General features: G+C 38.0%; 1 protein-coding gene across 5 annotated transcripts; it reads right to left on the bottom strand.

Moving 5' to 3' along the window:
• Nucleotides 1-30,810: 30,810 nt before the first annotated feature.
• LOC103723606 (BEL1-like homeodomain protein 7) lies at nucleotides 30,811-54,728 on the bottom strand. 5 transcript variants are annotated; one of them, XM_008814565.4, is made up of 6 exons: nucleotides 54,095-54,728; nucleotides 53,196-53,285; nucleotides 51,629-52,751; nucleotides 32,514-32,890; nucleotides 32,365-32,425; nucleotides 30,811-31,834 (listed from the first exon to the last, which is right to left on the bottom strand). In XM_008814565.4, exons 3-6 carry the CDS (start codon nucleotides 52,565-52,567, stop codon nucleotides 31,196-31,198), a joined length of 2,016 nt encoding a protein of 671 aa, XP_008812787.2. In that variant the 5' UTR covers nucleotides 52,568-52,751; nucleotides 53,196-53,285; nucleotides 54,095-54,728; the 3' UTR covers nucleotides 30,811-31,195. The 5 variants fall into 5 exon arrangements, with proteins under 5 accessions (XP_008812787.2, XP_026655966.2, XP_008812790.2 ...); XM_026800165.2 differs by lacking the exon at nucleotides 54,095-54,728 and adding an exon at nucleotides 53,727-53,931; XM_008814568.4 differs by lacking the exon at nucleotides 54,095-54,728 and adding an exon at nucleotides 53,377-53,675.
• Nucleotides 54,729-72,089: the final 17,361 nt, after the last annotated feature.

The following is a 72,089-nucleotide window of genomic DNA, read 5'->3' as shown; positions in this document are numbered from 1 at the left end:
TAAATAAGTAAAGAAAAGAGAAGAAGCCCTCAAACTAATTTGTAGATGGAGGAACTCGGCTTCTTCTTCACTTGCCCCTCTTCTGATTTTGCACGAAGTAGAGGATCTCCGAGGCAGCACACGGATGGAGAGGAAGCTTTGGGATTCACTTGGATGCTCTTCTTCTCTCTATTTTACTTTGAATGGCCCTTTTGTGCTTATGGGAGATTTTCCTTGTAATCTCTTTCAAATATCTTCCCTAAATGTTTTCTCCCACTTCCATACTTTCTCCCCTAGCTCTCCTCTTGTTTTTATAGCTTTAGATGGCGTGGAAACAAGAATCTAGCCGTTAGAGACAAAAATAGAGCCGTTGGACACAGTCTGCACTTCCTGACAATATTACCGTTGGGATCGGAGTCGACTCGCGCGATCAGGAGTCGACTCGCCTGTTGCAGGAGTCGACTCGTGCTTTACTGGAGACGACTCGGCCACTGTTCCAAATTTGAATTATTGTGCATCCTCGACTGGGAGTCGACTCGTCTTAACCCGGAGTCGACTCGCCAATATCTGGAGCTGACTTGGCATCTTCGGAGTCGGCTCATCCCATGAATTCAGAGGACATACTTTCTGATTTTCTTCCTCGAGTCGACTCGGATTCTCTTGGAGTCGACTCGTCTCTCAGAGCCCGAAAACTGATCCTCTGCATTTTTGGCTTGTCTGGTCTTGGAGTCGACTCAAACTGTTCCGGAGTCGACTCGGCTCTCAGTTTCCGAAACACAGCCTTCTGCATTTTGGTGTAGCGCTGCCTTGGAGTCGACTCGAGTTGTCTGGGAGTCGACTCGGATCTCAGAGTCCGAAAACTGCTCTCTGACTTTTTCCTTGTGTTCCACTGAGAGTCGACTCTCGCTTTCTTTGGAGTCGACCAGCCAACCATCGGAGTCGACTCGCGTTCCACCAGGAGTCGACTCGAATCTCAGGGTCGAAAATCGCTCTCTGACTTTTCTGCCTGTTTCACCCTGGAGTCGACTCGTTCTAACTCTGGAGTTGACTCGACAAGCATCGGAGTCGACTCGAATTCCTCAGGAGTCGACTCGAAGACTATTCTTTTGAATTTTCCTTTGAATTTGCTCCTCCAAATTGAATCCTTTGAACTTGAAACTTGGGCAATAATTTGTAACTTTCTTCCAACTTTTCTTGAGAGCTTTGGAGGCCTTCTTGTGTTCTTCCAACTTGCTATGTTCCTTGCAAAATAAATATCTTTCTCCTTGCAACACAAACATTAGTATTTATACTTCAAGGTTTTGTGATCATCAAAATCAATCTTTAAATCAATCTTTGGGTCATCAGTCTCCCCCTTTTTGATGATGACAAAACTTGGAGTATATGCAATATAAAATATATTGTGTTCTAGAAGTAATACATAGCTAAGTTGCATGAAGTAGAAAACATATAATATTTAAAAACATACTTCATGATAATGCTTTAGATTTAATCAGCTAACACAATCAACATATTTCAATTAAGCTGAGTTGGTGTTCAATGCAAAACACAAAGCATTATGAGCATATACTTAGATATTTCTCTCCCTTTTTGACAACATCAAAAAGATAGTGAAACATGAAAGCACAAAGATAAGAATACTCAAATATTTCTTTTCCTTATTGTACTCTGATTTGCATGTCAAATTAATTGGCAAGGGATATGAAATCATAAAACTCAAGGCAATATATTAGAATCAGATTAATGAGCATAGATCAGAGCCAATTAAGATAATTTCAGAGCAGAACACATCGAATATGATTTCAAGAAGTTTTCTAATTTGATACCACAGATAGTTTTCTAATCAATGGTAGGTGGAATCTTTCTTAGGTTATACAAGAAGTACCACAAATGATATTCAAGGAACACATGAGTGGAAATCTAACCTCTTTAATAAGTATGAAAGCTTGTTCATTTAAGACCTTTTGCCCCAATCTATTAAGTATTTTATCAACATGAGAGCAATTTAATTGATTTTCAGAGTAAAAGATCAAAACTTATATATTTGAAAAGACATATCATCATGTTGGATCATTAATTCTTAATGACTTCAAGGTTCTTTTATGATAATAAGAGCATTGGGGCACAAATACCAAAATAATGAATTTAATGCAATTTATGATTCATCTCAGAGCTCTTTTAAAGACTTTCTTTTGTTCTTTTAGAAAATAAGCACAATTTGATACATAAAAAATATGAATTGGCACACAATTTAAGTTCTAAAGAGCAAGCCAATTTTGGACTCATTAGTGAATTTCAAAATAGATTTTCTAAGAGATACTCAAAAAAAAAAAAATTCAACACGTTATTCTCCCCCTTTTTCATTAAGTTAGAGGCTCTTAAGATCAACTGTTTGACTTGCAATTTGGTTCATGATGTATGCATAAGAAATATTAACCAAATAACAATCCTCAAGGTGTATATAAAGATTTTGCGATTAAGTTCCATAATACCTCTCCTTCTGAAATTTTCTTTCTCCCCCTCAATTGATTATTCCATTTAACAGTTTAGAGTTTGAAGATAATGTTCAATAAAATTGTCAATCTCAAAAAATATGTTTTCCATAAGTTTCAGCTTATTTTCATAAGACTCAAGGTAATGAGATAAGACAACCTTTATAGAACTCTTCTCAAGGCATAAACTTATAATTAAGCAAGTATTGCATTATAAAGAGGTTCATCAAAATCAATCCATAAAAATCAAGGTATGCTTCAAATTGAGGTAACTTTAGGATAAGATATCTAAAGCTCCCCCTCAAAAGATGCATACTTCTTTAATCATTCTTTTCTTTTGTTGAATTTCAGATTTTAATGTTAAACGTGAATAAACCTGAAACTTTATGATATCAAGAATGTAGAGTGATCTAGAATTATTCAAAATTTATAGTAATCACTCTTTCTAATCCTTTAAGAACAAGTTATGCTTTCTCCTAATCTTAGAGAAAAATGTATAGAAATATTAATCAGAAAAATGATTCATTTGAAGCTCAATTTCTTTCAAAAGCATTCATATTTTCTTTCTTTTAGAATCATTTGAGTGAGCTGAAATATTTCTAGCTTTAAAATCATTCACTCTATATATATTCTGATGGAAGTCTTTAAGAATATAGGAGAGAAAACATATAGATGATCATTGAGGTATATATATTTATAGATATCTATTTCTTAATCATAGTTTTTCAGCAATGTATACATGAAACACAATAAATCTTTTTATATCAAAATAAAATCATATATTTAGAAATTTTTGTTTGCAATCAAGATCATCGAAAGACACATCATTTGGACCAATATTGGTACACTCTAAAGATAAGTAATGATATGTTTCGGATGCGTATCGGAGCAATCAACCAAGGCATCAAGATTTTTAAGTAAATAAATTTTGTTTTTCTTACATTAAGATTTTATTTAGCAATCATATTGAGTTTAAGCTTTTATATAAAATCAGATTCAAAAGATTTCAATAGAGACTTTCAAAGTCATAATTTGAGATATGTATCTTCCACATTGTAGCTCATCTTAAATCATTATGATTGAAAACACATATTTTCAATAACATTAGAGCACTTTCAGAATCTTTGTATTTAATGTTGAGTTTTGGTACGAATTAGAACATTATATACCAATTTAGGCAAGTTGAAGGATAGAACAAAATCAATTTATTTTTCCTAAATAGAGATATCCTCTCTTCTCCTTTTTACAAATTTATTCAACTTTCAGATTTTAGAGATGATTGTGAACGACAAAATCTGAAATTTTTTTTTCAATAATACCATAAAATAACTTCATACAGTATTTCAAACATTCAATCAATTATCCAAGCATGAACATTACAAAAATATTGAGAATCCATAATTCAGAACATCATGCCATATGCAAAATGTATCATGTGTTAAGTCATGCATTAAAATATTAAGAAAAAGCATGTCAAGGATCAAAATCAATTCTTTTTAAATAAACTCCCCCTATTTAAATATAATTTTGCACTGATTTCATCCTTAAATGTATTTTCAAGTGATTAAAAATTTGACTTGATTCTTCTTATATACTTTTATTTACTTTGTCTTTCATTTTTACTTTCTTATGCTCTATACTCTATTTGCTCCCTATCCGGTGGAGTTGGAAGGGGCACGAGGTACTACCACTAGCCTCCCTCTTGTGCCGTCCCTAATATACCCTACACCGAATAGTTGGGTCAAATAGTGCCGGGTACTACTACTAGCCTCCCCATTGGCACCATCCCTATGATGAGCAATATAGAAAATTTATAAAGTTCACTTCAAACTCTCCCTGTTTAAGTGTAATTAATTACGAATTTTATCCCTTCCAGATGTGCCGAATATTTTATGCTTGTTTTGCTTTTCCTTAAGATTGGAGTATTTGCCTTTACTTAGATTTTACTTCTCTTGAATAATATCCATTTTTCTTTTCTTTATCTCTCTCTCATTTTATTATTCTCAAGTAATTTACATGAAAGAGCAGAATAAAAAAATAATCTTATGTATCATATAGATGTATATCATGCAAACAACATTTTCATTGTGCTCAAGGATTCATAACTTCTCACAAGTTATTTTAAATCAAAATTTTAAGCATTTACTTGTGTATTTCATGGTTATGATATAGGCAAAGAAATATTTTAGTTTGAGCAAACCATGAAATAATTTCTAAAAGCATAAGTCAATTAATGCATATATAGACATGATATCTAGAAATTAATATTTAAAAAATTTAATCATGCCACAATAAGATTTAAGTTATTGACTTTGCTTAGCTAATTTATGAGAGAGGTATCTAAAATTACCGATTCATTCTGCATTCTTCAAGTCAAATACCTACTAGATTTCTTATGTATGAACTTTTGGCTGAAGAAGGTCCTCTCTCTTGTTTGAATGTGAATGTTTATTGTATCTTTACATGGAGATATCCTTCAAGTTGAAATCTCTCATTTCTTGCTCAAGATCCTGCATTATTAACAAAATTCTTCTCTTTCTTGAAGGAAAGTCATCAGTTTCTTCAAGATACAAACCATTCATCCTACATATTTTTAACTAAATGACTCAATATAAGATATGACAATAGTTGAATATTGAGTCACTTTACTCAAGAGATTGCCTAAGTATAAGCAAGCACATATCACTTGAACTAAAGAGATAGTTTCATTAACCAAGATGGTTCAAGGACAAGCATGTGAGGCACTAGGAAGATTTATCAAGGTTAAATCAGTTTCTTATTTTCTAAATCAATTTAGTTTAGATTTATTTGCTTAAGATAATTTATCAACAAGACATGCTAGCTAAGTTTTAATCAACTTATCTTAAACAGTTGTTTCTATCAAAATTCAGATTATGATTTATTTGTTATCAATAAAATACGATTCATGAAGTCTTCACAAGGTCACATAATGAGCATACAATCTGGTCTACTAGCTGTATGATAAAATAATTGTTCTATCATGCTTCAATACAACTTTAAAACAATAGATCTACTTTGCTCATCCTTTTCAAATTCTACAAGATGGGATCATAGACATACCTTCTTCATGCCAATCTTCTATGAGAGTTTTCTTGTGGACTAACTTTGGTCAATGAAGATCCCCTTTCTTGTTTCGCTTAATTTGGAGTTCGAGAGAAAATGTTAATTCATTCATCATACATATTTCAAACTCATCTTGCATGAGCTTAGTAAAATCTTCATATAAATCATTAGTAGAACCAAGAATGATGTCATCAATGTATACTTTGAGCAAGTAAGATATCACAAATTCTTCTTTTTGATGCAAAGATTTATCACTATTACTTTCTATCAAAAGGTTGCTTAAGCTTTATATCATGCTTTTGATGCTTGTTTCAAATCATATATTGCTTTATCATATTTGTAATGAGTATTTTCAAATATGGTGGTTATTTAACATATATCTTCTTTAATAAAGTAAGCACATAGGAGTCCATTCTACACACTCATTTGATAGAATATAAAGCTCATAAAGTAAGTAAATGATAATGGTGATCTTTACTTCTAATCATACAAGAATCTCATCAAGATCTATTTCATCTTTTCTTGATTTAGTCTTTTAGTAGTCATCAATTTTTTCTTCATTAAGTGCATTTCTGAAAAACTCAATTTGGTTCTAATTATTAACATGTTTTCAGATTGTTATATGTAAAAGATTAACCATATACATATATAATTTGATTTTAGTATCTTGATAATAAATCATTAGTCTCATAAAGAATAAAATGACTTGATATTTCTGCAACTAAAATCTTTTCATTGAATATTCTATATGCATTGCTTGATGAATGATATCCAAGGATAGACATATCTCTATCAGATTTGGCATTATTTTCATAAGAACATATCAAGCATAACATGTACGACTGAAAAATATGAAAGATATGCAATAGTTTATTTTCTATTTTTCAGAAGATCAAAAGGAGTTTTCATCAAAAATAGATATAATAGAAATCATATGTATGACAAGCAGTGATGATAGCTTTTAACAAAAATCATTTAAGTAGACTATCATACACCATTGTCTTTTTCATTTCTTCAAGAGTTCCATTAACACTATTTTACTTATGGTGTCCTTAGTGCTGAAATAATTGGATTTAATATTATTTTCTGTATAAACTTTATCAGGATTTTGGTTTTCAACACTGTGCCTTGAACTCTTTATCTTCACAGTTTGGAAACCTTTTTCATTTGAAATACTTTTACAAGATTTAGCAAATACAGAAAATACTTTAATTTTATTTGCCAAGAACAAATCCAATATAAGCTTTTGAAAACTTAGTGATGGAAATAACATCTTTAGATTTAAAAATTGATTCTTGTTTGTTTTCTTAGTTAGCATGCATAGCAAATTTTGACCTTTCAAAAGATAATCTAAGTAAGTCAATGACAAGGTCTTTTGAGATTAAGTACATACTAGCATGAGTTGATTTTATATGCCAAGGATGGTTTCTTTAATCTTGGTATTCATAGTGCATATATTCAAAATCACACCAAGTACACATTATCATATCTATGATCAATAATCAATAATACCATGGATAAAAACTCTCAATCAAGCATATAGAGAATTCATAGAGTTATTCTTAATAAATTGATTAATCATTTAGCAACTTATCCAATAGTGAGTAAAGTATACTATAAAATGAAATGATTTGATTATATTTCCAAAAGTATTTTTTATATCACAAAATTGATCAATACTTGCAATTCATATCAAATACTAAAGCAAAAATAATGATGAGATGCAAGGATTATTGATTTCATTATTATTATTTTTGTTAATTACTTTTCATAAGTATATTTTAAGTTTCTTTTGTACCATGGGTATCTTGGCACACCTATGTCTATATCCTCATATTTTTATTTTGGGTACCCAAGCTTGCTTGGGTCCTTGAGAGCTAGGACATATGGTTCCTTTTGGAACTCAAATCTGTTTAATAGTAATAACTTTACCATTTGATTTAATTGTGTGAGAACGATGGAAAAAGTTGTTATGCCCATTCTTTTCATGTTTGAAATAAGTTATCTTATTTAATGGTTTGCTTGGTGAATTGATAACCTTTTTCTCTAGAGATTTATTGTTAAGTAAAGGAGTCAAGCCAAGTTTTGATTTATCATAAGCAACATATTGGCTTTCAAACATCATTTTTAATCGTTCTGAATTTACGGTGAATTTGTTAATAAAAGATTTTAATTGATTAATTTCTTTACTTAAGTTTTGATTTGCTTTAATTAAACTCTGATTTTTTGAATCAATTGTTCTAAATTTAATCTTAAGCTTTTATTTTCAGAATTTAGTTTATCTTGTATCTCATCACTAGAATTTCTTTCTTTTAAAAATTTTCAGATTTAGTTTCTTAAGATTTTTATTCTTTATAGCTAATTTTCTACATTCACCATACAAATCATGAAAAGCATTTAATAATTCATCATAAGGGAATTCTTCTTGAAAATCATTTGATGTAAAAGTAGATTCAGATTTTACCTTATCTTCTTGTGCCATAAAGCACAAGTTAGTTACCTTTTGTAGTTTTTTTGGAGCTGAACTGCCTCGGAGTCGACTCGGGCTTTATTGGAGTCGACTCGGCTAACTTGGGGGTCGACTCTGAAATACTTGGAGTCGACTCGTTCACAGGGTCTCCAAAACTGAGTCTCTGCCTTTCAGACTGTTTTCCTCTAGGAGTCGACTCGGACAAACTGGGAGTCGACTCGGCTGATGTGGGAGATTCTGCAGTCTCACTATTAGTATGTAATTGAAGCACATGTGAGCTAATTTGAGATTTATCATAAATAATTTTTAAAGTATCCCAGATTTCTTTAGCAGATAAGCATGCAGAAATCTTATTAAATATAGTTTCATGGATAGCACAATATAGTATGTTCATAGCATTAGCATTCAATTGTGCTAAGTCTTTTTCATTAATAGTTTGAGAGAGTGTGTGAAGGTCATTTATTATGATATTCCATAAGTAGTAGTTTTGTGATTGAATAAAAATGCGCATGCGTGCTTTCCAATATATGTAGTCTATGCTATTAAATAGTGGAGGCCTATCAATTAATTGTCCCTCTTCTAGAAGACTATCTATTTGAGTTGTCATGATCTTTGGCTTTTGATCGTGAGATCAATAATTAATCTTAGAGCACCTGCTCTGATACCACTTGTTGCCCAAGGTGACAACCCAAGAGGGGGGGGTGAATTGAGTTTTCTAAAAATTATGTTCCCTAATTTTTACTTTGAATAGACTGCAGCAGAATAATAGGATGTTATTTACTTAAGCTCTAGGCAATTACAAGTAATGCAGTGGAAGATTAAGCTAGAGCAATTAGACTATGGCTTTAGGGTGCAATTGATCTAAAATTAACTTATAGTTGTATGATCAATCTTAATCTATGTGTATGGTAAGAATGGAGTGGAAGCTAAGCAAATCACTTATAACTCTATAGAAAACAAAGCTAGAGATATTACACAATCAAGCATGAATGGAAGACATGAAATACAAGAGATAAGGCATCACAAACACAAAGATGTATAGTGGTTCGGTGCACCCCAGCACCTACATCCACTCCCCAAGACCTCTTGGGAATTTCACTATAATCCCTTAGATTACAGTCGGTTGTTTTACAAGCTCACAACCCAACTTGTTGTTTTGCGAGATCACAACGAACTCGGTCGGTTTTCACAGGCTCACCGACTAGAACCAACCGATTATTTTCACGGGCTCACAATCCAACCCAGTTGGTTTTCCCAAAGGCTCACCAACCACAACCTTACAATGATTGTTTTCCGGGTTCACAATCAACTCAGTTGGTTTTCCCCAAAGGCTCACCAACCACAACCTTACAACGTTGGTTTTTCCCTTTGGCTCACCAACAAACCTTATCCCCTTGATTCAATCCCTTGATTGAATCAAGTTACAAGATATTAGAACAAGAGTTTAAATCAAATACAAGCTTCTCAAATAAGCAAATATAGCAAATGTAAATAAGTAAAGAAAAGAGAAGAAGCCCTCAAACTAATTTGTAGATGGAGGAACTCGGCTTCTTCTTCACTTGCCCCTCTTCTGATTTTGCACGAAGTAGAGGATCTCCGAGGCAGCACACGGATGGAGAGGAAGCTTTGGGATTCACTTGGATGCTCTTCTTCTCTCTATTTTACTTTGAATGGCCCTTTTGTGCTTATGGGAGATTTTCCTTGTAATCTCTTTCAAATCTCTTCCCTAAATGTTTTCTCCCACTTCCATACTTTCTCCCTAGCTCTCCTCTTGTTTTTATAGCTTTAGATGGCGTGGAAACAAGAATCTAGCCGTTAGAGACAAAAATAGAGCCGTTGGACACAGTCTGCACTTCCTGACAATATTACCGTTGGGATCGGAGTCGACTCGCGCGATCAGGAGTCGACTCGCCTGTTGCAGGAGTCGACTCGTGCTTTACTGGAGACGACTCGGCCACTGTTCCAAATTTGAATTATTGTGCATCCTCGACTGGGAGTCGACTCGTCTTAACCCGGAGTCGACTCGCCAATATCTGGAGCTGACTTGGCATCTTCGGAGTCGGCTCATCCCATGAATTCAGAGGACATACTTTCTGATTTTCTTCCTCGAGTCGACTCGGATTCTCTTGGAGTCGACTCGTCTCTCAGAGCCCGAAAACTGATCCTCTGCATTTTTGGCTTGTCTGGTCTTGGAGTCGACTCAAACTGTTCCGGAGTCGACTCGGCTCTCAGTTTCCGAAACACAGCCTTCTGCCATTTTGGTGTAGCGCTGCCTTGGAGTCGACTCGAGTTGTCTGGGAGTCGACTCGGATCTCAGAGTCCGAAAACTGCTCTCTGACTTTTTCCTTGTGTTCCACTGAGAGTCGACTCTCGCTTTCTTTGGAGTCGACCAGCCAACCATCGGAGTCGACTCGCGTTCCACAGGAGTCGACTCGAATCTCAGGGTCGAAAATCGCTCTCTGACTTTTCTGCCTGTTTCACCCTGGAGTCGACTCGTTCTACTCTGGAGTTGACTCGACAAGCATCGGAGTCGACTCGAATTCCTCAGGAGTCGACTCGAAGACTATTCTTTTGAATTTTTCTTTGAATTTGCTCCTCCAAATTGAATCCTTTGAACTTGAAACTTGGGCCAATAATTTGTAACTTTCTTCCAACTTTTCTTGAGAGCTTTGGAGGCCTTCTTGTGTTCTTCCAACTTGCTATGTTCCTTGCAAAATAAATATCTTTCTCCTTGCAACACAAACATTAGTATTTATACTTCAAGGTTTTGTGATCATCAAAATCAATCTTTAAATCAATCTTTGGGTCATCAAACAAAACCTGCAAAAATGTGTCAGTCGCGTCCCAGGCATTCCGGAGACATCTCCGCTTGACCGAGAGACGTCTCGGCTGTATATAAAAAATCTTTTGACACTGTTGGAGTCGACTCGGCGCTTTCTGGGGACGACTCCGAAGAAGAACAGCCCGATTTCTTATTTTTCTATTTTTTTCTGAGAGAGCCGGCTCGCATGCCTCGGGGGACGTCTTGGGATTTTTGTGCTTTAAGCGTGGGGACGACTCCGCGACGTCGGAGACGGCTCCGACGTTTTCTCAACGAAAAAGCAGGTCCTCTGGAATCCCTGAGAGAGTCGGCTCCGCGTCCTTCGGAGACGACTCGCGCGCATCCCTTGAAATCGGCCTTTCTGCCGTCTCTGAGAGAGTCGACTCTGGAAAGCCGGGAGTCGACTCCGACCCTGCGAGATGCCTCAGCAGGTGCTGGGGACGTCTCCAGACGTCCCAGCTTCTTCTCTGCGTGCCAGAGACATCTCTGGAACAAGCCGGAGACGTCTCGGCTGCCCCTGATCTATTTTCTTCATCTCAAAAATCTTCAATAAATCCACCAAAAAATATGGGAACATGCCTTGACAATACTTAACAATATTCTTAGTTAAACACCTGAAATGCTCAAGTAAATTGTCAATATAAAGGGAATTATACTCTAGTATTTTGTATTCATCAAAATCCATTAGGGGGTCAACAATAACAAAATTAGAAAAAATAAAATCTTATTAAAAAATAATGAAATATGAAAATAAAATACATATTAGAAGAATAAAATACATAAAAAATTAAAATAAAATAAATTTAACCATTAGAATAAAATAAAAAAGACATATTTCATTAACTAAACTAAAAATAGAAGATAAAATTTGTAAGCAAGAAAAATTTATGATGAATATAAAAAGTACAAATAAAGTTACAATAATAGAATACAAGTCAAGATAAACTAGAGATATAAATAAAGAAATAGTTCAAAATGAGAAATATTTTAAAATATTAGATGAAAGAATTTGTCACAACTTTGTAAAGGATGGACGGGGATTGTTGTTTACAAGGATAGGAAAAGAAATGGAAAAAGGGATATGGAATAAAAGAGGAGGGAACGGGTTCTAGGGTTGGGTTAGAGAGGAGAATAAGGGATTTGGGCAAGAAGGAAAGGAGAGAGATATATAAGTGGTTAGGGATTGTGGAGGTGCAATAGTTGGGGAAAGAAAAGAGATATAGATAAAAGGTCAAAGCATGTTGAGTCTAAAAGAGGAGGGAGAGGTTTAGGTGAGAGAAAGGGAGAGAGAGGGTGAGAGGTAAGGAGGGAGATGAGGGGTGTGGGAAGGGAGTTGGGGGATTGAGTAAATGCAAAGTAGAGAACAATGAGAGGATGTTAGAGAAAGAGAGGAAGAATTTCAAAAATTTTCTAATTAGTACTTCTCTTCAATTTTCTAAAGTATTTCATCGCTTGCTACATCCTTATATTTGAGTGCCTAGTATTCACTATAAGCCTTTCTTCATCCTCTACCTTCTAATTGCATAATTCAGATCAACCTAATATCAAATTCTATAACAAGATGACAAAAGGATTCAAAAATTGTGTAAGGTTAAGAGGATATCCATAGATGGACCCTAGAGAGGGCTCTACTATGCAGTGAATGACACGAAGTCATCAATAATTTAATTTTTAAGAAAAAAATAAAGATTTTAGCATTTCTTTTTAACAAATAATCTTTAAGATCGAGTTGCTTGGGTGCTTATCTCTTCTTTTCAAATTTTAAAATTCTCATCTACCAACTCTTGGCCAATTTCACTTAAGGCTTGGTTGAAAAGAGATATGGACTCTTTTTTACCTTAAGAACTTCACATATCAACAAGTGATTAAAAAGAAAAATAAAATAAAATAGAAGTATTAGATCAAAGAGAAGTATTACATCAAGAAAAGCAGTAAACTAGATTTTATTCAATCTAAAACTATACATCTTTTATATATAAAATGATTGCAAAGACTAACATGAGTTCTAGAGCAAGTTGAACTTTCACTTTGGAGGGGAACAAATGTAACATCCTCCTAATATAAAAAGCTAAGAGTCCCTTGATTTATGTTGGAGTCAACCTAAATATATATGAAGTGAGTATGAAAAGCTACCATTGTTGGATTCCTATAGTTAAGGATTACATGGTTCATTTTTCAACTCTTTTCCCTAGTTGCTCTTCCAAATTATTCTAAGAAGTTATTCGCAAAAAAATAACATCTCTCTAAAGTTAATTTCTGCTAAAATACCTCTTGATATGTCATCTTTGATTAATATGGATATTAAGGGTAAATATTTGCTACCCTAACTTAATGGAAATAAATACTTTTCGAGCTAGATAATCCTATTTGCTAGGATAACAACCATAATCTCATAGCATCGTCCACTTTTATTTGATTAACCAAACGTGACATATAACCAATCAAGTTCCCATGTAACCATGCAATGTCGAATATGTCATAATCAACTATATTTAGTTAAATGGTTGATTCAACAATTAATTATAATAATAGAAAACCAAATATATTATTGCTGATGTAATCAATCATTGTTAAACCTAATGTTCATTAGTCCATTTGATAATCAATCCCCTTTGATGACCTTTAATTAATAGACCAACTCAAGCATCTATTTGGTTGACTTTGGGCCACTGATTTTGCATTGCTTTTTTTTCCTCTAATAGTTGATGCACATCCTTTTCCCTTCCATTTGCAAATATGTTGTAAACTACAAGAAACTTTGAGTTCCTTTAGTTGGTCTATTTTTTATCTAGCACAACTACTAGCATTTATGGTTTACTTATAGAGATTAACAATGAGAAGAGATAGGCTCTTCTATATAAATACCATATCTTTTATGTGTCAAAATATAATAGTTTAATTATAAAAACTATTAAGCCTTCGTCTGATATGCCTTCTTTTTGTACAGCATGTAGAATTCTACAAATATTTTAGGCATGTGAGTGTCATAGAGATGATAAGATTATGAATCAAATCATAACAACTAAACAAAGATTAGTCATCCTAATAGCTATTTCTATCTCTTATATATCTTTATATATATAAGAGTGTGTGCGTATGTATGTTTGCATGCATGCATGCATGTATGTATGTGTATATATATTGTATACCAACTAAATAGATGGGAGCAAGAGAGCTCTACCCTCTGCAAAATTCAGAAAAAATTCTACAAAAAAATCATAAAAGAATTGAGCATGCCACATCATGAATTTCAAACTAATTGGACCAAGGTTCACCGGCTAGTATGCTCAATCCCTTGATTGGAGCCACGATTTCAAAATTCCATAGAGATTTTCTTAGATTTTGTGTTAATTTGGCCATGGGATCTCGTTTGAGTTGAGATGAAGCCCAAATTCTTTTTCTTTCCTTCATATCTCCCCTCTCGAAGTAGCTATTGATGGCTTATTTAGCCTTGGCTGGTCACGATTTCGAGGAATAGGGCCTCCCTTACTTTTCGTTTTCTTTTTCTTTCTATTTGGTAGACCACCACCATCTTGGGTTGTTACTGCAGCCACTGCCATAGTGGATCGTTGCCGTGGGTGTGGCTGACCCTAGAGCTCTTTTTCTTCCTCTCTTTTGAGAAGAGACGGCATGGGTATATATCTCTCTCTTACTTTCTTTCTTTCTCTCTCTTGCTCTCTCTCATCCACTCTTTCTCTGTAGATATTCTACGGACCTATGGAGGTCCAGACATCTAGGTAAACCCAAGATGACCTTTGACCCTAGGAAGGGTCCTAGGTCAATATTATGTGGCCCTAGAAGGGGGTTTCGATCTGATCTTGTTATGACCATCTACCATAATTTAACGGTTATAATTTTTTGATGATGAGATCTTGTTCTATAGGTGAGCAATTGTGTGGAAAAAAAGATGTTGAGTAAAACACCTTATCTCCAATTTTGTAGATCGAGGAGTGAATTGGCGTTCGCTGTAATTAAGTTTGTCATAAGTAGAGGTAAGAATGCCTAAACATGATGACCTATATATATAACTATTTGTATATTGCATGATTTTGGTTTTATGTGACTAATTTTTATAGATATATGAGCACTAGTATGATGATTTATATTTTCTATATTGTATGCATGCATCAAATATTGATGGCTTTTTCGGATGTTTGGAATATGATACCGAATACTTGAAATTTTAGAAGGAATATAATGTTATATTATAATTTTTTTGCTGTGAATAAGATCTAATAAATTGATGGTTAAGAAAGAGGTGTTTGAACTAGCCATGTTAAATTATGAATAGCCTCATCACAGATAGAAATGTGACAATGCGGATAGCCTCATCACAAGCAAGAACACAATATTGTATTTTGGATAGCTTGCCATAGGCAAAAACATGGCATTGTGGATAGCCCCACCACGGGCAGAAACATAGTACTTGAGCTTGCTGGTCACAGGCTGGAGCATGGCCGTTGCTGTTGGGAATTGTATCCTAAATATCAATCATCAGCATGTTGATGATTGAATTTTGTGAATAAATTGACATATTAATAAAGTGTTATTTGGCATTATTCATCATTTCATCTTCAAATGAACTTTTATATGATGAAGTCCTTAGGAATTATATTATGATAAAGGAGGATTTATCTTTAAGTTCTTAAACTTGTTCGCGACTAAATAATATGTTGTTACTAGGACGACAGCATTATCGAGATTAGATCGTTGTGTGACATATAAGTTGGTTGTCCTCTTAACCAAGTAGTGTGGAGACACTGGTATGCCACACAGGTGAAGTGTAAGAGTACATTTCACTGAACGTGACCAATTTCGGAATGCTCTACTGTCAAAAGATATTCTGAGTGGATATGGGTATAAGTTTGGCCCTCTAACCTGAGACTGCAACCTATGACTGGCAAGCAATTCACTGTACTTTGGTACCGGACTACCTGAATTTATAATTCAGTGACGTAAGCTCACTGGGTACAGTCAAGTACTTGCGTAGTCAGTTGTGAGTCGAGATAGAATTGACCCCTCCTAGAAACAGGAGATAATGTCTTGTGATTAATTTAGCAAAATCTTGGTCAGGATAATCCCAGTGAGGAGTCACGGTATATCTAAAGTTAATCACATAATGGATGTACTAATTATAGGGTTGACAGTGAGCTCTAAGTCATCCTAACATTAGGAGTTAAAGGGATTGAATTATATAGTAACCATAGTCCAGGATTCCAGAATATTTGCTTCGCATATATTCGGCCTATCCGGACATCGGGTACCATTGCTAGATGATCACATCGATTAGTGTGGGAAGATGTTTCTATACTACCGGTTTAGGTTCGAACCTATGAGGTCACACGCATAGAAGTTTTCTGATTGATCAAGATGGCTGATAGATGATTGAGAATCATTCAGAGAAAATTTGGTCAATTCGATTGGCAAATTATCCTATAAAATAATTAAAGTAATTATTGGATGATTAATTAGTAATTAGATTACTAATAAACTTAATTTGATTCAGTAATTGGAATGAGGATGAGCCAATTGAATTGGATTCAATTCTGGGCTCAATCAGGATTTTTGACCTGATTGGATTAGGTCTGAATCAAGAGGACTTAGGTTGCCCAAATTAAATTAGATTAAATTTATGCTTAATTAAGGATTGACCTAATTGGATTAGGTTCAACCCAAGGTAATTGGACCATCCTAATTGTTAGGATTTAATTTAATTAAATGGGTTTGATCTGAAATTATTCGGATCTTGATATCCACATGTCACATATCCATGCATGGTGCCATAAATTAATTTTTTAATATGATTAAAAATTAATTTAATTTATTTAATGGCACCATGGGACATGTGGCACACATCAGGGACCTCCTTCATCATCAGATGGGGTGACATGGAGAGATAAATTCATGAAAAGAATTGGATAAGATCAAATTCTTTCTCTTCATGGCATATGCCATCTTTACCTTTATCTCACTTCTAATTAAGTTTGAATTTCGAATTTAAACACCACAAAATCACCACATGACTCTCTAATCTGATTGTGGGCATGGAAATTCGAAATTGAAAGAGGAAAGTGACGACATGATGAAGGGTTTAGATTAGATCAAGCTTCATCATGTGATGGCGCATGAACTTGAATTTTGAATTCAAAATTCAAAACCCCACAAAATCCTCCCCAAATATGGGATGGTTGGCATGAAGTTAGAGGGGAGAGCAACATTAAAAGGACCTTCATCAGCTGGTGGTCGAATTCAAGAAGAAAAAAGAAAAAAAGAAGAAGAAAAAAAAGGGAAGAAGCCTAATGCATGAAATGAAAAATCAGCCTTCCACTCGCCCTTAGTTTATCTACTAAGATCATGTTGCCATAGCTGTTAGGGATCCCTGATAAGAGTCTTTAGATCAGATCTAAGTCCTCTTCAATCCCTCTAAACCTTCCCTCCAAGTTTTTTCAAGAAGGCGGATCAAAAGTTGATAACGTTAGGAAGATCAAATTTCAGCCTCAAAAAATTCTGCGCAAGCTAGTACTTTCGCGGGATTGGATCTCTCCAGGAACTTCGCGTGTACTTCTCGTAGAGGCCATTCGTGTGCATGGCTGCGAAGTCAAGGATCAGATCCACAAGTTTCATCCATCATAAAAGGTATTAATCCCATATCAATCTTTTATTTTGGTGTCAGGGTCTATGTCCGATTCCTCGAGTTTTATCCTCCTTTAGGGCTCCTCACGTAGCTATCTCCAGAATTCATTCGATAGATATTCGGAGATTAATCGGAATAGAGTGTTTAACTTTCAGATCTGATAGTGAATCATGCATAAAGTTTTAGCATAATTGTTTAAACGATTCCGGCATAATCCTATGTGTTCTTACAGTGCTGATTTCTAGATTTGATCTTATAAGCATGCACGAATTAAATCATTTGATTCGATTATGCCGCTGTATTTTTGAAACTTAAAAAGAACTACGTATGGCTTGATCCTCCTTATGAAGGGGTACGTAGGCAACCCGATCAAGTTCAACTATGGTTTTAAAAAAAAAATTCAGCATGCTTAACACCGAAAAACCTAGGATTCACTTTCAGTTGCTAGTCCAAAACCTAAAGATAATTGTTGATTGATTTGAATCCTATTAATGAGACATGGATGACAAGCCATATGAAACCACTGATAGTATTTGTGATGGATTTGTAATGTTACATAATATATGTTATATGCATATATAACGATTTGAGTTATACTGGATGCTTGATATAAAATTTCATGATTTACATTTTCACTCTGATATTATTTATTTGTTATTTTTGAATTATATTATTATATTAGTATGGATGTATCGAGATTCTTATTGGACTATAAAGCTCATACTATTTCTTTTTTTTTCTTTTAGAGTTGCAAGACGTGTGTTTTCGATTGGGTTGGGCATGGAGTTCAAGCGATGGACTCATTAGTTAGTTAGTTAGTTAGTTAGTTAGTTCATTTTCTGATATCAGATGAATATTTGAAAATTTTGTAATTGAATAAGTTTGATAATTTGATCATAGTGGATTCATTTAGTTGGATTATTTTGCTATCATCTATTGCTTTAAATTTCTGGAGTTATTGAAAATTTGTTTATCTTAGGCTTTTCGTGATCTTTAGGGCACCGCTCTAGAGTTCATGCGGCTATATTACGTAACCGACTTAGATGGTGGGTTTGGAGTGTGACGCGCTAAACTAGACTTTTCTTCTTTGATGTCACCATGGCTAAAATTACATCTTTTCTAGAGTTCTATCCAAATAATGATTTTCCAATTTACCTTCTTTAAATAGAAGTATCACTTATCCAATACTTTTTTTGATTAGAACTAAGCTTTTATAATCAAAAAGATTCATATTATTTTAAAACTAAAAATATTTCTATGTTAAAAAGATTATCCATATTGCAGGTGCTGCGTATCAATTAATTGTCCAATCTTTGGAGGGGGATGTAAGAGAATTGGTTTCATCTTCAGCTTATGATCCATCAATTACGGTTGGTCCCTTGGCTCCACCAAATTCCAACCCGTTTCCTTCTAGCTCTACTCCAATCTAGCCTTACTCTTCAACTCAGCCTCCCCTTTCTCAATTAACTCTGCCATACTTCGCACCCCCACACACATCCTTAACTCAATTTTGTGTTGCAGGTTTGTTCTAGTACTAGTGGAAACCCCACCACTTATAATTTCAATCACTAGGTGTTAGAATAAGTAGCTCATATTGAGTGGTACACTGGTATTCTAACGGAACGAAGCAAAGCGACGGCATATGTTTATCTTTGGGGCAACTATGTAGTGTTTTATTCTACTAGAGATGTTGATAGAGATTGGGACTCTGGGACTAAGGTTTAAGTATAGAGATAGCGAAGTTACAGCCGTTTCGCTCTCGTGGACGTAGTCACATTGCCGAACCACGTAAAATCTCTGTGTTCAATTTCTTCTCCTCTTTCTCTCTTAAATTCTTTGTCCTATTCATCGTTTGGATCCTGTGGTTTTGTGCAACAACTGGTATCAGAGCGGCAGGTTACAAGAAAAAAAAACTCTCCCGTGGGGTGGCTTTGAGTTAGAGAGTTTCTTCTCCCTCTCCCAAGGTGTTCACGTGGGTTGTGTCTCGAAGGCCGCGAAGAGAGGAAAAGAGGAGATCAGTCATGAGTGTTTTCTTCTTCATGTTGGGGGATTAGAGGGCGTCTTCTCTAAGGCATCTTCTTCCCATTGTTACTTCACGTGGGGGTTCTCAGGTGGCATCCTTCCCACCCGAAATGCAAAAGAAAGCCCCTTTCCTCTTCTCAGGCGGTTTTCTTCTTCTTAGGCTAAAAAAGAAAAGTTTTTTTTCTTTCTCACCCATGGGTGTCTTCTCTATTTTTTGGTGGCTCCTGAGAAAGAAGGGGGTTGGGGCGCTTTCTTTCCCCACAAAACAAGATCCCTCCCTTCTTCCTGTTGCGATCTCCACCATCGCCACCACGTGCCCACCCACGCGTCGCTGCTCGCACTGCTACCATTGTCGTCCGAGGCCCGCTGAGGAGGAGAGGAGACGAGCACTCCCATTGCACTCTCCTATCATCGTCCGAGCATGTTCTGGAGGAGAGGAGAAGGCTCTGCAACATTTTTGGTATTTTTTTATTTTCACTAGATACTATTTTTTTCTATTTTATTTTGCAAAAAGATAAGATGGCATGGATTTTCTTCTGCGAAGTTCGATGTGATAAAGTTTGATGGAACTGAAAATTTGGGGCTATGGCAGACGATGGTGAAGGATCTGTTAGTATTACAAGATATGGTGAAGGCTCTATATGGAAAGAAATCGGATGATATGGGTGATGTAGAGTGGAAGAATTGGAGGCTAAGTTTTTTAAATATACGGCTTTGTTTGGCTGATGACATGATGTATCATGTCATAGACGAGAAATCTCCGATAGCAATTTGGTCGAAATTGGAGAGTCGGTATATATCCAAATTGTTGACGGACAAGCTCTATCTTAAGCAAAAATTGTACGGTCTTAAGATAGAGGAGGTTGCTGATTTAAGCCAATATATCAATGTGTTCAATCAGATTATTAGTGATTTGCAGCGTATTGATATGAAGTTCAAAGATGAAGATAAAACATTGATATTATTGCATTCTTTACCCGCTTCTCCTACATACGAAAATTTGGTTACAACTCTGATGTGAGGAAAGAAGACCCTAGAGTTAGAGGACGTCATTGGAGCCTTGTTAGATTTTCATCAGAGGAAGAAAACCAATGATGAGAGTTCTCAAGGAGATGGCTTAGTGACAAAGGATAACCAGGAGCGTGGAAGAAGTAACACAAGTAATGGATCAAATCGCAATAAATCTCGGTCTAAATCTAGAAAAAAGAAGGGCATAACATGCTCCAAGTGTGGAAAATAGGGTCATATAAAGCGAAATTGTCAAGAGGGAAAGAAGGCTAAAGCGGATGACAGATTTGAGGGGTCCTCTAATTATGCAACTATAGTGAAAGAAGATACAGATAGCAGTGACGGTGATATACTTTTAGTTTCATCTAGTTCAAATCATCTCACGGATTCTTGAATTCTAGATTCAGCATGTTTCTATCACATGACACCCAATAAAGATTGATTTGACATCTACAGGTTAGTTAATTTTAGTTCTGTTTTGATGAGTAATGATGCATATTGCAAAGTCAATGGAATAGAGAATATCAGAATTACCATATTTGATGGTGTGGTTAGAACGTTGTGTGATGCTAGATATGTTTCGCATTTGAGAAAAAATCTGATTTCATTGGATACCTTAGACTCCAACAGGTTTTGCTACAAGTCTCAAAGTAGAGTACTGAAGGTTAATATAGGTCTATGATAGTGATGAAGGGGCAGAAAATAGCATGAAACATCTACAGGTTGATAGAGACTACTGTTGTAGGTGGAGTTGCTGCTGTAGAGTCTGAATCTGATAATACAGTCTTGTGACATATGCGTTTGGACCATATGAGTAAACGTGGTATGTTGGAACTGTATAAAAGAAATCTTCTGAAGGGTGTTAAAACTTGTAAACTAGATTTTTGCAAGTATTCTGTTTTTGAAAAACAGAATAGGGTACAATTTAGAACGGCCACACACAAGACAGAGGGTATTCTTGACTATCTTCATACATATGTTTGGAGACCAGTCAAAGTAGCATCACGAGGTGGACATATGTATTTCGTAACTTTTATTGATGATTTTTCGAGAAAGATTTGGGTGTACTTCATGCAGCACAAATCAGAAACATTTGTCAAGTTCCAGTTGTAGAAAGCTGAAGTAGAAAACCAGACAGAGAGAAAGATCAAATGTCTCAGGTCAGACAATGAGACTGAGTACATTGATTCAAAGTTCATGAAATTTTGTGAGTAGCATGGGATTAAGAGATACTTCACAGTATGCAAGACATCTCAACTAGAATGGTGTGACAGAAAGGACGAGCAGGACTATAGCAGAAAGAGCATGGTATCTCAAGTTAAATTTAGAGCTTGCAAAGAACTTTTGGGCAGAGGCAGTGAGTATAGCATGCTTCTTAATTAACAAGTCACCTAGGCAGCACTAGATGGTAAGGTTGCAGAGGAGGTGTGGATAGGTAATGAGGCAGACTACTCAAGTTTGAAAGTATTTAGATGTCCAGCCTACGTGCATATTTCTAGTGAGGAGAGGTTAAAGCTAGACCCGAAGTCTAGACATTGTATCTTTCTGGAGTGTAAGAAAAAGGTGAAAGGTTACAATTTTTGGGATCCGAAGGCAAACAAGATGGTGATTAGCAGAGATGTGATTTTTGATGAGAAAGCCATGTTGAAGAGTACTCAGAAAGAAGAGAAGTAGATACCAGAAAATTGCAACAACAATAAGCAGGTGGTGCAGGTGGAGTTAGAGAATTCTGTCAGGAAGAACAATATTCAGGGGATAAAGACTTCTACCTCAATAGATCAAGAGCATCACGATATAGCTACAGATAGATCTAAAAGCATTATCAAGTTATCAACTAGGTATGATTTTGAAGATTTGGTTGCCTATGCATTAATCACTAGCAGTGGAGATCCTACTACTTTTAAGGAAGTAGTACACAACCAGGAGAAGAGCAAATGGATGGGTGCTATGATGGAGGAGATGGAATCTTTGAATAAAAATCAGACATGGAGTTGGTGGAGCTTTCGAAGGGGAACAGAGCGATAGGATGTAAATGAGTGTTCAAGAAAAAGGAAACAGCATCAAAAAAAGAAGAGAAAAAGTTCAAGGCACGTCTTGTAGAAAAGAAATAGTCACAAAGAGCTAGGATTGATTATGATAAAATTTTCTTTTCAGTGATCAGACACACTTCTATCAGGACAGTGTTGGTATTGGTAACACATTATGACATAAAATTGGAGTAGATGGATGTGAAGACAGCTTTTCTATATAGTGAGTTGGAGGAGCAGATTTACATGCAGCAGCTAGAATAATTTTTTGAACCTGGACAGGAGCACTTAGTCTATAAATTGAGAAAGTTATTTTATGAGCTGAAGCAGTCTAAGAGATAGTGGTACAAACATTTTAACCATTACATGATTCGGATGGCTATAGAAGATGTGAGTATGACTGTTGTGTTTATGTGAGAAGCCTTGATGATGGTTCTTTTATTTTTTTGTTACTTTATTTGGATGATATGCTGATTGCTATAAAGAGTATGAATGAAGTCAACAAGTTGAAGACTTTGTTGAGTAGAGAGTTTGGCATGAAGGATTTGGGCGCGGCTAAGAAGATTCTTGGGATAGAGATTCGCAGAGACAGAGATTCCAGAAAATTATGGTTATCTCAAGGTAGTTATATACATAAGGTGTTGGAGAGGTTCAGCATGGGTAATGCGAAACCAATGAGCGCACCTTTAATGAATCACTTTAGATTGTCTACCTTACAGTGCCCGAAGATAGAGAAAGAAATTGAAGACATATCAAAGGTTCCATATGCTAGTGCAGTGGGGTGTCTGATGTATGCTATGGTTTATGCTAGGCCAGATTTGGCGCATGCAGTTAGCGCAGTGAGCAAGTTTTTGGCGAATCTGGGGAGACAATATTGGGATATAGTTAAGTAAATCTTCAGATACTTGAGGGGTACTACAGACTATAGTATTATGTTTGTCAGACAACAGGATGATTCTTCAGTCATGGGGTATGTTAATATAGATTATGCAGGAGATTTGGATAATAGGAGGTCAACTATAGGCTATGTATTCACTCTTGCAAGAGGGCCTATCAATTAGAGGTCCATGGTCCAGTCTCTAATTGCACTATGTTCAATCTCTAATTGCACTATCTACGACTGAGTCAAAGTATATAGCAATAGTTGAGGCTACCAAGGAAGCATTATGGCTGACGAGATTAGTTAAGCAGCTGGATATTCAACAAGGTGGAGTTCAGATGCATTGTGACAGTCAGAGTGCGATCTATTTAGCGAAGACTAGGTGTATCATGTGAGAACCAAGCACATAGATGTGAGATATTACGAGATCAGGAAGTTGGTATCTTCCGGTGTCATATTGCTTGAAAAAGTGCACACTTCTCAAAATGTAGTGGAAATGTTGACAAAATTCGTTACTGTAGACAAGTTCAAGCATCGTTTGGACTTGGTTAACATCTCTAGGTGCTATAGAGGAGATGTTCCAACCCATCGGTATCAGGTGATGTCCCAAGTTAATTTTTCTCCTAAGGAATGAATATTTGCCAAGATGGAGATTATTAGAATAAGTGGCTCATATTGAGTGGTATACTAGTATTCTAATGAAACGAAGCGAAGGGACGACATATGCTTATCTTTGGAGAAATTATGTAGTGTTTTATTCTACCAGGGATGCTGATTGGGGTTAAGACTCGGGGCTAGGATTTAAGTATAAATATCTTGTAACTTTTGTTATTTTGAGAGATAGTGAAGTTACAGCTATTTCGCTCCGTGGATGTAGGCATATTGTCGAACCACGTAAAATTTCTATGTTGATTTTCTCTTTCTCTTTCTCTCTCAATTCTTCGTATTGTTCTTTGCTGTTTGGATCCTGTGATTTATGCAACACAAGGCTCAAAACACCCTCACCCTTCTGTTCTAATATCTCCTGCTACATGGTACTCTAAATTGTTGGCTTCACGGGGGCACAAGAATGAATCTTTTCGGCTTACAAATTAATATATATTCTCATTCAGGCATTTCATTGAACACATCACAGTCATAAATAAACAAGCACAGAGAGACAAGGATTTACATGGCTCGACAGCAAGTGCCTATATCCACGGGGAGGAGGAGCAATCCACTATATCAACCATCCTAATAGGGTACAAACAAGGCTACACAAGTGCCCAAAATATGGGCTGCCGAATGATCACAAGAAGAGGCAACAATATACCGAATATAAGGCAAAAACGCTGATCGGACCAACATTTCTGCAGCCACAATGGTAGATCAAGAGAGTAGTCTACGAACCAACCTTTCTACGGCTTCAATGGCAGATCAAGAGAATATCAAGAATATCTTAGCTTTCCTTCTTTCACTGTGAACAACAAGAGCAGGGACACACGGAAATGAGAAGCCAAAGAGAGAAGTCTCGGCAGAAGAAAGGAAATCTCTAGCGAGGGGAAAACGAAAGCGGACGCCTGTTATTGCCGGAAGATTAAGATCACAAAAGAGAACGAGAGAGGACCAGAGCGGCGATCGGGATCCCTCTCTCTCAAAACAACCCTTAAAAAATAAGAGTTTGGCTGCCTTATATATATAAGTGTTAGTCTTGGTAAAAGGTCCCTTTCAAAATAGGGATTTGGAGTAAAGTCCAAAATAATCAACAATCCTCCTCCTTGCGACAAATCATGTACCTAGTATCGGATATGGATTGATAAAAAAAAAAAAACCTCCTCCTCGCCACAAGCTCGGAAGGGCATTAACAAGTGCTCACACCAATCAAGTTCAGAAAAGTTCTGAACTTAACTATTGTGGTTGGTTTAGTGAGCATATCAGTCGGATTATGAGCAGTGTAAATTTTCTGAAGCCGGACATCACCATTGTCCACCAAGTATTTGATGAAGTAATACCCGACATCCACATGCTTTATGCGTTCATGATACATCTGATCTCTAGCAAGATGCAAAGCACTCTAATTGTCGCAATGAATATCCAAACGGTCTTGCTCGAGACCCAAATCCTGTACCAACCATCTTAGCCAAATAGCTTCCTTTTTTGCTACCTCTGTCAACGCCATATACTCTGTTTCTGCAGTAGATAAAGCAACTGTAAGCTGCAAAGTAGCCTTCCAACTGACTGCACAATCAGAGAGAGTAAATACATATCCGGTCAATGACCTTCTTCTGTCCAAGTCATTAGTATAATCTGAATCAGAAAATCATGTAACAGTGCAACTACTCTGTGCGGAAAATACCAATCCCAAATTAGAAGTGTCTTTTAGATATCTAAGTATCCATTTCATAGCTAACCAATGAGCCTTCCCAGGCTTATCCATGTATCTAGTTACTACGCTTACTGCCTGTGAAATATCAAGTCGAGTGCAGACCATCGCATACATGATGCTGCCTACTACACTTGCATATGGCACTCCGGACATATATCTCTCCTCATCCTCAGTCTGGGGATAGAGTCTGGCAGATAATTTGAAATGACTAGCAAAGGGAGTAGTGACTGGCTTGACTATAGACATACCAAATCTATCCAAGACTTTCTTAATATATCCATGCTCGGTAAGAAAAAGTCTACCCAACTGCCTGTCACGACTGATCTCCATCCCAAGTATCTTCTTTGCCGGTCCAAGATCCTTCATCTCAAATGCAGTACTGAGCTCAGCTTTCAGATTTTGGATGACTGATATATCCTTGGCTGCTATCATTATATCATCCACATACAGCAATAAATAACAAAAGGATCCATCTGAAAACTGTTGGTGATATACGCAACTGTCATATGGAGATCTGTTGAATCCATGGTCAACCATAAACCTATCAAATTTGTGATACCACTGTCTTGGAAACTGCTTGAGACCATATAATGATCTCTTGAGCAAACATACCTGATCTTCTTTGTCTGGAACCTCAAAACCAGGTGGATGTTGCATATAAATCTGCTTCTCTAAATCACCATAAAGAAAAGCTATTTTAACATCTAGCTGTTCCAGCTCTAAATTCTGAGAAACAACTAAAGCAAGCAATACACGGATAGAAGAGTGTTTGACTATAGGAGAAAATATCTCCTTGTAGCTAATTCCCTCTTGTTGACTGTAGCTCTTAGCTACCAACCTGGCCTTATATCTAAAATCTTGAGGATTGGCTCCCTCTTTCTTCTTGAAGATCCATTTGCAGCCAATTGCCTTCTTGCCCTCTGGTAATCTGATTAATTTTCAAGTCTGATTCTTCTCTAAAGATTGTAGTTCTTTAACTATAGCCATGGTCCACTGTTTAGCCTGTGAACTACTAATAGCCTCCTGATATGTGGTCAGCTCAACACCAATAGTGTCTGCAATGCTCAAAGCATAATAAACTAACCCAGCACAAGCCGAATCCTCAAAGCCATACCTTTGAGGTGTTCTGATCTGACGCTTGGGTCTACGAGTGGCAATGCTATCAATTTGATCCTGACCTTGCATGGTAACCTCCTCTCGAGTCTATATCTCTGCATCTATCTACTGTTGCTGCTCATTCAGAATATAAGTATCTTCATTTGCCTGCTGCTGCTGTGATCTAATAGTCTGATCAATATTCATAACTATCCTATCCATTTGATCCCGACCCTGATCTCTCTGAGAAGAACTAGGCTGTAGCTGCCTTAAAGGAGTGGCTATCTCATGAAATGTCACATCCCTACTGACTAGAAATCCTTGGGATCCAAGCTCTGTGCACCATAGTCTGTAGGCCTTCACCCTATATGCGTATCCAAGAAATACGCACTTCTTAGGCTTGGGGTCCAACTTTCCATTTCTTACATGTGCATAAATTGGACACCCAAAGACTAAGTACTAAATAGTCTACAGGTCTTCCTGTCCTCATGTCTTCTGGAGTTTTCATGCCCAATGCTGATGTTGGAGATCGGTTTATAATGTAACAGGCTGTGTGTGTAGCCTCTACCCAAAAATCTCTACTTAATCCAGAACTGGATAGCATAGACCTGATTCTCTCTATTAGTGTGTGGTTCATGCGTTCTGCCACACCATTTTGTTAAGGTGTACCCACTATGGTTTTATGTCTAACATTGCCCTCTGATTTGCAGAAGTCATCAAACTCAGTAGAACAAAATTCCAATCCATTGTCAGTTCGGAAGGTTTTCACCTTCCTATCATTATGCCTCTCGACCATAGCCTTCCACTTTTTGAATGTGTCAAACACATCACTCTTATTTCTGATAGTGTATATCCAGACTTTGCGGGAGTAGTCATCAATAAAAGTAAGTAAATACCTGATCCACCCTTAGATGTAATTGGGGTAGGCCCCCATAGATCAGAATGAATATAATCTAATATACCAGCTGTCCTGTGCATGCTTGTAGAGAAGCAGACCCTGTGTTGTTTTTCGAACACACAATGCTCACAGAATCCAAGTGCATCAACCTTCTGATCACTTAGCAAACCATGTTTGCTCAGCTCCTGTAAACCTTTGTCTGAGATGTGACCCAATCTCTGGTGTCACAGGTGTGTCAAATGCTCAATAGAAGACTATACTGCTGAAACCTGTCCAACTACTGTACTACCATCCAAATAGTAAAGGGTGCTATATAGTTTTCCTTTCAATAAAGTCAATACTCCTTTATTGATAGTTATTGATCATCTACCCCATCTGCCCTCGAAACCTGCACTATCGAAAGCATGTACTCAGAGAAAATTTTTCTTTAGTTGAAGAATATATCTGACATCGTCCAAAATCACCACAGTATTTTCATTGGATTTAATCTAAACTGTACCAACACCTTCCACTTTGCAAATGCCATCATCTCCAAGAAGAACGGTGCCCCCCTCACATGATCTAAAAGAAGAGAACCATTCCCTATGGGGTGTCATGTGGAAAGATGCTCCAGAGTCCACAATCCAAGTATCAGGATGACTAACACTGCAATGTAAATACTGTATCATTTTCATTACTGTTGTGACCTTCTGATGAAACTGCAATTGTTGCCGAATCTGAGACGGTTTCTTTATCCTTTTGTTCCCTCTCTTTCTTAAACTATAGATGTCTACATTCTGATTTCTAGTGGCCTGGCTTCTTGCAATAGTGACAAACACCTGATCTTTTAGGCCTAGACTTTTGATCTGGTTTTGGATTTGCTTCTACCTTGTCCACCTTTCTTCTGTTCATCTCTACCTCTAACTATAAGTCCTTGAGCTGGAGTCTGAACCTGATGTTGTAACTGTACTTTCAATCTAAGCTCATTGGATAATAAAGTAGCTTCTACCTCTTCAAGACTTATTGTCTCTTTTTTATAGAGCATAGTAGTAGTAATATGCTCAAAGGACTTAGGCAGGAAGTAGATCAGGATCAAAGTCTTGTCTTCTTCATCTACTTTAACACCAATATTTGCTAAATCAAGCATGAACTTATTATACTCATCCAAGTGATCTTTGAGTGAAGTCCCTTCTGCCATACGAAATGTGTGCAGCTTTTCCCTCAAATACAATGTATTAGTAAGGGATTTTGCCATATATAGACTTTCCAATTTTTTCCATACTCCTTTAGCTGTATCAAGATCCACAATATTACATAGGACTTTATCACTCAAGCCCGAAAATAGAGTCCCTAGTGCTCTCTCATTAATCTCTTCTTTAACAGTCTCATTATCTCCTGGGATTACATCCATACCCTTGAGGGCTTTTGCTACACCCTCTTTGACCAACAAGTATTTCATCCTTACCTTACATAGTGAGAAATTCCCTGTGCCATCAAATACAGCCACTTCATGCTTATGGTAGTGGAATGAGAAACAGAAGCCGAATCGTTAGCCCTAGAGGAACTTTGTTATCCGTCAGTAGCCATAGCTGTGATACCAATTGTTGGCTTCACGAGGGCACAAGAATGAATCTTTTCGGCTTATAAATTAATATATATTCTCATTCAGGCATTTCATCGAACACATCACAGGCATAAATAAACAAGCACAAAGAGACAAGAACGTGGTTCGGCAACTAGTGCCTACATCCACGGAGAGGAGGAGCAATCCACTATATCAACCGTCCTAGTAGGGTACAAACAAGGCTACACAAGTGCCCAAAATATGGGTTGCCGAATGATCACAAAAGGAGGCAACAATATACCAAATATAAGGCAAAAATGCCAATCGGACCAACCTTTCTGCAGCCACAATGGTAGATCAAAAGAGTAGTATACGAACCAACCTTTCTACGGCTTCAATGGCAGATCAAGAAAATATCAAGCATATCTTAGCTTTCCTTCTTTCACTGTGAACAACAAGAGCAGGGACACACGGAAATGAGAAGCCAAAGAGAAAAGTCTCGGCAGAAGAAAGGAAGTCTCTAGCGAGTGGAAAACGAAAGCGGACGCCTGTTGTTGCCGGGAGACTGAGATCACAAAAGAGAACGAGAGAGGACCAGAGTGGCGATCGGGATCCCTCTCTCTCAAAACAACCCTTAAAAAATAAAGAGTTTGGCTGCCTTATATATATAAGTGTTAGTCTTGGTAAAAGGTCCCTTTCAAAATAGGGATTTGGAGCAAAGTCCAAAATAATCAACATAAATATTTTTGATGAGACAATCACTCGTATTCAACATCTCCCCAATCTCTTCCATGTCTGCTTAATTGCAAGCACCACCCACAAGAATGCTTAAGATTGTCTAATATTGCCATTGGAGTTAATATCTCTATTCCTGGGTAGTTTACTTGCTTTGTGACCCAAAGGATATCCACAACTGATGGTGGCAAGTAAGGAGCCCACTGTCCAGACAAGCTAGCCAATAGTTTGGGGCCCAAGCTCTCAAGAAGGGCATGTCAAGCACCTTGATGGTATTCCAGACTCCAGAGGGTGGGATTAAAGCAAGCCAAGGATGATGTCCATGAACAAAGCAAAAGACAAAGTGGGAGGTGGTGGAGAGCTCATTGGAGGAAAATTTGGGAGTTAAGAATGGTTAAAGTTGGGGAGTTCAAGCATTGAAGAAGGCATCTGATAGATGATCCAAATATGATTATAAATGGACATAGTGAAGAGGTCAATGGTGTAAAGAAGGGTGTGAAGGACGGGGAGAGTCATGGCAAAGAACCCCTGATGATGAAATAAAGATAGACGGGGCAGTACCATGACTAACAAAGATGTTTCTGGACACAACGCAACAGAAGAAAGGAAGGTTGGATCCTAAGGTTGAAAAGTAGAGACATGGAGGATGGAGAGGGTTGGATCATCCCCAAGATTAATTTACTTCTCTGCCCCAGTATAGAGCTACAAATGTAACCGTTGTTTGCAGTAAATGAAACATTCCATCAAACAAATTAGCCATGGCAAAGAATAGGATTAAGATCCTCCTTCCATGACAAAAGAGAGGTGTTTGGTTCCGCCCGAAGGAAAAACCATCACACCAGTTCTTACAATCTCATACAGTTATCACACTAGGACTGAAGCCATTCCAATAGTATACAGAAGGATGATACTCAAATGATAGTACATGTTCTCTTCTTCAACAATTACACAACTATGCATCTATCTTTACAACATGCTACCCTGTGTATTCCACCCACTCACTTTATCTGTCTTATATTACACCATATATCATGCTAATGAACTTGCTTCTATGGTGTCTGCAAACGGTATCCAAAGGCAGCTTTGGGCATGCTATTCCAGCATCACTTATTTGAACAGCCACCACAGTAAAACTTGGTGTTTTAAGCAACAAAATCATGAAGTAGATGCGATGACCCAAACCTGTGCCGCCGATCATCCATACTCATGTAATCATAATCAGTTGTATCAGCTCCAATTGGAGCAGCTGCACCATAAATGTCTTCCCCCCTCATCGCAAGAAAGTTCTGTGGACCATTTGATACAGGAAGGCTTCCATCACAGTGTTGCAGCCCCAACGTGAGAGAGACATCGCTATTCCCATACTGACCAAACTCAGCCGTCTGATAAGCCATATACCTTCCACTCCCCTCCGAGTGGGTGAAGGCATCTTGTAGAAGGCTACAGTCATTGCCATTCGGTCTTTGCTCGTTCAACTTAAGATTCATATAAGCATCATCCGAACTTGTTTTGTCCTGAAAGCTGGCAGACGCCCCACCCGTATCCATGTTGTGGATGGCTTTCGACTTTGAGTCATTAAGTTGGTTTATCTGGCATCTTTCCCCTGGAGGGCTTTGTAAGTCCTCCTCATTCTCAGAGGATCGGATCTCATCCTTATGTATGGGTGGATTCTCTGATGAAGAGTTTGAGTCAATCTCCGCATCACCAATCTCTTCTCTGTACATTTCCTCGATCATAGGCTTCCACAGCCGAACTCGAGCATTAATGAACCAGTTTGAAACCTAGACAAAGGGAGAGCAAATGATGAACAACTAAAAATAACAGAAATAAATGCTACCTGACTGGCATGGATTGAATAGGATGTAGCTCTAAATGTTGTCCTTGTAACATAATATGTGGTAATCCATTAATAGGATATGTAACCTAGAGATCTAAGTCAAATATATGTTTGACAGTGGGTGGTAAGCAGATACCTAAAAGGGGAACAGGACCCAATACAAGATAAATATTAAGTATCAGGTGCAAAGAGAACTAAGCTGCATTGGTGCATAGAGGAGCTGATACAGCATGCATAGTTGCTGAAGGATCATGAAGTAGAAGTTGGAAGGCAGACAAATAACAAATGATAAAGATAGAAGGTTAGATAGAATAAAGGAAATTACAGTAGAGAGTATTGAGAGAAGAATGATAGACTTGCTCTCTATGTGACCGACACCATCAGACATTGCATTAATCATTAAAGGGGGAAAACATCCTAAACATGTCCAGATATAAACCTTTAAAGTTCTCATATAAATAGTGAGGAGCATACCTGACTCCTTGTCAAGCCTGTCTGTCTTGCAAGCATCAGCTTCTCAGAATCCTTTGGGTAACTGGCAAAAGATTACATAAAAAACAATGAATAAGAACAAATATACACTAATATTATCAAATTTCCAGGAGGAGGTAGTTGAAGTTTACGGATGAAGAAAGTGCTCAAACAGCCAAGCACGAAGGACTGAGACAGATGACTCAGGTAACCCCCTCTGTGGCCTCCAAGCATGCTGTTGCATCATACCAAACTGCTGCATGGCCCTCTGTTGCCTTAGCTGATGGTCTATATATCGGAGGCGAGAGATTCCACCTCCCTTGCTAATTGAACTGTCTTGCTCTCCAAGGCTTTTCCGAGTAGCTCGAATCTGACCACTGATGGCATCTCTGAGGCAGCGGAAGTGCCGAGAGATTGTCTGAAGGGCAAGTGCAGTGTAAGGTTTAGCAGCCCCAGAACCAGCAAATACATCAAAAGATGACACTACAATCTGCATTTGATGGTAATATTGTTTATATCTTCGATCAACCTGCAATAGGAGGGAAAAGAAGTGCAATTTAATCCACACATAAAGAGCAGTAAAATCAATCATGCAATGAAATTAGCAAAGCATGCAATTTCTCATTGATATGATTGACGGTATAACATTGGTAGTAGTCTTCTTGGCAGAACACAGGATGTTTTGGAGCCTTAAACCCAAAATTCTCTCAGGTTTATGACATTGCTGATGTGGATCTCACTGAAAATAGATTAATGCAGCTTTCCTTCACTTATAAATCATAAATACTGTCTTAAATTAGATTCAAAAAACAACACCATATGTACATTGTTCCAGTTAAATAGTTATGCTTAATGATTGCATGTAGGTTTCTTCTCTTGTTTTTGGAGATAACTTATTGCTGTCCTCTCATCTGGACCAGCACACAATTTTGGGGTAATAATTAAAAGAAGACTTTTACGAAATTCTCAGTGAAAGCAGATATGCACTGATTCTTCAGCATGGATGGTTATACAATGTGGTAGATGACCTAAGAGTGTCACTAAACACAAGCACAATCTTCCCTCAGAGACTAGGAACATCTTCTCAACATCAAGGACTGCATATTCATGTCGTTGGGATTAAAAATAATCAAAAATGAGTTAGAAGATTTTGATGGTACAATAGCTCAGATGAAGGTATATGCATAAGTAATCAATAAATACTTGAAAGGTGATCAAAATCATTGAGATAAAGGTACAAAGAGAAGTAGTCTTCCCTCAGAGACTAGAACAAATGTCTTCTCAAATCTCAATATCAATGACTGCATACTAAGTCACTAGTATTAAACACAATCAGAAAAAGTTTGAAGCTTTTGATGATATAACAGCTGAGATAAAGGTACGCAGAAGTCTTGAGTATATACGTGCAGAAGTATTCAGAATATACTTGCAGAAGTATACAGTATATACTTGGAACAAATCTTCTACGCAAAGAGTAACAAAGTTTGATCACTAGATACTAGGCATAAATCTAGACAGGATAGAGCTTTTCTCAGCCATCTTTATCAAATCTTTTCACATGAAGTAGTCAATGCTTGCTTCAGAAATTTCATGCATGAATATTCTTTTCAACCAATGCTTCATCACTTGCCTGATGCAACATTTTAAGCTTCCTCTATTTACTCATTACAATTTTTGTCCCCCATCTTTTCTAGCACAAGGATTCTTATTTCTACCAACTCATTTATTTATTGACACCCTCTTTGTCAAACAGTCCAGCAATATGACATTGCCATCCTTGCTAATGTATCCTAGACTTTCCCTAAATTAGATTGGCATTTGTCAGTCAATAACATCTACAGATGACTAACTGTACTAGAAATATTTTTGTCCACTGTCCACTTCTCTACACTAGATTGGATGTAAAATTATTGTTTATAGGTATTTCAAGGAAATCAATCTTGAACCTTGATTGAAGGCTCACAATAATTTTCCCACTGATACTGCAGCCCATATATATTTTTTAAATAGATTGGTTCTCAAACCTTTAACCTCAAACTTTCCAAGTACAATTTCAATGTAGAACGCCCATGTTACACTCATTAATTCCAGCATTCAAGAAATAACCATCACAGATGGTTTCAAATCCCAAACGGAAACAGGGAACAGTTGATGTTAGCAAGGTTTTAAATCCGTGGGATAAGGAACTCCTGGCTTCTCCATGGAACAAGACACCCTGAGTGTCTCGCCGGGTTCCCTCTCCTTTCTTCTTTCCTTCGTTTCTTTCTTTCTTTTTTTATTTCTTTTGTTCTTTATTTCTTCTCTTCTTTCTTTCCTTCCTTTTATTCTTCCTTTTTCTTTTTCCTCGCTTTTTTCTTTCCTTGTTTGCTTCTTTCTTTCCTTTCTTCCTTTTCTCCTTTCTTGCTTTTTATTCTTTCTTCTCCCTTCTTTCCTTTTTTCCTTTCTTTTTCTTCTCCTTTCCTTCCTTGCTTTCCTTTTTCTTCTTCTTTTCTTACTTTCTTTTTTTTCCTTTTCATCTTCTTTCGTTTCTTTTTCCTCTTTCTTCTTTCCCTGCATGGATGGGTTTCAGAGTCCAGTCACCTTTCGATCCTCTTTTCGCATAGGAACGAGATGAGATATCTAGGATGCCCCCCATCCTGAGACTTGAAATCTTAGATGGTAGGTTCCCACTTATAAAGAACATGTTAAGCTATGAAACAAATCCAAGTTCAATATCTTCCCTTGTTTTAACATCAAAGATCGTTGTCCATAGAAATTCTTGGTGAACAAGGATTTATCAAGCAGACCCCCAATAGTTGGGACAAGGCATGATAGTTATGGTTATGGTTATCATTCACGAATGAAATAGACCTCTAGTTTTCTTTGTGAATATCAAATGAAAACTATGAGAAGTATCAAATTTTTTTATAAGTTAAAGTATAAAGCCTATTCTAGATGTATGCTTATCACATGCTATAGACTCGCCTCACAACCACCACAAAAATTGTCCATATGACCATTTGTTAAGCATATTCTTATTTATGTCCATAACATATTTTGAAAAAAATACCTCTCATGGTTCTCTTATGATCTCCCCATGTTGACAAGAACTGTGCCCTGGTCATTTTTTCTCTTTTGATCTTTCCATAAAATGTTATGCTTGATAAGTGTAAAGCCTTCTACCTTTTTTTTTTCCTAATCGTTGACTCCTTTTCTCAACACCCTCTCCAACAATTTCATGGTGTCACATAATGCCAAATCTTTTTCTTTTTCGCTTTGTCCAATGCTCTTTCCTATCACCCATCACTAATTAATTTACATGCTTTATTTTGTCAAAACAAAACCATACAAAATCATGGTTTAGCCCATCGGTTTTTCCTTATTATCGGTGTAGTTTTTCAGTTCATTTTGTTTTTGCAAATAAGTGTTCTAAAGGGAATTAGTGGTATTTTGATGCCCAAAGAACCACATAGTGCAGGTTTTAGTTAGACATTATGCAGATTATGTAAAGAAACTGTTGATTCATAAAGAAGTAAAAATAACTAGGAAAACAGAAATAACTTGGTAAATCTTTAAAAAACATCTATTGATGAGTACTCTCACATGTAACTTAAGGACTTGTTTTGGTGAAGAATTACATGGTTCTCTTAGTAAAATGACATTCCCTACAAATGACTACTCTAAATGATAAACAATCAATTCAAAGTAAGATGCAGAAGTAAGAGAAACTTGCATGTTGTAACAAAGATACAATGTTAGGGCACTAATGGATGAGACTGGGGAGGGGGAAGGGTGGGGTTTGGCATGCAAATTGCTTGCTGCTGATAGGTCAAGAGGCTGCACAACAGGATCACATAAGTGGTTTGGCAAATTGTTCAAGTACCTTTTAAAATACTTATATATCAAAAAAAAAAAGCTATAATAACCGTATACTTTTTATGTTCCGAGTTCTCATTGATCACTAGAAAAAAATGAACCAACATTTTACTCCTATTCTCTTCATTTAAATTTAGTTTGTCCCTTGTCCTCACCATTGTCTTTACTAGTTTGACATTATTTGTCATTTGCATTCCTTCTAGGACCTTTCCAGATTGATTGCCTATTGGATCTTGTCATACTAATAAGATCATATTAGAAACTTTTCGACTCCTAAGACCCATCCTAGCTAACTCTTTTATTATACTGTGATATCTGATCCCTACCTTCAAGTACCACCCGTACTGCATCTACCCTTTGCATGTCTAAACTCATTTACGCTTAGGAGAAAACAGATATAGAATAGATAATAAGTATCAGAAAAAGAGAACTCTCTACGAGAAAAAAAGACAAACAGAACTAAATCCCACTTGAAAAATCTTTACTTGGTCCCCAAAATAATTATAGTTAATATATAGTGATGATAAATTTCCAATGCCAAATGAGGGATTTATGTTATGGCAATGTTTTGGACAAACAACAAAAAAATCCTTGTTGTAGAAACTTAAACATAACCAGCATGTTTATTCTAGTGGCAAGATATATGACTGGGTAAACTAATGTTTAAGGTGATGTATAACAGGAAATTAGCTTTTAGCACCCAAAACAATAAAATCAAAAGTGAATACAGTAGTCCATAATTCCACATCATAGGATTTCCTAAGACACTAGGAACAAACCTTAGTACCAGGAAAATTCTACCTAAAGTAATGTGCCCTCTTGGGAAACTCCATGGAAACTCAAAACCAGAACCACTTCTTAAAGGTTTTCTTACTTGATGTGTTTTCAAGTTATCTACTTCCTCTGCATTTGCACTCCTAACAACTCTAGGTTTTGGCAGCTGAGGATCAAACTAAATGATAAGTCTTCCAAATGATGGTTGTGGTTAAAAAAACAAAAACAGCAGAAGTCATGTAATACTTACCAAACTAGGAAAGCCTTATTACTTCATACCAAAATACAAAAGGCTTCTTTTCTGTAAGTATTATACTAAGCTTGTGAGGAAGAATACTATGAAAACCTAGCAATGAACATCATCCAATGGGAGGAATTTAAAAATCGCACTTGAAAGTCTTACGGCTTTTTATGCTGCAGTAAAAGCGTACAGAGTTGGTGAGTTTTCAAAAATGAACTAATGATTTAACAAGACAATGTATGAGAAAAGTAGCTGTTGCCAATCCCAAGCTTGGACGAGCATGGTGGATGGGCATCAGGTCGACAGCCCATTTTTATAATGTTGTATAAATAAGCTCATAGAAGTAAATTCATTATTAGCAAAAATAACCTAATAAATCTAATGCTTCTCATGAATGAGATTCAAATATTACAAATAAACATCGAAAATGAAGCTATACATGAAAAAAACTGTGTAATTGATATCTAATTTGTCCAACAGCTTTGCCTCAGAAAGGAGCATTGTAACCATGGTATGCTGAACCAGCCCATACTGGCCGGTTCAGCACGTACTGGACCAGTCCAGTCCCTGACCGGTTTGGTTTCGGTATGGAAAAAGGTTTCGGCCCCAAGGGGCCGAAACCGACCAATTCACGCAGCGTATCAGTGCAAACCGGACTGATACCGCATTGTACCGGTGCGAACCGGAGCGGTTCCCACCGGTACGCGCAGGGCAGCGTGCCTGCACGCACGGGGAAGAAGAAGAGGAAGAAGAGAAAAGAAGAGGAAGAAAGAAGAGAAAGAAGAAGAGAAAGGAGAAGAAGAGAAGGAGAAAGAAGGCCGGGCCTCGGGCCGACCCCCTCTCAAGCACACCAACGAGGATCACCCCCCTTCCAAGAGCTCTATTCGCCCTTCCTTGCTCGCGGAAGAAGGGGGAAAGAGAGGAGAAGAGAGGAGAGAGGAGAAGAGAGGAGAGAGAAGAAGAAAGAAGAGAAGAAAAAGAAAAAGGAAAGGAGAAAAAGAAAAAGGAAGGTGCCAGCGCACAGGGAATCGCGGGGAAACACGCCCTCGCATGGAAAAACGAGCGGAAAAACACGCCCATGCGCGGAGAAATGCGCGGGGAAGCACCCTCGCACCCTGGGCAGCGCGCTCCACACTTTGGACAGCACGCGCGTGGGAAAACGCGCGGCGAAGCGGGCCCTTGCTCGCGGCCTCGCCCGTGGAAGCACAGGGAAGAATAGTGTCCTGCGCACGCGTCCCGTGCACAGGAAAGTGCGCCCGCGTCCGCGCGCGCTGGGAACCACGCGGGTGCACTCTGCTACGGTGGACCAGGTCGGTGCCGGTTAGGCACGGCCCGAACCGATACCGACTCGGTCCGGATCACCACCGGTATGCCGACCAGCACCAGTTCGGCGTACCTTGATTGTAAGACTAACATTCGAATAAGTGTTTCCTTACAATAAATTTGAGTGTCATGTGGTAAATCTCACTATTTCCTAATTTACATCAAGGAAAAAGAAAGGCAAATTTCAAAATCTGCTCCTATTATAATTAAAGTATATTTATATTGAAATACTATTAACCAACCGTAGACCTTTTTTAACTCTATGAGGATGGTCATACTTGGCAAACTGTGCTAAGTCCTCATATGGCATCATAGACACCCATAGCTCATCCCCTTTTTTATTATCTCCACTTACGAGGACCTTCAACACAGATCCAAGCTCCTAGTTAGGACTACAGCTGGCCTCACTGCATATAAGCAACCTTGGCAATTAGTTTCCTTCATTCTTCTCCTCTGGTGGTAGAGCAAAGCCATGGGGTAGGGAGGGCCATCTTAACCACCCACACCCCCCCCCCCCCCCCCAAACACACACACACACACACAAAAAAAAAAAAGAAAATGCTATTCCCTATTCCTCACCCTCGCTGCACCTGTTTGGAAGGAACATGGCTTCCATTAATGTCTTCATTCAATTTAAATCTCAAGTAAGAAATCCAACTTAGCTCAGTAGTTAAGCAATCAAGGAATCCAAAGCCATTACCATGTAAAGATGCCACGCATTTAGTCTCTTTCTTTTTCATAGGAAATCCCCACATCCTCCTGTGTTTCTGTAAGTCTCTTCGCTTCTTTGATTATGCAAGTCTCCATATTTTCCTATAACAAGATCTAAAATTTTCCTTTTTATTTCCCTGCTAGATTGATATATCTTTGAACCAGCTTGCTTTTAAGCCAGACATTCAACTTAAAATATTATATCCCATTCAGAAATGAATCTGAATTTTGACACAGATTGGTGATCAATCCAAGAGAATTTAGAGAATATAGCATAACCCATAGAGAAGAGTTTTTATTTTTTTAATGTATAGTTGGGTTTTCTTTTAGAGTAATTTTTTATTATATTATCCAAATATACTTTTGATTGATGTTTTTCTGAGATAACAACCAAATTATATAGTTTCTTATAATATTCAAAATTACATAATTTAAAACATGATATTTTTAATTAGATTTAAACTGATTTGTAAGTTAATTAATTAAAGTCATCAATTAACAAAGACCACAAGGATCTATCCATAGCCATCCAACATTATAAATTACAATTGAGATATTTTTTGTTTCCCACTTTTACCTTAGCATATTCTTGTCCATTATAAGGATTCGTGGTTGTTTTAGGCTACATTTAACATGGAAATTAAACTAGTCATATGTCACTCCATCAATCAGTAATGGGTATGCATGGTATAGAAGATTGTTAACACTCTAGTTAGCATAACATCTTTGATAGTGTTGGTTTGATATTTTGTTTCTTGTTAAGCATACAAAGCCACAGTACTATTCATCCATCTCAAAAGCCACAGCTCTTCAAATAAAATCCATGCATTTGCAATTTGTCCACTCTTGCTGTTGCTTAATACACTTTTCAAACTCATGGGCATGGAACTCACGCACAAAACCAAGAAAGGCAACTTCATGTCCCTGTAATTCTTGTCTAGCATTCACCAAAGCTCTAGTCCTATTAGCCATCAAATCACCAGCATACCCTTTAAAAATCTGAATCACAATGCATTATTAAATAATCTCCTATCTAAAAGACATTTTCTTTAAATGATCATCATCAATCATCATAGCTTTGAAGCTAAGCTTTTATGATAATTCAAAATTTTGAGTTTCACACACTTCAGTTGATGTCCTAACAATAATGATCCTCATAAATTTACAGAATTGAAAGCTAATCCTAGATAGTGAATATGCAAAGGGCATAATGTACAGTACTTTGGCTATATCTACCTGGATTCACCTAAATCCACCTAGATTTCTAAACTATGGAATGTAAGCATCACTTCCTAAACAAATCTTCTTTGTTCAATTCCATCATACCAGGAAGACAGTTGATGAGATAGACGATGACTCCGTTGCTGCTATGACAAGAAGGGAATGGTAGGGACCAAGTATTGTAAAGTATATATACATAGATACAACACTGTGTGTCCTTTTCAAAAGAATTATATTGAATTGTAAGTTTAGGGATAATCCAAGAAGCATTATATAGAAAAAAATATATTTAATTATTTATTAGTTAAAATTTTCCCCTTGCAAGTAAAGTTAGTGTTTGTATTCATAAAAAAGCATAAGAAATTGATTTTCTTCATGAACTCAAAAATCACTAGAACGGGATGGTACCATTGATACCGTATCCTACCGATGCCAAACTAGCACTTATACGGGTGCTGGGAAGCTGAAACCTATACCAATATGTATTAGCAATTATCGATACATACCAGCCATTGCAGTCTGTAGTGTTCTGCACCGATGCATATAGATGGTACTATACAAACTGTACCAGTCAGTAGCGATAGTTTTTCATTATTTTTGATGTTTTCACCATCTGTACTACTATCGTACCAATACGACCATACCATTCCAATAAAAAAATGGTTAGATATTTGATACCAATATTCAAAACCTAAATTTTAGAGAAAATTTGTAATTCATGGATTTGGATAATGGTAAAATAATTGATAGAAGTGTTGACTGAATAAAAGTTATTTCATATAGTTTGTGGAGGCAATTAGCTATTGAGAAAACACCAGCACCAAAGGTATTTAAGCCATAAGGTAGCATATCATACCATATCATGTAATTTTAAGCACAAAGAAAAAATATACAACTCAACTCAACTCAAGTCAACTAAGCCTCAATCCTTAACTAGTATATATGAATCAACAATTACCTATATGAATCCTTTTCTCCATTCTGCTCTTTTTAGGGCTACACTTTCTAAAAGATGTAGTGATATCAAATCCTTCATTACTACTTCATCCCACATGATTATCAGTCTACCTCTATCTTTACAACTTCATCCAATATGATTTTGATCTTAAATAATATTAAGATAGTAATAATATTTTTTTGAAACTATCATATTTATTTTAGTCTGATCATGTACCAACTTTGACATTTTAGTTAAGGGTGGGTGAAGAACAAGTCTAAGATTTCATACAATTTCCAAGTTTGATCAGCTCTTTTTCTACCAATTAAAATGAATCAACAATTAAATCCTTGTCCTTAGTTTTCATCTCTTTCTACTAATCATAAAGCAAAACAACAGAGTAATATATTTTTCTGAAGAAAAAAAATCTAGTACGGACCCACAAACTATTTACACAAATGCATCCACCCATAATTTATATAGGTACATTGCTAGGTTCGCCGTACTGGTACCGAACTCCGTACCGGTGCCGCACTAGTATAGGCGTACCGAGTGTCAGTATGGTACGGTACGCGGTACGCCAGGTGTACCGGCATTGGCGTACCAATACCGGTACCCATCGGTACGGGTACGGTACGCCCGGTACCAACCGGTACAGCATACCGGTACAAGTATATGGGATAGAAATGCCTACAAATGCTGTGGCTTGGATGACTGAGTCCACATCTAGTAAATGCACACTTGACATAAATTCTTGTCTTTATTAAATACATTCTTCATGTTCAACTCTTGCTCTTTCTAAGGGAGTGAAACAAGTGCACCAACCAAATATTGGAGTGTACTTTGGAAGCTTACATGAACAATAAAATATTTTTTAATTGTATGAAGTTTCACAGGTCACAGACATCCTTGTTTCCTCTAAGAGATATAGCACAATGCCAACACTAGTTACACATAAACTATCATTACTCAATAAGTTAAATATAATTTTCCCTATTTTAATACATTTTGCAAAGTTTTCTAATAACGTTTAAAATAGACATATGAATCTAGTATAAAATCCACATATCAATAATATACTATTTTGTTATGACAATTGTTGAATATTTTTCAATTCAACTGAGAGGCACAAAATTTCTACAAGGAAGAATCAATATTTTGACTCGATGTTAAATCCATAGACTATTACATCATTTATGTGATTTCAGGAAAAACAAAAAGTCAAATTAAAAAAAGCACTTACCTTCATTTCATAAATTTAATTTTTAATAGCATATCTATAATTTTTCAATGATGGGGTTGTCTCTTATAAGTTGTAGGTTAAAATTTAATTTGGAGGTGAAAACAAGAGATCAGGAAATTCTAAGATAAAGCAATGTTAATTATCATTTCATGGAAAAATAATCAAAAAAGAATATTATTCTAGAAGTTTGTCACCTTGGCCATCTAGACCAGTCTCAAAAAAGCCCCCAAATGGTCACCTGGCGCCTGCCATAATATTTTGCATTAAATTGGAGTATGATGGATGGAATTGATTTATGAGTTTGATTATTCCCAAGTTGGTAATTTCAATAAACTTACTACATCTTATTGAATATGTTATGTTCCAAGTTTTATGGATATAGCTAGTTTTCATCATTATATTTGTCAACTTATTAAATTATTATTTTTGGGTTGCCTTGACCTTTGCCACCCATCTAACACCTACCTGGCCTCCTAGCTGCCCATGGGCCACCTATAGGCTTTTGAACATTGGAATTGATGATTTTGTTAAACTTAAATCAATATTTATTGGTATTGGACTAAAAAAGAAAATAAATGCAGACCAAAGATCTAGTTGTGAATCCATAAATTCAACAAACATCATTTGATCACCTTTATCCAAAGTATAATCTAAATCTAATCAGTGGTGTACTTCCAAAGTATATAGGGGAAAACTCAAACCTTAAAAACTTACCGAGTCATTCAATTTGTCCTGTTAAATTCATAGGCATAGCTGCTCCTATAAAAACCTTCAATGCAAAAGCCAACTAAAGTATCAATTTGATCAGGCATGCACAATAATTGATACCTAAAGATAAAATGAGATTGCCATCATATTGTCTATATTGAACCTCAAAGCATATTTCCAAACCGGATATTTGGATATGTCAATTATACGTAAATTGTAGATAAATGCTTAGTTGGTAATGAAAGAGTTTTGGCATGACACAAGGAGGAAACGACAACGTCCATTACAATTGGCTCTAAACATCAACTTTGAAAGGAGCTACCATGTGACAAGGCCTACACCTCTTTATACTTTTGAAATGCTAGAAAACAATTATCAAGTTAATAGGAATTAAGGATTGAAGCCCCAGCAGGACGAGGGCAGTCCCAACCGGTCCCATCCTATGCCAATGAGATTATGGCACATGGGATAGGTGCGGGACCTAAAACACACTTCCGTCCTCCATCTTGGCAGCTCGCCTTCAGCCCGGCAGGGTCACGCACCAATACCGCCATCCCAATCGGAATATGCCCTCAGCTGCACCTTTTTTTTTTTTTGACAATGTTTCGAATCATTGCCTGGAGGGAGAAGGAAGGAAAGATCAGTTTAGGTCTACTTTTTTTTCAATAATGTATTGGCTTTGGCTTAGCCCACTGTTGCTGGGAGGGAGGAGGCACAAAGGCTCAGGTTCGTGAGGATCCTCCTTTTCATCTTCTTCTTCCATTTTTTCCCCGATGAGCATGGGGCTCAGCCAGTCACGTGCTCACATTTTTTTTCCTTTCCGATGAGCACACACGCAGTCAGCAGAGAGTAGACATGGAACAGGGTCGTATCTTTCATGCAAAAGAAGGATTCTCCTTCCTTCATATGAAAGTATCACCGGATCACCAACCACACATATCCTAAAGCACTCAAAACTCATCATTCATCCATCCGCATAGATATCAAAGCGAACAACTGGTGATCCAATGGTGGAACGTAGCACCCCTATCCTAGTGGACGCTGACTGAGAGAGTTCACACAGAGAGAGAGAGAGAGAGAGAGAGAGAGAGTTAATTTTCCCTCCCCTCTCACTCTCTCTCTTGTGTGCTTTTCCGCTCCCCTCCCCCACTCGATCTATCTTTAATCAATATAGAACTCACCTGTCCACTCCTCTTTTTAATTTTTTTAATTAATTTCCTTTCCACTCTCTCTTTTTCACCTCCCTCTCCTCTCTGTCTCTTCAATTAGTGTGGTGCTCACCTGCCACCCACTTCTTTTGAGAGTTGATTTTATTTCAATAGATGTGATTGAGATTTGAAGCACCAGCATTATTTGGTCGCATTGCTCTGCGGTGAAATTCTTAGCGTCTAGGAGTAAAACAACTAAGTCAGGGATGCGTGATGGAGCTTAGTCCCACATGTCAAGACATTGAGATGTTATAAGCATCGGCCCTTCGCCGTTGTAGCTGAAATACGAGAGGAAGAGGAAAAGAGAGGATGGGAGAGGAAAGGAAGAAGAGTTGAGCCATCTTCCACATCAGGAACTTCTTGCTTAATTAAGGTGAGAGCTTCTTTTATCATTAATTGAGCCACATAAAGTAAAATGAGATAATTATGATAATGTTTTTCGCATGAAATTATGATATGTTATAAGGTTAGGATCAAACTACTATAAATTTTATTTTTTAATATATATTCTATTTTAGTAAGATTATCAAATTTTTAGAGGGGTCCAATATATGAACCTAGCATTGATCAAGCAGAAAGTAGTGGACTTTTTTAGTAATTGGATAAGGTTCCAAAAAAAAATCCAAAAAAAAAAGAAATATCAAAATATTTTTTTACTTTCTCCAATAAATGGCCCCTATTTGAAAGCATGTGCCATATTAAATGACTCTGCTTAAATATAAGCATATAGCATAGCAAAGTTCGCCAAACTGGTACACTAGTCGGTAGGCAGGTCGATACTGTACCGGTTCGGTACCGTACCAACACAAGGTACACTTAGGCATGCCGGTTTCGTACTAACACACCCTTTTTTTTGAAGTTTTTCAAGTTGATTTAATTGGTAATCAATAATTTTGAATTTTTTAATAATTTTAAGTCTAATTTAATTTTTTTTATTTTTTTGATATTTTTTGATGTTCTATAAATCCAGTTTAACCTAAATGATACATCTTATTATTTTAAAATGATACAAAATATAAAATAATTAGAAAAATGCTGCGTGCTACAAAAAGCAACATAAAATATCCTTAAATCAAGTAGTAAGGTAAAAATATAAAATAATATAATCAATTACATATATTTAAAGTACAACATATATACCGATATCTAATATCTCGTCGAGTAACAATGTTTCTCATATATATGAATCATTAGCATAGTCAGGAGGCACATTAGCCTATCCTTCTAACCAAACGGTGTTGTAGTCTTGTATATTCATTCCATAAGGAACTGCTCCATGTTATAAGTACTTTCGTATCTCTTGTTGAAGTTCTAGCTCTGAGAGGTATCTTTTGGCAAATAAATTGGTTGATAAAACGGATGTGAAGGAACCCATCCAAATAAATCAGCAGCAAAATCCGACCCATAAAATGCTTGAGACTATGTAGGATAGTAGCGACAAAAGATTCCTCAGACGCACCATATCCATATCCGTATCCATATGGGTCATCGGCTGTCTGTGGCTATGAGTAATAGGATCCAGTATATGACTCAGAATCTGATACGTCTATAGATCCTACTCCACGTGCGAAATCATTTGCAATTGCATCGTATCCTCCTGAATGACCCCGAGGAGCTCGTCTCCTATATGCAATCGTCACAAGCTCCACCAGTCGTGTTCGCAAATTAGGAGAAAAGAAGAGTCGGTGGAACTTCCAAAAAAAGGCCTTCGGCCTTCCCAATACTTGTTTTTAACAAAAAAAATCAGAGGGGGAGGGTGCCCAGTTCCGAATCAGGTTGACTCAGTGCCAACCATCCGGTTCGCACTGAGTTTGAATAAAACCGGCCGGTTTCAGGCCGCTTCCAGCCGGCTCGGTCTAGTTTGGGCCTTTTATGGCCAGTTCCAGTCGGTTCGGAACTCGTTCCGGCCAGTTCGGTGCTGAAACCGATTTCAATAGGCGAATCGACCCGATTTTCCACCGGATCGGCTCGGCACAGGCCGAACCAGACGGTTCGGTCTAATTCAGTCTACCTTGTAGTCTAGTATACATGCACCAAATGAATTAAATCGAGGTGGGGGTAAGACCTCTATTTTGAGTCTCCCCACTTATCTCATCATTATTGTGACTGTAGTTGACATGTGCACCACCCAATTCATGCCTGAAATGATGGGCGGAAGGAAGGAACAAAGTTGGGGGCTTTGATATTCTCCCCGAGCTAGTAAAAATAGGGCCAATTTATCATAAATGTATTACTTTTGAAGTTTAAATATGTTTAAACAAACAAATAAAGCAAGAAAACTTCAAGATAATTTTTTAAATAAAAAATGAAATATATATATATATAAAAGGGTGTCCCAAGCAAGTATCGAAATGCTCAACCAGAATGGTCACTAGGATGGGGCAGGATGTGGGGCATCGCATTCCGTAGGAAAACTGGGACACCCGTCCTACGGGATTTCAAACCTTAATAGGAATTATTAAATAAAAATGATTCATGAAGTCAGTCAAAGATAGTTGAGATAAGATTTGATGCTTCTATTCATGTTTTAGAGTTGAACCCACATCACTATGTACCATTAACTTGTCAAATCACCACACAAGAGTTCAATAAATTTAATCATCCCAATGCATGATGACTGGGACCATGGAACAAAGTAGGTGCAATTCAACATGCTAGTAACCTAAACATTCAAATTTTCTGATGTAATACAGTTGGTGTAAAGGCATGTAAACTACATCAAACATCCTCTCATTTAAGTCATGAAGAATCTGAAGCCCTAATATAGAGCTCAAAGTGGATAATTCTTGAGGACCTGGTCAATTTCCTTTTAACAGCATGCGAAAAGACTTCTAGCTAGAGTAATAGGAATACATTGTTCAATACCATCACCAAAATGTTATAAGAACTAAGAACTTGACATACTTTAGCTATATGAATGATAGATTAACAATATATGATGTTAGAAAATGAATCATACGTACATATGCTTTAGCTGCTAAGATTAGTTAGAGCAAAAAGAATAGATGCATGAGATCGAATTGCAGCATAGAAAAAAAAAATTTCTTCAATGAAAGAAATGTGCTCTCTTTTCTTTTTCCTTTTTGGACTTATATGAGTATAGTAGTGATGGTCAGCAAGTTCATAAAAGTTTGGAAGTGTTAAAACAACAGTAACAAGCCCAAAAGTATTCGCTGACAGATCTCAAACAAGCATTGCTGTGAAGGTTGCCCAAGAATTATAATGTGTTAGTAATTGAGAAAAAAAGTCTCCCACTTATGTATAGTTGAAATATCTATACTTGAAATCTCTAGGCTGGCAAATTGTTTAATGCATCATTTAAATTATGGCATCAATAGAGAAAAGTAATGAGATATAAATACCACTTAAGAGATGAAAACAAACTGCACAGTTTGATGCTTTTAGATGGTCAAAAAACCTTAAAATCTATAACAGCAAGATCAGGACAATTTACTAAATTAGTAGATCTCCCAATCATTAGCTGGCCCTTTTAGGTTTAGCAGTAGGTCCCTCACTTCCACAGAGTTTCGTAGATAGGAATGTGGCACAAACTTATTTGAGCATTAACACGAGGTAGAGAGCCAGTGGTAAGACATTATTGAACTTTCATCGACTATACTTTGGTCCATATGGATGTTCTGATAAAGATGGGATCAGGATTGTTGGTTAATGTTAATGTTAATTATATGCTACATTAAAGAATATATCATCATTCCACCATTATATAAAAAAAATGATACAGCAAAGGAAAGGAAAGATAAGGAACAAAAGAAGAAGAGAAAGAAAAGGGAAAACACAATGGTGGACAAACAAAGAGGGAGAAAAGGGAAAGCTCTGGAAAAGAACAGGAACACCAGTTATCATGTATCCACAAAACATGCCATCAGCACATTAAGAAAAACAATAAAGGTCCATGGAAAGCCATGTATTAATCCTCAATTTTACTCTACTTCAATCCTAAAGACTAGTGCTTTCCAGATCCAATCTAAACTCAACAAAACCAATATCATGATAAGAAACAGCTGATTTACCCTATGTAAGGAAACAGACAGATCAAACTGAAAGCCAACAAGGGGAAGAGAAGGATTAATCAAAGAGAACTCTATGATGTAACCAAAGAAGTTGAAAGATGTTGTCAATCAGTTGATGACCATTGCCCTCTTCCTTTATCTTGATTATATCTTCAATTCTGCCTCCATACCAGAGAGTACTTAATAACAAAATAGTGGATACTCTACCTTTCTCAAACTAAAAAGGCAACTTATTTCACCCATTTCAATCCAATGAAACACAAATGTAGAAAAAGTGAATTAGCTTGTAGAAACCACAATAGAATCACAGCTTCCTTTTGATTTGATCATGGTATGCCATACCGTATCGAACCGCACGGTATGGAGCATAGCGAACTGCACAGTACGGAGCATACTGTACCGTATTAGTTCGGTACCAATACACAGTACAGAAGGCGTACCGACACTCTGTATGCCGAACTGGCCCCTATACCAGGCATACCAACACAGTGACAGGGTGGCACCGGCATAGAGCCCAGTATCGAGATAGAGTACCTTACTTTTAATAAAAACACTAGTATACCACTGTGATGAGAGATATCTATGAAAGAAGCATTACACAGTCCTAGGTACTTAACATGTTCAAACATAAGGCATGAACATAACAAACAAAACTTAAAAAACTTTCCGAAAATAGTGAGAAAAGCATGTAATGGAATAAAGAATTGCTATATGGCTGAAACTTGTGGGCAAATGAGGACATTGAAATATTATGAAATGGTCCAGTAAGGTGTTCTTTACTTAAAACTTTTTACATATTTCTATACTCAACATAAGTTCTCAAACAACTTATAAGAGATATCAAATTTTTATCATACCATTTTCTGTAACCCACTTCAGAAGACCAGTGAAGAAACACTCCATGTTTACTATTTTTCAATACCTCAACCAGTTTCCAAAAATTGTGTATAGACTGTTTCACAGAGGGTTTTCAAATGTTGGACACCATCCTTTGCACATTAGACGGATCTAGGAATCACAAGAATGACTGTTAACATAAGATATGTGATATTCTTGTCAGGAGCAGGGCCTGGTCTTAAATAAATAACTATGATTATCATAATAAAGTGAACATTTTGCTCTATAACGTTTCCAACAAATCAAGAAACCATAGCCATAATTTATGATCCTTGACCTAACTACTTGGGGTCGGATTTATGCATCCTCACATGCCAAGTATCCTATTTAAGGATGCCTCTGATGTTATTCAAGATTTTTCATAGTCTTGCTCACAGCATCCAGTAATTGTAAGCTGAGGTCTTCTGCTCCTATTTTCACATCCTTCAACCCAAATTATAGCACCACCTTATGAAAGACATCTTGAATCTTCATGCCCTTTGTCCATACTCATACAATCTCAATCTCTCAAAAACTTTGTCCTTAATTTGCCAACTCCTTAAACTACTCTACTATAATCATTTCTCACTTTGCTCTACCTTGTTTCACCCGACATCTATCTCAATTTTCATTTTTGTAACACTTCACCTTATGCAAGGCAGTCGTACAGAACTTCGCTTCTGAAATGTAAAGATTCATGAAGATGTTCCATTTTTTTCATTTCTCAATAAATAACTTCAAGCAAGGTACGCCGCCTTGGTACCGGGCCCCATAGTGGTGCCACCTTATTACTGTGTCGGAACATCCGGTATGGGAGCCGGTTCGGTATACCGAGTATTGGTATGCCCCCTGTGCCATGCACCGGTACTAAACCAGTATGTTACGGTATATCTCGTACCATCCGCTTCGGTATGGTATGGCATGCCTTGACTTCAAGTCTCCTCAATACCACTTTTGTATAACAAAAGCATAACGTCGTGCAATATGTTTATGGATGGGTGGTTCATCATATTTGGGTAAGAAGCTACTACCTATGGCTGTTATTTAGCACAATGGAGAGGGTTCATCCATCATTCTCTCCATAGAAATAATAAAGCAAAGGCAGGGAACTTGGGGTTTCAATACTCAAAGAGGTTGAATTATCAATTTTGAAGACCTAGACCTACCTGCCAATCTGGAAGAGGCGGTACACAGCAAAACTATGGAAACTCAATTGATAAGCTTCTTAAGGTAGTAAACTGTCAAAGTTACATTGATATCTCTAAAGCAAGGACAGTCTCATTAAGTGTGAGAATTCTGATTAATTAATCACATAACCCAGTCAGCTTAGGAGTAGTAGGTGGCTTCACCTGATGTGGGCATGGAGGGATGCATTATACCTATCAAATAAATTTCCACATTCTTCAAAGAGATCAATATAAGAGTCAACAAAAACCATTAAACCTGTAATAGCTAATTAATTTTCACTTTATACCTCTATACTTGTAAAACTTAAAACAAGTAGAGGAGTTGATTACAATGGAGTATGTATCACCAATAAGATACCTGAAGCAATTCTGAGTAATCAGCGCAACGAGAATGGCAATTTTCCTATCTATCCGTCAACATACACAATCACACATCTCTCTATGTGTGTGTAGAGAGAGAGAGAGAGAGAGAGAGAGAGAGAGAGAGATTTCATGTAAGTTATTTCAAATACATGTGTGAAGACAATTAACAGAAAGCCCACTACACAATTAAAAATCACATCCAACAAGAAACCTCTACACAAGTTACTCCTTCAAAAAAATCATAACACATAAAACAGAGCATAATAATAAGCTGAACAGTCTAATATAAAAAAGAAACAGATAGAGCAAGCGCTAAAAAAATAGATATTTATATACACATTATGTTCCAGCATTATCTAACAACATGGAACTATGGTGCAATAAAACCTAAAATATGCATTGGACTGAGGAATTACAAGTATTGTATGAATTTGAAAATAAAAAAGAAAACATTGAACTATGAATAGAAAGAAGAAATGACTAACCTTTACTAGAAATGGTGCTGCTCAAACCTACAATTTTTCTTTTACTACATATGAAGGAAACTTCAAATAAAGAAACTTGAATTGGAAAATCAATATATACCCACCTCATCCAACATAGCCAACAGTTTTGTGACCTTGTTCTGAAGGTCCTGCCTTCCAGAAGGTGAGAGCTCACCAGGCGAATTGGCAGTGGACTCTTGAGCGTTTGAAGGCATCCCTTCACTCTTTGTTGCCCCATCAGTATCCTTACAACCAGCGGTACCAGCAGAAGTATGGACACTTTGACTTTTATCTGCTTTGTCCTTCAAAGCCTTCCGGACGTTAACAACTTCATCAAGTAACTCTTGTGCTGCCTTGAGATACTTAGAATTTGAAATGGGATTTGTAAGACTTGAAATTCCATAAGCAGAGAGGTTAGCATGCATATTTTTGTTTCTAGATTCATCATCTCTACATGACCCACTGTTTCCTGTAGTTGACTGATGTGGCCCAAAGAAAGATAAGTCTGAGGTCGCAGGCCGGTACTGGAATGAAGGAACTGGAATTTGCGTGCTGAGGCTAAGTGACAGTCCTTGGTTTTGCATGGTGGAAACATTTGAGTGCTGCAAAGACAACTCCTGGCCATTTAAGATGCCCAACTGTGTCTGCAGACCCATCTGGAGATTATTACTAACAGAACTGCGAATAAGATCTCCTGCACCATTCATTGACCCACCAATTGTTTGCATGAACAACATCTCATTTCTCCCATCCCTCCAAGCATTATAAGCATTTTCGCCAAGATGAGAAGTCACCATGTTAGGGCCTTCCACAGATGAGCCTTGTGAAATCATAGCAATGGGAACAGGGACCTTGACAGAATTCTGCTGGGATTGAGCATTGCCTGCCAAAGCATCTGAATACAGACTAGAAGATGGGTAGTTAACATACAGCATGTTGCCAGTAACCGATGACTCAGGATATGGAGTATGTCCAGGATCCCTTAGGCACAGATTTGGCATGGCATCTCTTTGATTAGTAGAGCTGGTGTAGAAAGTAGCCATTTTTCTGTCCCTTGATTTCAAAAAGTTCAAGATCTTTATAAATAGGAGGAGTTGAACAATAAATCATGACAACATTGGGTACAGCAGTAGGCTAGCTGCTTGTCGCGAGGAGTCAGGAAGGTTCCCAACAGTAACACCTTCCATAACACAGAAAGCTTGAGTTCTCCGTGAAGAAATGAGTTGTCTGCAAGAAGTTGTGCGCAGAAAAAAAAGGTCAGCAGGTATGCGATAAAGGGCATATACAAACGCTAACTAATAAATCATTAAATATAGGGAAAAATTAGCATAGAATTCAAAAGAGAAAGTAGTGGAAATTTATTTGTAAATATAACATGGTTTATTGATTTGGTTTTCGTTTTTAACCAAGAATGTCTTGATAACACCATCAAGAAAAAAAAAGGGGGTGAAATTATATCATAATTTGGCATTTCTTTTCCTTATACTTCTAAGCAAAGTATAAAAACCAACTGCTCTGGCCATGACAGTTTCTGAACCACCGAGTTAGCATAACCGGAAGAAAGGGCTAGACAAGGACTTATTAAAACAAATTAAGAACATAGGAGGATCAATACAGACATACAAAAACAAAGACATAGAACGACCGAACACCATAGCCTAAAGTCTTTACCTTGCTACAACGATCGGAAGAGTAATCAGCAGAAAAATGCTCAGAGTTGTTCCACCTCTTCGGTCATGAAAGAACAAGCTCAGGATCAATCTGGATGAACAATCAAACAAATAAAACCAAGTTCCTTTCCTTTTAAGGCTACATGCTTGCACGATATCGAAAAGTAAGGCAAGTAACATACTTCTAGTGAAAGATTTCAGAATCTCAATCCCCACCAATTTCAGCTCAAAGCACACAACAATTTATGCCAACTAACAGAAAAGCAGCAATAAAAAGCAGTAAAAACCACCACCAAAAGAGCCAAATAACTCTACTTTATCGCCCTTTCCTTTTAGCATCTGTTAGGGAAAGGGCTTTCACCTATAAAACCCAAAACTCATCTCAAAGACTCCATTCCTTCCAGCTAGTCAACACACCCAGACGCAAAAAGAAGAAAGAAAGAAAGAAAGAAAGAAAGAAAAGCTTCCCCCATCCCAAAAGCAGAGCAGGGAAAAACCAAGATTAAGCAAGGTAGGAAAACAGAACACAAACCACTTTATCAGAAGAGCTCATTCAACCAAAGAAAGAGGAGAGCACCCAAGAAGAAAAACAACAGAATCAGCTTCCGGTCAATTATTCCACAAGATAATCCCTCCTTGCCAAGAAGAAACAAAATTTTCAAAATAAAAAACAAGTCAAGGGAGAAAGTTTGTTGCACCCACCAGACATAAAAAGAATAATAAGGCTCGAAAAAAATTATAGAGAGAAAGAGACAAAAAGAACAGGAGAAGAAGAGGAAATAAATGAGACGGCGATTTATAAAACAAGAAGTGCAGATATAAGATTATATGTACCCGTTGATAGGTACTTGGATAGATAAAAAGAAGGGGATAGAAACGAAGCAATAAAAATAATAATACCTGAGAGAAGTAGCAAGAGGGGTGGAAACTTTGTTGAGAGATAAACCGCGGGAGGAGGGCTGCTGTGCGCGTTGTGGGGAGCAGGAAAGCATGAATTCGCAGCCGATCCTCTGTGAGAAATCCTCCCAATACGGAGACAAAACCGATCCCAAGGATTCAAATCGCCAGCCACCTCCTAATTCTTTTTCTTTTCTCTCCTCTGCTTCTCCTCCTCTCCTATATAATAATCCTCCTTCCACTTCCCATGCCAGCACCTAGAATAATATAATAAGCCCACTAATGATTCTCTTTAACTTGCTTTCCCTTCTCTCTCTGTCATCTCATTAGATTATCATCAGCAGAACCAACATTCTAACTTGCACGTGAGAACAGTACTCGATCCCTCCTCACCTTCAAAAAGGCATGAGAATGGCCTCTTGCTCTCTCTCTTCTCTCCCTTATTTGTCTCTCTCCTTTTTACCTCTCTTTTTAGCCAAGTCTGAGAGTTCCTTCCTATCTCCTTCACTCCTTTGGAGTTGGTGCTGGGATTGTTAAGGTGTTCATTCTTCTAACCACCAGTTGGTGGACCTAAACCTTCTCTCAAACCAATTTGATCCCCCTCCCTTGGTTCCTCAGCCCTCCTCTCTCTCTCTCTCCCTCCCTCTCGCCATCCTAGAATTTTAAGCACGTGGAAGATGCGAAGAGACCATATGCTCTATGGCAATGCACCATGCGACCGAGCATGCCATCAACCACAGCCGCTCGCTCTTGAAGCGGTGCACCCACTTGATGAATGAAACTATAGAAACAAGCGCTTGTGATTGACAGGGTGCACAACCATGTGTTGCATGCTTTATAGAATATAATTTCTTAAAAAGATGCTCTCACAATCCAAACCACATAACATATATGGGGGGTCCTCGCTCTAACCATCCCTTATAAAAAGGGCTCCCTTTGCCTAACCATCCCATATTAAGGTGTTGTGGGGTTGGGGGCTGGTGGGGTGGCCTTGCTTTAGAACAAGGGCATTATTATAAAACAAGGGCATTATTATGTTGATTGATAGGTGTGTGGGTTCCCCACTTATGTAAGCATGCCTTGTCTTTGCTGATGTGGGTTGTGAAATGTGTGGATTAAAAATCACTCCCTTGTATTCTTCCTTAATGCTTTGCATCAAGTCTGCGCTTGGTTGTATACAAAATCTGCTTTCATGCCTGCATGGTCCTTTCTTGTTCTTGATGAGTGCAATTATGGCAAATCCTCATCAGAGTTAGGTGATTGAGATGGGCCGTCATGTCAACCGATGATTAGGTTGAGTCGCTAAATTTCAATGTCTCGTGGGAGCTTAAACAGAAGATTTTTCTAGAGTCTTTAAAAAATTTCACTGCAACTGATTATACTAGCTTGGCTATGGTGGCCAATATTGGTCGGTACTAGTTGCAGTCGAGCATGGAATCAATGATCAAGATGAAAGCACAGCAAGTGGGTCGTAGTCAATTAGCAAGTTGACCGTGGGAACCATAGACTAATTGTTGCAAACCCATGAATTGCCTAACCAAACTACTACCTCATCTATTCATCAATCAGAATTTGTAATTTATTAAATAAATAAAAAGATACTAGAATATACTAAAGTAGACTAGTTAATTAATTTAATGCCTAAATGCAAAATTAGATATAAATTTTTTTGAAGGACAAAATTAGATATAAATTTTTGACAAGAACTATCGGTGGGTTGAATAGGAACAATCACCCATTATGATGAAATAGGAGTTCCACTACATTTGCATTATGGAATTAGTCCAATTTCAATCTCAAAATCAAGGTTGTAATGTCTTGTAGGTGGTTTTGCACACTGAGAAAATGAGTACTTAAAAATCTTCAGGAAAAATCATCTAGAAAGTTGGTGACAAGACCACTCTCTACTTGGCCCATTGGAGCTGAAAATACTTCATACGTTATTTATTTTTCTGAATGGAGTGTTGGTTCATATAACATGAAACCGTACCCTGATTGCTTGGAAGCCAATTAGAAAACTTCATATACGAGTTCTTGCCAAAGTTTATTTGGCACTATATCTTTAGTTGAGCTACCAATAATTGCATGCACCAATGTCCGTTGCCTTTAGGGTACAATCTGCTGCGAGAACTTTGAATCTGTCTAAATAATAACTTTTAGACTTAGCTTGAAGAGGGACCATACATTCATATCCCTGTACAACTCTCACAAAAGTGAGAGGGGAGGTTGGTCTACATTACTATTGCATAGTACTTTTTCTGGATCTACTGTCTCTCGAGTGAAAATGAAAGTGCCTTTACGTTAAACTTCTCAATGTCATTTGTAAGGAGTCTCTAACTTTTTCCCCTGGTACACATATCACCTCTTCTATTGCAAGTGATTCTCTTACGGTCTTGTTTAGAGTTGCTGGGATTCCTTCCATAATGTTGATATGCCCTCCTCGACGTTCACATCCATGTCATATCTATGCACCAAATCGTCCATGGCTCGGTTTATCACTATGTTATAGTCGAACAGTATGAATCCATAATTGTTAAAGATCCATTGGCCGAAAATAATGAATGCTGAAAATGAAGGGAAATGAATATACGTGAAGGAACCAAATTGGTTGGTACCATAATTGAGAGTACTTCAATTAAACCACCATATGCAAGTGAACAAAAATCTTTTAGTACATGCACCAGAGAAGATTATATGGAGCGGCCTACTTTTTTTGCCATATACCCTATCATATCTATCTTAAAGTAGAAATTGAAGAGTTAAAATGGAACAGAACTCCTCCTACTAATGAACTTCGTCCATCTCATGACTTCCACACACAAAAAAAAAAAAAAACTACATGAAGCATCATTTGTGAGGCCACCCTTCTGTATTGCTCTCTACTTCCTCGTCTAACCATCCTTCCCATTTCATCTGTTGGTGAGGTCTTCCTCCTCCTCTCGAAGTCCCTTTCTCTTCCTTTGAATCTTCTTCCTTGAGAACGCGTCCGTCCTAAATATGTATCACGTGGCCACAAATTATATACTAATGAATACCATATTTTGGAAACTATATATACATAGGTGGCAATTAGGTTGAGTTTTGGATCAGATACGAGTTGTGTTGGATACAAGATATAACAAAAAAATCTGCCAACCTAACCAGGTTAAAAATCCAAATTCGAACTTGACTATTTTATTAAAAATGTTGCCTAACCTGATATATAATAGGTTGATCAAGTTAAACGGTTAAATAGTTAAGCATTGCCACAATCTATATATCAATTTGCTTGGAAGTATGTATTGGGCCGTTGCTGGATGTATACAATAGAAATTCAAAGTATATATCATAAACCTATTGAGTGTGTATCACCTAAACATGTGTAGTGTATTGGTGAACACAAAATTTTAAAAATGATGTATTAATTTACCTAGATGCATATCGATTTGTCTGGAGGTGTGTATTGAGTCACTGCTAAGTCTGTATCAAAGAAGCTTAAAGTATGTATTAAAAATCTATCAAGTGTATATTACTTAGATATATACTGTGTACTGATGAACACGATGCTTTGAAAATTATGTATCAATTTGCTTGGATGTTTATTGATTTGCTTGGGATATATATTGGATCATTGCTGAATATGTATCAAAAAAGCTTAAAGTATGTATCAAAAATATGTCAAGTATATATCATCTAGATATGCATTATGTACTGGTAAACATAATGTTCTAGAAATCATATATTAATTTATCTAGAGATGTATATAGGTCATCGGATAACTAAGTTGCTAGATGTGTATCACCTCATCATGTACTATGTATTGCTAAACACGATCTATGGCCACGAGGAGGAAGGGACTCCATATATCAAAGATGGAGAAAGGGATTCAGGAAAGAGGAGGAAGGCCTCACAAATGGATGGAGAGGAAAGGATGACTTGACGAGAAAGAAGAGAGGGATATAGGTGAATGGCCTCATAAATGTTGCTTCACTATTTTCTTTTTTCAAGTTATGAGACGAATGGAGGCAAATGGCCTCACAGATGGTGCTTTATATATTTTCTTTTTTTTAAAGTCACAGGATAGGCAAACTCTATTAGTAGGAGGAGTTTGGTCCTACTTTGGGGTAAAAACTTGTGGATTTTTGTTCTATGGAAGTATGAGTTCAAGAGATGAAGCTTTAAGAACTTAAGATAACTTAAAAATAAATAAATAAATAAATAAACTAAAGATATTGGTCCATGCCTCACTGCCTACTAGGTGGCAATGGAGATTACATATTGTGGAACCATATCCCTTGCTGAGATGTTTCAAAGATAAGTTAATACAGAAAGCTTGGAGAAAGAATATTAAGTGTGATGTAGCCTTTCAATGCAATATCATGCATGTGGAATTAATAATAATGTAGTATAAGAAGATGGTAAACTAGGTTAGTGGTGACCTTTAAAAGGTAAAATTAAAGGTTGCTATGAATGGAATTTGAAAGTTCTTAGGTAAAAGGAAAGAACCCCCTCCTTTTAAGTTGGAGGAATCACATGTACTAATATATATTAGTTTCATGTTGTTGGGTGTGATGAACATGAAGATGGGGCATCAAGAGGTATGGACTCCTAAAGGTAGAAACTGATGTAGGTGGTTAATTATTTATACATATACTACTACGATTTATTTATTTTGTTTTTAGACCAAAATCACTTGTTTGATCTTTCCAGTTGTTTGTTTTAGTATTGAGATTCATACTATCCATAATCCATATGAGGGTGTTTAATTATACATAGTGTTGGGTACCAGGCTAAATCTACCTTTACATTGCCGTGCTGTCGTCCGACATATAGAGCGTGTATCACATAAACAAACTTCATAAGCACCCCTTAGTAAGGTTGTCCCCCAACCTTTATAATGGAAACGATTGATGCTATAAACCCATTATAATTTTTTTCTTCTCTCTTAGGCAAATGATTTGGAGTCACTACCGGTATTGATTTGCGGACTTTACCAGCGATCCTTTGCAATTCACCATGACCGACAATCCTAAGTACTGGTCAAGTACTGATCAAAGTAACTACTACTAATTCAATATGTTGTAATCCTGTTGGTGTAGTTTCTACAACACTTTAGTTGGTGGATACTGAGGGCTCTATTGAATAATCTTTAGCCATTATCTCCTGATAAGCCAATGTTCCTAATTCAAGTTCTTCATGAAGTGTAATACTTCCACATAAAATCGATTCACCCTTCAAGAAGATGGAATTGGTTTCCTCTTCCACAACATATGCCGGAATGCACTAGGGTTGAATGTATTCGCTTTCAACTACGGAAATAAGTTTTCAACTCATTCCACTATCAATGCCGATATTGCATACCTCTCCAAAAGTGGCATTAACATAGTAGCCATTTTTTCTACAGCTGTTTACAATAGTTCCTTTTGCAACGATATAATGGCAGCTACGCTGTGTCTTACTAGATTCGATGTGACAATGGCTACATAAGGTCCCATCGAGCATGCTATAATGTTTGTTGGCAGTCTTTCCATCCTACCTGATGTGCCTCAGGATCCATTGGTGGAGTCTCAATTAGGTTTCTAGAAGAGAGTGGTGACTAGCCAAATAGCATAAGTAGATATGTGTGGGTGTGCCACCGGCATTAGATAGAGACAGCATGGATTCAGGTGCATTAACCTTTAAGAACTTTTACCACTATCATGCTACCATTCAAAAAAAATGGATGTGGATAGAGATAAAGGTGTAGCACTGAGTCATAGTAATAGAAAAATAAGTTAAGTTATAGTTACTTCTAAAGGTAGAAACTTCGGTAAACTATGATAAGATAAAATGCATCAAGGGTTCTTTATAAAGCACCATTTCTACTTATTTATACGAATAGATAATCATTTCATATTCTGATAGTTGCTATAGTATCTTATACTAGTAGATAATAACTACACATTCTGATAGTTGCTAGCATGTATGGCCTTTACTTCTGATGGTTTTGATAACTAATGACAGTTATCATCTACTATGCATGTTCATCAACTCAGTTGCTCTACACCAACTATCAGACCGATAATCATATCTTATTAGTCATAACTTATAATAATTACAATAATTATCTCTTTTATTTTAACCTATAATGCAATTCTTGTACTTGAAAATATCTTTAAATTGTTTCAGTCATTTCACCTGCGTGAATCAGTTCAGTGAAGTAAGATTAAGTTAAGGCTTTTCCAAGCCTTGCCGATAGGCGGCTCATGGCTCGCTCAGTTCGCTCGTCTATTCCAATATATTATGGTTAATCACAGCTAGGTCCTAAGTCTTTGGTATGCTTATCAACATTATGATCGAACCCTTCTCCTTGAACTTATACCTTCTTGCTTGGTGAAATTTATGGATGAACTTTTATCGAGTTTACGAAGAGTCATGTGGCCGTCATTTACTCTAATTCCTTCAAACGTGATCCATGTAGTGCTTACTTATATCTTCCGACTAAGTTGTCCAGATGTGGTGTTAACAAAGCTCAAAAAAATAACCTTTCCTCGTGTAGCTATTATAATCCAAGTTAACCAAATGCTTCTTGGCCTCAAAAATATGACATTAGATGGAGATTGCTAAAATTAAGCTTCTTAAAGGACAATTTTTAAGGCCTATTTTGATTTGACCTACCTAAACCTACTTCACATGACCCAAAATGATAATGCAGATAACTTATCATTTATGATGCAAAGAATCAATCTAATTGAACTTACCCAAATTAGACCTTATCATTTAGTTAACCAAACTTGTTTTGAATATTCGATTGACTTTCTCTTCTCTAATATTTTAAGGTTTTAGAGGATTTTTAAAAATAGGATGGTATATTGCCATTATTCATTTAATTGATGTAGGTAAGGCATAGAGAAGAGATGTGATGCATGTCAAAATTAACTCGGTTCAACTTTTGAAGGCAAAGAGATATTGGAAGTTTTCATTGTACAAAGTTTAAGAGGTCAAGACTTAGTATGTTGAATTATTAGATAAGTTAATATATAATCATTTGATGGGAGGCAAAATGGATCATCCTACTCAACGTGGAACCACCCAATTCCTGCCGAGCAGACCTCAGAGCCGAGCAGGCCAGGCCTCGGTCCTGCTAAGAGCCAGGCCAACCTCGGACCCCGCCGAAGGCTGAGCCGACCTTGGCTAGAGGCTAGGCCAACCTCGGACCCCGCCGAAGAACAAGCTGACCTCGACCCGAGGCCGAGTCGACCTCGCCCCTTACCTCCATGATTCACGCCGCCTCCAGTTAATGGCCAGCTGATCATAGCTCGGCCCGAGACTTTAGATAATGCCCAAAACCCTCATCCTATAAAAAGGGGGTAGGAAAAGGTCCAAAGAAAACCATTAAAAAAGCAATTCAAAGCAATTCAAAATACTCAGAAACCTCTCCAAAAACTCTGCTAATTTAACCATCGGAGGGTCCTCGCCGGAATCCCCGACCAAGACTTTGTGTAGGTACACTGGAGTGCAGGAGGTGGCTCCCTTTCTCCGTCCCGATCAGCGGCTTCTCGTATTCCTCCGGCGTGGTCACCCTCATGCCAAATTTCAACCACGACATCTGGCGCTAGGGAAAGGGTCTGAGTTGTGATCATGAGGTTGAGGAGTCGAGGAGCTTCTAATACATCGAGGCGTTGAGCACCAACTCCCAGCAACTCGCTTCAAAGCCCACCTTTTGCGGCACCGGCGGATCAAACTCCTCAGGTCCAGCCAGAGCAGTTTAATCTACTCGTCCAACAATGCCAAACACTCACCGTGGTCGTTCAAGGCCTGCAGTAGGTAGGAGCCCAGCCTGCACCCCCTCCATGCAGGCGCGAGTCCTTAGAACAGTGCTTGCGATGTCATTCTCCTGCCAAGCAGTGCACAATGGCTGACGAAAGGGAGTGTCGCCACTACCGAAGCTCCCACCAAGCTCGATCCTTAAGCCAAGAGGGCTTGTCGCACAGCCATCACCCTGGAGCCTGCGCTGAAGTCTGATGTCCCAAGCACGGAAACAACCATCGGAGGCGGGGTCGACCCCAGCTGAGTTACAACAGGAGCCCCGCCCATCGCCGAGCTCGATAGAAAAGTCGAGGTGTTGGAGCGACAGATCGAGGTGCTCCGAGACCAAGGCCAGAAGCGCAACGCCGATCTCGAATTCACAACCGATTCTCCATTTGCTCGATGAATTGTTGATAAGCCGATCCTCTTGAGGTTCAAGATGCCGCAAATTGAGCCGTATGATGGCTCGTCCGACCTCTTAGATCATTTGGAAAGCTACAAAACCCTTATGACACTCCAAGGGGCCACAGACGCCCTACTCTACAGGGCCTTCCCAGCAACTCGTCGCAAGGTAGCTTGCCTTTGGTTTATCGGACTAAAGCCTAGCTCGGTTCTGTCTTCTGAGTAGCTGGGCAAGCAATTTGCAACTCATTTTGCTGCTAGCCGGCGTCAGCGCCGGACCTCAGATTTCCTCCTTGACATCAAACAAAAGAAGGGAGAATCTTTAAAAGACTATATTGATCGTTTCACCTTGGCTATATGGGAGGTTCGCGATTTCGACTAGTCTTTCGCCGTGTCAGCATTGAAGACTGGTGCTCGGTCCTACAAGTTTCTATTCTCCATCGAGAAGAACTTCCCTACCATCTTTGCAGAGATGCTGACCCAAGCTTGTATGCCAAGGCTAAGGAAGCTATGGCCTCGCGGCGGGAGGCGGCCGAACGGCCTTTCTAAATGCAGAAAAAGCGTCATGAGGAGCATGGCCGACCAAAGAGTAGATCCCCCCGGCGCGAGAAAAATCCTCCTCGGCCCAAGAGCCCGGCTCGCCCAAGGTCCTCCCTCCAGAAGTTTGAAAAATATATTTTCCTCACATCCACCTGAGCAGAGATCCTCATGGAGATCGAGGGCTAAAGTTGGCGAAAGAGCTCAACGTCCGCCGCTTGAAGGTCTTCAGCGACTCCCAGCTGGTGATGAGCCAAGTCTTGAGGGAGTCGTCAATGATGAAATACCTCCAAAAGGTATGGGACATCACTTCAGCTTTAAACAACTTCGATATTCAGCACATTCCTAGGTCAAAGAATGTGAGGGTCGACCTGCTGTCAAAGCTAGCGACGTACAGTTCGGACGAGCTCCCGAAGACCACTTTCCTTAAGTACCCGAAGGCACCAAGCATAGAAGATCCTGAACCAGTCCTATGCAAAGAAATCGAACCGAGCTAGATGAAGCTCTCTTATTAACTTCCTACAAAATGGAGCCCTCCCTGCGGATAAGCTTGAAGCTCGACGAATTGAGCGCCAAGCGACTCGGTACCTCATGTACGGGGGCAAGTTATACTACCAGTCGTTCGCATCGCCACTCCTCAGATGTCTCCGCCCCTCAGAGGCCGACTACGCGATAAGGAAAGTGCACGAAGGAAACTGCAAAAGCCATCAAGGATGCAAGGATGCCTCAGCCTGAGCTTGGGGCGCCCTGCAGTGTCGACCATGAGCCGAAGAGACTTCCTTGACCGCAGGCAATGACACCCAGGCTCGATCTCGGAGCACCCTGCAGTGTCGACCACCAGCAGAAGAAGCCCTCTCGACCCGAAAAATGACATCCCGGCCCGAGCTTGGGGCGCCTTGCAGTGTCGACCGTGAGCTGAAGAGACTTCCTCGACCGCAGGCAATGACGCCTCGACCTGAGCACGGGGTGCCCTGCAGTGTCGACCGTGAGCTGAAGAAGCTCCGTCGACCGCAGGAAATGACGCCCGCCTGAGCTCGGAGTGCCCTGCAGTGTCGACCGCGATCCGAAGAGGCTCCCTCGACCGCAGACAATGACGCCCCGACCCGAGCTTGGGGCGCCCTGCAATGTCGACCGCGAGCTAAAGAGGCTCCCTCGACTGCAGGCAATGATGCTTCGGTTCGAGCTCGGAGCGCCCTGCAGTGTCGATCACGAGCCGAAGAGGCTCCCTCGACTGCAGGCATGGCGCTCTGGTCCGAGCTCGAGGCACCCTGCAATGTCGACAGCGAGTCGAAGAGGCTCCCTCCACCGCAAGCAATGATGCCCTGGCCTGAGCTCGGGGCACCTTGCAGTGTCAACCGTGAGCCGAAGAGGCTCTCTCGACCGTAGAAACATGCAATGCCGCTCCGGCCCGAGCTTGAGGTGCCCTGCAGTGTCGACCACGAGCCGAAGAGGCTCCCTTAACTGCAAGAACATGCAACGAGGCTCCGGCCCGAGCTCGGAGCGCCCTGCTGCACCGACCGCGAGCCAAAGAGGCTCCCTCGACCTCAAAAAAAATTTGAGGGTGCCTTGACCTTAGTTCGAGCGCCCAAGTTAAAGCCTAAAAAGATCTACAAGACTAAAAGGCATCAAAACTCATGACGACCTTCTACCTCAAAGATACCCTAGCGAACTACAGTGCTAAAGTTAAACATGGTCCCAACCTCAGGTTTCAGGTAAAGGTCCAAAGCATACCTGATGTCCGATCTCGGTGCCTGAAGTGCACCAGCGGACGATCTCGAAAGCAGTGAGCTCTTCATCAACTTTGCAAGACTATGTATCTTACCATCAGGTAACACCTCAAAAGGGAGCGTGCACACAATGCATTGAAGAGCTCCCTCAACCACTTTTGCTTTTAATGACGTGGCAACTTAAACCATCCAAGCTCGGCTCGGGAAGCTCAGCTTGAAGCTGTTAGCTCCAATAATACGCGAGGTGCACCCCACTCGGCTCATACACCTTCACGAACATTTGACCGTAGCATAGGACGATCGATAACTTGGCTACTTTTTTCGCTCGAGCCAAAGAACGACTCGAACTTGAAAGTCGGGGGGCAAATGATGGGAGGCGAAATGGATCGTCCTACTCCAGTGTGGAACCACCCAATTCTTGTCGAGCAGATCTCAGAGTCGAACAAGCCAGGCCTTGGTTCTACTAAGAGCCAGGCCGACCTCGGACCCCGCCGAAGGCCGAGCCGACCTCGCCCTTGTCAACCTTGATCCCGTCAAAGATCCCGCAAGTCCTCAGAATCCATATTTAAACAAATCTGGAAAGATATTTCTCGAATCTTCTGCCCGTTGGATTGACCTCTGTGATTCACGCCGCCCCCAGCTGATCACAGCTCGGCCTAAGACTTCAGATAACGGCCAAGACCCTCACCCTATAAAATGGGATAGGGGAAGGCCCAAAAAAAGCCATTAAAAAAGCAATTCAAAACACTCAGAAACTTTTCCAAAAACTCTGCTATTTTGACCATCGGAGAGCTCTCGCCGGAATCCCTAGCCAAGATTTTGTGCAGGTACACCGAAGCGCAGGAGGTGGCTCCCTTTCTCTGTCCTAGCCGGCGGCTTCTCGGATTCCTCCGGCGTGGTCACCCTCAAGCCAAAGTTCAACCACAACGATATAATCATTTAATATTAAGTACTATCAAGAAGGGGGGTGAATAAAAATAACTCAGTGTTCATATAGATTTTAACTCATGCATCTGAGAAGCATCTTTTCACAAGTGAGGTGATAAGAAAATGCCGTAGCATATGGTCTCGTGGAGAGCTAAAGCAGCGCCGATCCTCTATTACCCCATCGCTGTTAGCATCTATGTTACATGCCTACTAGTCCATGTATTCTCGAGGAGTTCCACATCTTCCCATGCTCGAACTAGACAAACAGAGGCCTTTATTCCATTAGGTTTGATTCGTTGGCAGAACGTAAAATAGAGCTCACTCTACTCCGCTCACCCTCCTCGGCCCTCCCACCACCTAGAGGAGGCACCCATGGAAAAAATTAGAGATGGCACTGTTTAAATGTTTAACCTATTTAGCTTGATTTAACTCATTATAAGTCAATTAACGTTGCCTGTTCAATAAAATGACTAACATTCAGTCTGAATTTTTGACCTAACCTGTTTGTCATACCTAAAAAGAAAAAAAAAGTGTTGCCAAAGATCTGCCACGCCAGTGAAGCTCCTCTTGATTTTTTTTTTTTTATGGATGCTTGGGGTGGGGATGCTTGGGTTGGGGGGTGGGGGTGAGAGGCCCTTCTCTGATGCCCCCCCGCTCGTGCACTTTCTTTCATCTCTAATCTCTCTCTCTCGCTCTCCTCCCCCTGCATTTTTTCACTTCTCGTTAGGGAGCCTGCAATCATGAAATCACTCATGTCGCCCTCTCTGATTTTTTTTTTTTTTAGTGAAATAGAGATTTCCCCACTTGCACACCCTCCTCCATCTCTCTCTCCTCTCTCTTCCTCCTCCCGCCCTCAAATCTACCAAAAGTTCTGCATTTTTCCACTTCTCGCTCGTGAACCAGCAATCATAAAATCACTCATATTGCCAAATTGGTTTTTTTGTTCCCTAAAATGTAGCCAAATTGATTTAATAGCGTGTGGTAAGAGTTAGCTGCTCCAGTGAGCCTTCTTTTTCCATAGAGACGTGGCAGAGGATCATGATGGAGAGAATGTCTTGTTAGCGCTCTTTCCAGCATGCAAAACAGATCCCCAAACCAAAGATAGCTGGAGATCAGTTGGGGAGGCTTTGGACCAATGGAAAATGGGTGATAGATATTATTGTAACTAAATTTTCGTATTATTTCTTTCATCTTTTTACCAATAAAAGAGAACCATACGACTATACAAAAATTTCCATTATTACTCTGAGCAGCAGATGAGCCAATATGGATTTCAAATTTGCCAATCCGAACCTAATTTATTTGTTAAATAGATCAAAAATGCAAAATCATATCTGACTGCTTTATTAAATAATTAAGCAGATCCAATCCATTAAGATTTGATAAATATATCAGATCAGATTAAATAAGTTAAATAAATTTTAAATAATTTAAATAAGTCTGAAGCAAGCCCCAAGCAAATTGAATCATAACCATGTCAAAATGACGTAAGTGCTAAATGGATCAAAATAATTAAACGGGACTCTCAAATCTTAAGAACATCTATATAATGGACGGGTCAACTTAGATTGGTTGTAGATTAGGTTAGCAGGTTCGATCATAAATTAGTACTTTTAATTATAACTAGTTATTTATCTTCCAGTGATAGCCTAGTCAAAAAAAAAAAAAAAAATCTGATTAATTTAATAAAAAAAAATTATAACAAATTAAAGAATAAATTTCAAGATTAGTTCAACAATAATGTGTTCCCACATATATAAAAGGAGCTTACCGGACTCGTTTTCTTGATTTTTGTAAGTTCTCAGGAATTTGCAGTTCCACGGGCCTGGCCGGTCGGTACACGTGTGGGGTCAACTGCAACTTGCGTGGGAATCGAACCTACTCCTGTGGGAGATATTGGTGGGTCCCGCCGGTGGATGTGGATGACACGCAATTCGCGAGTTGCGTGAGCGTAGTGGGGCCCACCATCTTGGCAAGTCCCGAAAGGCATTTGTCCGTTTGTGTTGGCCTTTTCCTCTCACCTTTTCTTAATCGCCCGTATCTTTCCGTGTCCTGGTTTTATTGGTGGGGGAGAGAGAGATTCGGGAAGAGATAGCAAGGGAAAAAAGGTACCCGAAATCTTTCTCATCCGCTCCTTTGCGCTCGCTCATTAACTCCACATGGCCCCTCAGTGCGGAAAACAGAGCCCCCTTGTCCCCGCGTTTCCATTGCGATCACATATCATATTATGCTCCATGCTCCAAGTCTTTTCCCAACATTGCCAGTACAGGACTGGGAAGATCTATTAAATTATGCAGAACAAAATACTAGGTGTTGAATACAACTACAAAAACTGATGTCTTTTTTGTATTCCTTAGTTAATTAGAAGAAATTCCGTGCATGCCTTGTCTTCTCCTGGGTCTCTCCTTTGCCACTTTCTCAAAAGCCATATATACAGCCCTTGTGAGAATATTCGCATGGTATAATCACAACAAGGTTGCATGAGGATGAAATGAAGAAATTTTGGGAATTGATTTGGTCTGGATGTAATTCAAAGTGGCTACTAGGATTTGTGAAGCCCTTTTAAAGCGCCAAATCAAGCTAGCCTCACTTGCTAAAATCAAGCTATGGCCTGGTGGTTGCACCTCTCATCAGCGTTGCCAACTATTTCGTATAGATAATTCTAATAGGTGCAGCATTGCCAGTAAAATAGATACGGCTAGAGGTTTGGATTGGAGTATGATTAAATTGAGATTAATTGTGATATTTCACTTTAAGCAAGTATAAGAGAATGGGTTTGGGTAATGGTTCTAATATCCTGGTTTGGACCAGCCGACTGACTAAGGCCACATCATTATGCTAACAAAACATGACTTTAGCCCCGGACAAGTTTACATGATTCTTGAGCAGTTTAGATTAAAATTTGAGCAAGGTTTGCTTGATTGAATCAGTGCACAACCGCATATTTACTTGCATAAAAACCTCAGTACCACCAACATAAACCTTCTCTATTTTGATTATGTCTTCTTTAAAAAGGTATGAAATATTAGTTTTAAGTGTAGATGATGCACATGAAAAATACGATGGACCTATGAGACCATTCCTACCCCTCCCAAACCTTCTTTTATTTTCTGGATATATTGGATGTATTCAAACTAAAATTGTATGATCTATCAAATCTATCAAATAAATAAATAAGTCAATCAAGATTCACAATCTTTTAAATTTTTGTTATCTGTAAAATACACTCTCAAGTTTGATTGCAATAGTTTTCTTCTTTTCCAAAGGAGGGAGGGAGAGAGAGCTTATGGTTGGTGCAATTTAGCAAACAAGCATATATATGTCTCAGAAATGCCTTTAAAATTTTTAAGCAATTGTCAAACATCTAATCAAGAATAAAGTAGACCTTATGAACTATAATACCGAGACCTTCTAAAGCCTGATACCAAGATAGGCCAGGTCCATTTGACCAGCCCAGAAGCATGCTTCGTGCCAAAAAAAAAAAGGGAACGCACGTGCGATGAAGGAAGAAGACTCCCGATGGGAGTCTCCTTCTTTCTAACATTGTCAGAGGAATCCGATGTCGAGGTGGATTATGGCCTCCTTCGCCTCAATTTAGAGCTCCTCTGAGGTTCTCTTCGATTCCACCAGAGAATCTAGGCCTCCGATAGAAGCCCATCGCCGGATTTCTTCGAATTCCTTTCTGGTTGCCGGTAGCTGTTCGCACCCTTGCCACGGCCAATCGCCGTCGGAAACTGGGTAAGGACCCAGTCTCCCTAGAGCAACCCTCTCTCTTTCTTTTGGATCCTTTAGAAGCTCAATGCCGGCCGATGATCTTGGATTTTGGCTAAGAAGGTAACCTGGTTTCTCCTCTCTTTTTTTGGTTTTTTTTCGATTTTGTTCCTTCTTTCCGGTCGGTAACGTCGTCGGATCCTGTTGTCGAGGTCTTTGTCCGATTCCTCACAAATATTTGCAGCCATGGTCGGGGCTCCCATCGCCATAACATCTCGGTTTCATGGATTATGGGGGTCCAAACCCTTGTTTTAGGATGATTTTTCCTCACTGCCGGCTACCGTCGGCTGCCATCCATAGTGGGCGGCCGTGGGTCTGTAACCTTAGGCACCACCTGCAGCCACCCCCTTCCCTTCCTCTTCTTTGGTTAGAGAAAGAAGCTTGTTTTCTCTCTCTTTTCTCCATTTTTTCTCTCTCTCTACTCTCTCTACTCTCTCTAGGATAATTGGATCCAGTAGAGACTCTTCATAGTGATTATGAATTGACCTTGGTGAAGGGTCCTGATCTAGAGTCGTCGGGCGTGTCAGCCCTCACCCTGCCCCCTGTCAAACACTATTAGATTTGATCAGCCTAATCTTTGTTAAACTATCTTTGCTCTAGTCCGAGTATGATTCGATGAATTTTACTTTGATCGGACTGACTGAAGTGTTGGGCACTGCCGCTTGATCAGCCCTATGAGGGTATTGAAATTAGGGTTCTATTCTTAGAATAATCATGATAAATTCTGATTAGAAATATAATTTTTAAATACCAAAATTTGAGTCAGAATTAACTGGATTCGTTAGTTGGATTGCATTTGCAAGATAAGTAATATTTTATTTTTAAAATTTATGATTAATTATTAAGTTATTATATTCTTGATTTTGAGTGGTATTATTCATGATGTATGAATTTGATGGATAGTATATTACTATGTAATATATTATTTTGGAATATTTGATGATATATGATTTTATTATGGATATGATTGATTTATTTTGACACTTCATGATTTTAGAACTGAAATATGAAACCTAGAACTATTTGAATTTTTGACCTGGCTAGGTTGAGGACCCCACCAATGGGAGTTAATCCGTTGGCATATGATTTGTCCTAAAGGTTGTGTCCAAGATGATTAGTGACATACCACGAGCAGACTAGCAGTCCTGAAGGACTTTGCTGCAAAATGATACGCAAGTCATCGCAAAATGATTAATCGGTTTTATGACCCAGCCATAGGATGATGTGGTCATAACTCAGGATCGATAAGATAAAATAATTATTTGAAAGAATTTAAATCCATGAACAGAATTTTAAGATTTTAACAAAGAATGTGATTTGTATATTAGTATTACATATATGCTTACTTTCTACAAATTATTATCTATCCGATTGCTTGATTTATTTAGCTAAAGTGATTATTGCTTACTGGGTTGTTTAGCTCATTATACGATTTTCAATTTTTTATAGATTCAAAGAACTAGTTGACCGGAATTTTCAATATGGGAGAGCGACTAGAAGAACTGTGGCATAAGTTATCTTTGATTAGAGTTTATTTAAATTGATGTTTTACCTTAAACTATTGTTAGAATTGTGAGAAATTGTATGTTAAGTTAGTTAATGAAATAAAATTTGTATATTATTGGTTAAATTGTTTCATTGCATATTTCTGATATCATGTTGAAATGTCTTGCATGCTTGTGGAAAAGGTTTTCCATAAGTATATGGCAATTGACGTGATCGCTGGCTCGTAATCTCAGATCAGGGCATGACATTGACACAACCAACCAACCAACCAACTAGCTCTAAAATACCTGACTCAATCCAAATGTTGCACTCAATGTCTAAGATTAGGCTCAAATCAACAATTCCCATTATGCACCTATTCCTAGTAAAATCAACCATGAGATTGTCATTTTCTGTTGCTATTAATTTAAAGAAATTAGATATGTTTAAAGCATCATGCTAACCTCCAACCCATGCAATTAAAAGCAATCAAATTAAAGGATAACCATCAACCTTTTGTGTCTTTAGGCCCTGAAACCAGGACTGATGGGGTTTAACTACCAAACATCGTGAATTGTTAGGTGAAATAATTTATATGCATTTTCTATTATGATTACACTTATACCGACTACCTAGGGTCCCGCGGTATAAGTTTAGATCTGGTTTAACTTGCTTTAAATGCCTTCTCTTATCCCTTCTATTATTAAAGATAATAGACCTCCTAAAATATTAATATCATTATAGTATTATATTATAATACTCGAAGATTATATGATGATATTATATTGTATCATATTATAATATTGTTATAATATTAACATACAATATAATACTATATAATATTATAGTATATATTATAATTTTATAGTATAATGTATGATATAATATCATTAGTGCAGTAATATAATATAATATCTTATACAATATATTATAATAATAAAGATTGGAAAGGCAAATTTGTCCTATTTCATACGAAGTCATCTTTTTTTTTATCCATTTATCTCCAAGGAACATCCAAACAACATTCACTGTTTCTCCTAAGTCTCCAAGCACACAGTGATTAACTGCAAATATTACTTGGTATAACAACATATTTCTCGAATAACTAACTAATAAGGTTTATATCCATTTACCCTGGTATAATATAATCCACTTAGTATGACTTTTCTTATCCTAAAAAAATCCATATATGATCCAAACAGAGCTGTAAGTAACTGGATTCCATTTATCATAGGAGACATATAGCACCAAGTGTTGACAAAACAAAGCTGGCCTTTAAATTTTAGCACCAAGATGGGCACCAATCAGCTACATCAATTAGATGACCTTCTTCATGTGCCTTAGTTTATAGGTCGAGGGTAGCTCTTGCTTTCTTTCAGTGG

Source organism: Phoenix dactylifera, chromosome 11 (genome assembly GCF_009389715.1).
Source record: "Phoenix dactylifera cultivar Barhee BC4 chromosome 11, palm_55x_up_171113_PBpolish2nd_filt_p, whole genome shotgun sequence".
In the NCBI taxonomy this organism is placed as follows: Eukaryota; Viridiplantae; Streptophyta; class Magnoliopsida; order Arecales; family Arecaceae; genus Phoenix; species Phoenix dactylifera.
Note: the sequence above shows the minus strand (reverse complement) of the source record. Positions and strands in the feature narration are given on the sequence as shown.

What these genes read in the sequence shown, in the direction of transcription:
- LOC103723606 (XM_008814565.4), bottom strand. Translation starts at nt 52,567, where the DNA reads ATGGCTACTTTCTACACCAGCTCTACTAATCAAAGAGATGCCATGCCA. An exon ending in TTTGAGCACTTTCTTCATCC is followed by an intron (nt 32,426 to 32,513) that starts GTAAACTTCAAC and finishes ATCTTTTGCCAG; the next exon opens with TTACCCAAAGGATTCTGAGA. An exon ending in CAGGCTTGACAAGGAGTCAG is followed by an intron (nt 31,835 to 32,364) that starts GTATGCTCCTCA and finishes CCCTTTGTCTAG; the next exon opens with GTTTCAAACTGGTTCATTAA.